The 72089-nt window shown below is 45.7% G+C and overlaps 1 protein-coding gene across 1 annotated transcript; it reads right to left on the reverse strand.

Moving 5' to 3' along the window:
- Nucleotides 1-7027: 7027 nt before the first annotated feature.
- On the reverse strand, nucleotides 7028-49790 carry SLC25A48 (solute carrier family 25 member 48). Its single transcript, XM_088475036.1, has 7 exons — nucleotides 49551-49790; nucleotides 49272-49315; nucleotides 47039-47110; nucleotides 28835-29087; nucleotides 20987-21244; nucleotides 14278-14411; nucleotides 7028-7565 (listed from the first exon to the last, which is right to left on the reverse strand). Exons 1-7 carry the CDS (start codon nucleotides 49594-49596, stop codon nucleotides 7449-7451), a joined length of 924 nt encoding a protein of 307 aa, XP_088331162.1. The 5' UTR covers nucleotides 49597-49790; the 3' UTR covers nucleotides 7028-7448.
- Between the last annotated feature and the right edge of the window lie 22299 nt (nucleotides 49791-72089).

Here is a 72089-nt window from a genome sequence, read left to right on the forward strand (position 1 = left end):
CCTGTGCTCAAGTATGGCTATCCTTAAAACCTGAACTGTTGGTGTGCCTTGAGGACCGTGGTTGGGAACCCCTGCACTAGATGGTTTAAATGTTCCTGAGAAAAGTGGCTATTGATGACAATGGAGAGCAGCAGCCATGCTCCAATTGTGTTGCAGCAACGCTCCTGAGGAAGTGCAGCCACCCTCACAAGACTGAATGATCATGCTGGCAAGTTAGGGATGGCCATCAAGCATCAATGGTTACCAACCATTGATGGGTTGCCAAGGACGGTCGCTGTTTTTGCCATTGATGGCAGAGCTCTAATGGTTTTCCACCATTGATGACAGAGGATGCCAATATATTGTTCTACCCAGGAGTGGAGAGTATAGAGCTTAGCTCCATCCTATGAAGTGGCCCGCATTGAGTCACCCCCTACCTGATTGGCCTGTCGTGGCCATTCCCCCACTCGGAGATGCTGCCTGCACTGTGTGGGTGATGGGCATCACTGATGCAAACCATCAATGGTTTCCTGCCATCTGTGTAAACACAGATGGCACGATCAATGATGACCACTGATGGTGGACCCTTCGATGGCCATCCCCAGAGCAAAGACACAGACCCTACACCTGCTGTCAGTTCCCCAGACCTAAAGACCCTCGTGCGATCAGGACACACAGGATCGATGCAAATAGCATCCACCTTTGATTCAGGCCCGCAATGTGGAAAAGGGACACAGAAAGACAGGGGCAAGGGAGACAGTGCTGTTATGTGTAAGGAGATTGGAAGGGATCTCAAAAAAATTAAAGGCGGGAAAAAGATCTGTGGTAGCGTCTGGTGCATGAAGGACCTAAGGAGACTTTGTATATGGCCACTGCATATCACGGTTGGCATGAAGCCTTGTCATGCAAATCACCAAATTAATTGAACTTGTCTGACAAAGTTCTGTTTATAGTTTATAAACGTGTTATGCAATGTGTATAAGGCAGACAGGATAAAGGTTACGTGAATACACATCTACCTTCCCCTGTGTAGTTTAGGATTCTTCAAAAGAAGTTTATTTTATCTCTAAACATTGTATTGCAAAAAAGGAAAAAATATGAAGGTGTTTATGTGGATGCAACCGGCCATGTAACGGTCAGTAATTGGGGGATTGTTGCTGGCCATATTAATTATTGAATCATGGTAATCAGAACCTTTGAGCTGGCCGATATACCAGGTTACTATATGACCTATATGTTAGCAAAGCATTTTGTAAGTGAATTCCAAAGTCAAATGCACTTTACTTCTTACTTCCACATCCTCACGGCGGAATGCGCTGGGAAGAACTTTGACCCAGGAGTCTGTTCTGGGCCTTCCATTGGATGGATTTGGACGACATCATATAATTTGGTTGAAAACTTCACAGAGTGGTAACATTGGATCCCATAAGACATACTAGGGGGTTGAGGTCCCGGTCTGACCGCCTGTTGGTGTATGCTGGGCAGAATTTTGAACTGGAGATGCTGGGCAGACCTTTGACCCAGAGAGCCTATTCTGGGCCTTCCACTATATAGATTTAGATGACAACTTCACAGAGGAGTGGCAATTGGTCTGGGATGCCTAACGGAGTGGTTGGGGTCCTGGACAGACCTCATAAATAGTATATATATATATATATATATATATACACGTAATTGTACCATTAATATATGAAATTTGTCTTTGTGGGGAAAACAACATGCCAAAAAATTATACTGTCTCGCAATATCCCAGTGAAACCATCAAGAAATTCTTCTATAAACCAGGGAGTAGATGAAAAGAAAAAAATATTAAGGAGAAAAGAAATAGTAGCTGAGACAGCATGCACAGGCATGTGGTAAGTTGTGTAGTATGTAGAACATAATATTAAATGATGAACCTCCTGTAGACCCTGGACGGGAGGCCGGTGTGGGAGGTTTTAGGAGGATGTGATACTGTCAATTGCATCATTACTGCCCTGCCACCCCCACTGTAGAATGGCGTGATTTGCTTCATCATATCCTTGGACTGTCCATTTCACTGGGAGCCGGCTTACTCACCTGGGAGTAGGCGAAAACTCCCAGTTAATTTTCAGTCTCCGGGACATTTGGGGACAGTAATAAAATACGATGTAGAACAATATATATATATATATATATATATATATATATATATACACACACACTGTATATATATTTTACCTTTCTGGATTCCAGTGATCCTGTCATCAATTGTGAATAAATATTTGAATGGACTATAATATATGCTGTTCGAGGATATATTTTAAGTTATACATGCTCCTGGGTAATGCAGTTAAAGGTCCTGGCACTGTTCCATGTGTTGTATCCCTATATAAGATTCACGCATGGTGATGAAATATGGGCATGGGGTGAAAATATAATTGGGCACACGATTTGGCTAAAGTTGTATGTGGGTTACCACAAAGATCTGTAATTTCCTCAGTCTTTATAGTTTGTAATATTTTTGACTCAGAACGGGGCCTTTCTACTATGATGAACGGGGAAGTTGGGCAGGAAACTGGTAGATGACAATGGCAGATAATGCACCTAGACTGTGATATCAGTTATGTTATATACACGTGAAATGGTACTCAGTTAGGTAAATTGGTATAGTAGATAAAAAACTATATAATAGCATAGTCAGCTGTTGCAAACCTATCAATAAATACCTCTAAATATACATGAAATGGGAATAAGTATACAGGTTGAGTCTCCCATATCTAAAATGCTTGGGACCAGGGGTATTTTGGATATCGGAATATTCCGTATTTTGGAATATTTGCATACCATAATGAGAAATCTTGGGAATGAGATATTTTAGGAATTGGACACAAATCTAAACACAGAATGCATTTATGTTTTATTTACACCTTATACACACAGCCTGCAGGTAATTTGATACAATATTTTCAATAATTTTGTGGCTCTAACAAAGTTTGTGTACATACATGAAATTCATTTATGTTTCATATACACCTTATACACACAGCCTGAAGTTAATTTAATATTTTTAATAATTTTGTGCCTTAAACAAAGTTTGTGTACATTGAACCATCAAAAAGCAAAGGTTTCACTATCTCAGTCACGCTAAAAAAAAATCTGTATTTCGGAATATTCCGTATTTTAGAATATTTGGATATGGGAGACTCAAGCTGTATCAACAAACATTTTTACCATTTTATGTCTATTTTGTAATTGTTATCTTCTCCGGATTATTGGATACTGCTTTGAGAGATTGTCTGTGTATACTGTGTGTGTGTGAATATATATATATATAAATTATATTATGTGATATATGGGTATGAATAATATAGCCAGTCATACCCTTGATGAAGAAATTTCTTTCCAATATTTCTTCCTCTAATAGAAGAAATCTTCAAAACTGTATAAGAATTTTATTTTTTTTAAATATTATATTGTACATTGTTTATGTTTTAAGAAGTCATTTTTTGGTGACGAAACGCGTTGGGTTTTACTGTAACGTCCTCAAATTGGAGGATTCCCTGCTTCCATAAAGGAGGTGCCTACCCAGATCCGGGCTGTAGTAGCAGTTGGAATTTTAACCATCCCAAAGTGAGGTTTCATAAGCTCTAATATAAGTGTAATAGTTTCTTTTCAGAGGAAAATAAGTTGGATTTGTCTCCCACAACCCATCACCAGAAATAGGAAAGAGTGAATATTAAAAGTATTTGCTCCTCAAAGTGGCATTTTTCAGTGAACACTGATTATTAAACATCAATATTGAAGCGTACCCTGGGACATTATTTGTATCCTACCTTTTGGTTCTTTAACCAACAGCCCGTCTTCAAGGACCAGAAATAATGCAAACACATACATTGACATGCCCTTACCTAAATAGTGAACACAGACCGTGTCCATCCTCACGTTGACCGTCCAGCCCGATGCCTGCATTCGCAGCACTCGGAGCTGCCCCGTCACATCCGGTGCCCCCATCACACACATTATATAATACAGTATATACATATATAAATTTGTTCAAACCCAACAAGATTTTTCTGACAAACAAGCCATAGCCAGTACCATATAGAGTTTATCGCTGTAAATTTATCCTGGCACTGGAATTCCTTACCCAAGTAAGTGCTGTTGGCAGAATCTCTACTGACCTGAATTTAAAAAAATATTGAATGCTTTATTTCTAATAAAAAGCAGTTGATATTATAATGAATAAATAAACTGCTTAGCTTCAGTGATCTATGGAACAAAGTCATTTTTGGTGTTGACAAGGATTTCCTTTGTATAATTTAATAGGAAGCTGTGTCACTGGTTTCTTGCCTTGTGTCAGGCTATGTGCAATATTTGTGACTGAACAAAATACAGCAAGAAGAAAAAAGAGCCTCCAGAGACTGGTGACAACATTTATCACCACCGTTTGGTTTTGTTTGCTGAATGGGGGTTTGCCTGCTCCTCAGTGTGTATGAAAAGGCAATCCATGGTGAAATCGGAGATTCCTAACTGATTGAACAATATTGTCCCAGTCACAGCCGGCTATGGTGGCCAAGCGTTCTGGTAATGTTTTTGTGACTTGTGGCAAAAATGTACGGCATCTGTGGATATCGTTATGCAGTGCCTCCTTCGCTCCGGGCCCATTATGCGTAAGTGCGGCCTCAGTTTGAAAAGCAGATACTACCTTCTATGCATGAGCAGCCTCCATGCTAGTTGAGGCATTACCGCAGACGGCTGATTGAATAGCTCTAGGAACTCTACCGGGGAGCTGAAGCCCATCCCTGACGACTCTTTCCTATGACCTCCAAGAGGAAGCAGCCAGGTCAGCACTGCGGAGGGGTAGTGGCATGGAGTGGAGGTGGGTGGAGGGGTGCATCAAAGGTGGGTGGGTCTGGGACAGTGACGACCCGATCATAACATCGTAGCCCCCGCTTTGCAGTGCCGCAGTTACCGGCATTACGAAGCGGGCGTGGAGCCACGATTATGCGAATAAACGCAAATTGCATCTTCGGGAAGTGGGCAGCCGTTGCCGGGTGGCCTAAGCCTTCGGGAGACTTGCCCACCTCCCCGGGTGGCCATCCGAGTTTTAGGAGCCTCTCAGCTGTTCCGGGTTAGTATGCAAGTATGCTTAAGCCATGAGGTAACACCTGCAGCTAATTGAATTCCGCACCGAGGGCCTGCTCCGGAGGTGCTGGCAACTCCCCCACAATGTCGATGTTCACGTAGCGATTATTTGCACCTGTGCATGTCATTAACTCTTCATTAATTCATAAATAATTACCGGGTCATTTATCGTATGATGAATAGGCCCCTGTGGGCCCTATTTATCACATTCTGCATTTTTTTTTATATATATTATTTTATTTAAGGACATATAAATATAAATATTTATATATATATAAAAATGAACAGAAATATATCATATACAATAAAGAATTGATACAGATACATCCAATTTTACAGAATAGTATAAAACCATACAATTATGCAGATGTGATATATTATTTTCAACCAAATTCACAATGTGAAAACGTACATTTACTTGCAAATTTAGCATTATGCTTTTCCCGGGACACAGGCTCTTATAAGAGCCCATCCTGGCAATGAACTGGAAGCAGGGTACATCCGGGGTCCGGGTCCTCTATTGAAACTATGGGGGCTGCTTTGAGGTTGGAAATGGAGGGGGATATCTGCTGCATTCCCTCCTTGTTAAATCCTTGGGATATTTAATATTAATAAAACGGGTGTTGTCAGGGAAGATCCTGCAAATATTCCTTAAGGAACATGCTCCTTGTTATTATAATTGTGTGTGCGATTCAGGCTTTTTGTATAATTTGTCTGGGATTCTACTGTTGTATATATACCATTTAGCTGGAATTATAATATTATAAAAAATAATATATACTAATTTATTGCTTTGGATTATAAATACTTGATCCAACTAGATCTATCACAATATTATAATTATATGTTTCTGTCATACAGTTGTCTTCAAGTGGGTGTTTATATTTGTTTTGCAAGGGCCTGCGTTAGTTCCCATTTTCTATTTATCTAGGCATCAGCCAGCGGTGTCTTTAGAGAGGAGGGGAACCGTATGCATCCCCCATTCACGGGCCCCCTCCTCTCACCCCGGCGGCTGTCAGAGTGTGCCCAGAGTCTACTGCATATGCGCCGATCGGCCGCTATTTTCCCGCCAATTTCCTCACAGGACATGTGCAGAATGCAGGAAAGATGGCCACAGCGGGCATTTTCAGCAGCGCTGAGAGACCCGACGCAGGACCTCGGAGAGGTAAGTTTTAGATAATATGGGTGCAGGGTGTGCGGTGCGGGCCCCCCTGGACCGCACAGCCTGCACCCATTATAGATACGCTCCTGGCATCAGCGACATACATGAACATTATGGGCCTTATGTAATAGCCTAATGGTTAGTTTTGCCTGCTAAATTATTGCCGCTTTAAAATACGGGCAGACTTGCCAAAATTGAGGCTGTGCCTGTATCTCACCGGCTATTACATAAGGCCTTATATGGTCTTCAGTCTTATCTACCATAGGTTTATTTTTCTGGATATTATACCCCTTTTACACCAAAGTCCCAGATCTGACCTGGAATTTGGAACACGTTTCCAACCTGGATCAGACCCGGGACAGACCCCTTTTACACCGTGGCACCGCAACCGTTCATACCGGAGCCGGGTCTGCAGTAATCCGGTACTTCCGTCATTGCAGTGGACGCTTGGAGATGATGTCATCTCCAAGCGCCGCTGAAGCTGGCCACATCAGAGCTGGGTCTTGATGCACGTTCATGTGGAAGTGAGGGTCTGGGGGGAGGTAATCGAGGGAGCAGGGGCAGTATTGTGCAGCTTTGCCTAGGGCAACTAAAAGCCTTGCACCGACCCGTTACATACAGTATGATATCACACAGCATGGCGCAAATTAGCAACTGGACAATGCAAACAGGTAAGTAGCCCATAGTTGAAGCAAATTCAGCAGCGATGTGAGAATGCAAGGTGTTTGATTATCCCAGGTTTACCGAAATTAGAGATACGTAATAGAATCAACCCACGTGTTTCAGAAGCCTGTTCTTTACTTGGGTAATATACAATGCAATGGAAAAATAACAGTACATGTTTGACATCCGATGACAGAAGCTTGATTAAAATCTTGACCTCATGTACATGACGCAGACGCTCAAAGACTTTCCTTCCTTTTTGAATACCTTTGTACTCTGTGGGAGGAAGCCTTTTACCAGGTATCTTTGATGTTATAATAATTCAACAACGCAGATACTAATTTTTGTAACTACTTATGACAGTCATGTAGTCTAGCACTTCTCTCAGTTCTGTGGAAAAACTTTCCCCCAACTTTATCAATGACATTTCAGTCAGCTGAACTCTTTAATAAATAAACAGGTTTTATTAGAAATGTGTCTTCAGGAAACAAATACTCAGATCTCTTTGTTGTATTATATCCTTGCGTCTGGGTTTCTCCTAATCCGATGCCTCCTTGGTCTTCAGGGCTTTTAATGAAAGTTCATAGGTCAAAAACATAGCGGCACTCATGGGGAATCCTCGTATGGTGTTTACTGTGATTCCCCTAAAAAATACCTGTGAAAGATAACATTTACATGTAGAGGTCATTCTTAAATTGATTATTCGCATATGTACAGTAAATAAGCTCCAAATCAAAATGTTCATCAATATGGGTCTGACTCACAAGGTGTCTGTGTTTTTTTCCGCAGACCGCCTGCATCTTTATGCTAATGCCGCAGCCGATGGGATTCCTACAGAGACGCCCACCGTCTGCGGCACTAATCTGCCGCTGTGTGCATTAACACGCACCATTGGCTGCACAGCGGTCGCACCATCGGAGATGGCACCAGCCCTATGGAGGCGCAGAATGCCCATCTGAACATGACCGCCGATGTCAGCGCAACTGCGGCAAAAGACGCAGCCGCTGACGGCGCCATGCCCGCGTCTGGCTAGCAACCCACTTGTTACCTCCCAGAAACACACACTGAAAATGTCTCTCTCCGCGTCCAAAATCGTTCTGCGTCTCCCGGCGCAGTGAGGACGCATGGGCAGACTGACAACATTGTCCGCTTGCATGCGGTTTTGACACTGTGTCCGCCTCTGAATCAGGCCCTATGAATATAATGACAGAAACAATCGGTTACAGGAATTAATGTTTTGATAGAATTGTTGTTTGGTGAATACTTGTCTCCAGTTCCTGTGTAAATGTGATCTGCAGCCATCACTTGGGAGGGTTTGGCAATGCCCAGAAGCAACAAGCATGAACAATCTATATTATACAGTAACTCTTATCCGGGCATGGTTCAATAAATCGTCAATAAAAAGGTTGACAGTGTATAGGTCAACACCAAATTGTTGACAGTCAATAGGTCGACAGGGACAAAAGGTTGACGGGTATAAAAGATTGACACACAAGGTCGACAGGTTCAAAAAAAGGTTGACACACAAAAGGTAGACATGGATATAGGTCGACAGGTACAACATGTTGACAGGTCAAACAGTCGACATGAAAATGGTCGACATATATATATTTTTTCTAATTCTAATCTTCACTATAACCATAAACTCAACCCTCCCCTTGGTGCCTAAACCTAACCGTCGGGCTCAATGACTAACCCTAACTGTCCCTCCTAGTGCCTAAACCTAACCCTAAAAATAAAAAATCCACCACAATATCGACCATTTTTATGCCGACCATTCTCATGTCAACATTTTTTTTTTACCTTGCAACCTTTTGTACCTGAAAAGACAACGTTGAATTCCCGCCCCAGTTGACCACTTAATGTCATTTATTAGCATGAGTGGTGTCTTAGGGGTATTCATATTTCTATTTAATAATATCTCTAGTATAGATTACTCTTCAAACAAATCCTGCCTCTGGACAGGTGTGCCACTGATACCCCTTTAAGTAAACTGGTTCAAAGGAAGAAAAGAAAAGAGGAGGAAGGGGTTTCTTCTTCAGTGCTATCCCCTCCCCCCCCCCAAAAAAAAAAAAAGAAAAACGTACAATATTCAATTCAGTGTGTTAATTATTCCAATTAAAGCATAACTTTTATTAGTTAATTCTCCTAAAATGTGTAGTTATAGTAGCAGCAAAATATTCTATATAAAAGAAACAACAGTAGTGTGAAAAGTTAGGAATAGTGATTAAAATCTTTTCTTCTTAAAAAGGCTGTCCTCTCATACCCACTGTCCTGTCCTCTCATACCCAGTGTCCTGTTCTCTCATACCCGATGTCCTGTCCTCTCATACCCAGTGTCCTGTCCTCTCATAGCCAGTGTCCTGTCCTCTCATACCCAGTGTCATCTCCTCTCATACCCAGTGTCATCTCCTCTCATACCCAGTGTCCTGTCGTCTCATACCCAGTGTCCTGTCGTCTCATACCCAGTGTCCTGTCCTCATACCCAGTGTCCTGTCCTCTCATACCCAGTGTCCTGTCCTCTCATACCCGATGTCCTGTCCTCTCACACCCAGTGTCCTGTCCTCTCACACCCAGTGTCCTGTCCTCTCACACCCAGCGTCCTGTCCTCTCACACCCAATGTCCTGTCCTCTCATACCCAGTGTCCTCTGTCCTCTCATACCCAGTGTCCTGTCCTCTCATACTCAGTGTCCTGTCCTCTCAAACCCAATGTCCTGTCCTCTCATACCCAGTGTCCTGTCCTCTCATACCCAATGTCCTGTCCTCTCATACCCAGTGTCCTGTCCTCTCATACCCAATGTCCTCTCCTCTCATACCCAATGTCCTCTCCTCTCATACCCAATGTCCTGTCCTCTCATACCCAGTGTCCTGTCCTCTCATACCCAGTGTCCTGTCCTCTCATACCCAATGTCCTGTCCTCTCATACCCAGTGTCCTGTCCTCTCATACCCAGTGTCCTGCCCTCTCATACCCAGTGTCCTGCCCTCTCATACCCAGTGTCCTCTCCTCTCATACCCAGTGTCATCTCCTCTCATACCCAGTGTCCTGTCGTCTCATACCCAGTGTCCTGTCGTCTCATACCCAGTGTCCTGCCCTCATACCCAGTGTCCTGTCCTCTCATACCCAGTGTCCTGTCCTCTCATACCCAGTGTCCTGTCCTCTCATACCCAGTGTCCTGTCCTCTCATACCCAGTGTCCTGTCCTCTCATACCTAGTGTCCTGTCCTCTCATACCCAGTGTCCTGTCCTCTCATACCCAGTGTCCTGTCCCGTGTCCTATCCTCATACCCAGTGTCCTCTCCTCTCATACCCAGTGTCCTCTCCTCTCATACCCAGTGTCCTCTCCTCTCATACCCAGCGTCCTATCCTCTCATACCCAGTGAACATAAGTCCCCCAGGGAGTCCCTAATGCTAACCTTCCCCCCCCCCTCTCCGAGGGTAAGCGCTCCTGACGCCCGGCTCACCTACGATCGGTATGCCGGGCGTTGGGATTTCAGCGCGGGGCTGATGATAAGTGTCGGGATTTCGATGCCTATCATTAGTCCCATGTCGGTATTTCACAGTCGGGAAGCCATCGGTCGGCATTTCGACCGCCGGCTTCCTAACTACATCCCTGTATTTTTCATATAGAATATTTTGCTGCTGCTATAACTACATATTTTAGGAGAATGAACTAATAACAGTTATGTTTTAATTGGAATAATTAACACACTGAATTGAATATTGTATGTTTTTTTTGGGGGGGGGCTAAGTGCACTGAAGAAGAAACCCCTTTCTCTTTTATTTTCTTCCTTTGGACGTTTTGAACCTGTCGACATTTTGTGTGTGAACCGTTTGTACCTGTCGACCTTTTGTGTGTCAACCTATTGAATGTCGACCATTTGGTGTCGACCATTTCATTGTCAATCATTTTACTGTTGTTCTTTCAAGCTCCGGCCCATTTATCCTTGTATCAGTGAGAAGGATCTTTCATCCATATGGTCACTTTTGTTCTTTGGGCATAACACATATTGGGGTAGATGTATTATAGCGGCACATAACGTGCCGCTATAACGCTTCCCGCTTCGCCTCTTTACCGAGGCGATGCAAGAAGCACTACCGATGAGATGTATAAACATTTCATCGGCCGGAGAGGGGGAGCGTTAACTCCCCCCTACGGCGCTACCCGCTAGAGACAGCTATGCGCCCCTGTCATTTACCGCCCAGACCCCCGATCATACATCAGGGAGAAGCGGTATCAGCGCACATAACGTGCGCTGATACCGTTTCTGGGCTTCGTGCATCTCCCCCAAGGGGCGATGAGTCAGAGCCGCAGGCAATGCTGTTTATGTAGTTGAGTTGTTGTTTTTTTTGCCATTGTGCAAAAATCCCTAAAAACTCCTACAGCGCATGCATCACACCGAATGTATGCACTAAGGCGTTGGCGCGATTTGGGTGCACGGTAACAAAAATGTATTGGAAAAGTGCCGGGCACTTCTAGGCGGTGACAGGGAGGTGGCTTAGCGCATGCACGGAGATGGTCCTTCTTACGGGCGTGTTTTGGGAGTATCGTGGGCGTGTCAGCGAAATTGGTTGTGTACACAGACCCTCATCCGCTCACATAGGAGGACAAACTGGTACTGAGAAAATGCACCTGCCATAGAGCTGGCGTAAGTTTTGATAGTGAGTCCAAACACTGGGCCTGATTCAGACCCGCTCGCGAGCACACAGCACTTCCAAGCGGGTCTATGGTCCCCCACTGTGCATTTGCACGCCGGAGCCGGCTCCGGCGTGCGCATGCGCGAGCCCCAGTGAGCGACGGCAGCTCCGTCGCTCCTGGGCTCACTACAAGACGGGGCGGCTGTCGATATTGATTGACAGCTCGCCCCATTTTGTAGGCGGGGTGGGGGAGTGGCCGTGCAAACGGAGGCGTTCTCGAAGGAACACCTGCCGTATGGGGGCGGCCCTACTGACATCACGAGTGATGTCAGTGGTGAGCTTCCGGCTCTATTAGAGTTGGAAGCTCCCTGGGGTTTGCGGCAGACGAGACCCTACCACAAGGGTCTCGTCGCAAGCCCGATGGTCGCGATGGTCGAGACTATCGCGACCATCACCTGGCTGCTTGTAAAAGCTGTGGGTGGTCACCCACAGCTTAGCAAGCGGCCGGCTCCAATAATAAAAAAAAAATGCCCTGAAAGAGCGTCCGGCTCCGAATCAGGGCCACTGGTCGGTATTTCATCTCCATACAGGCGCTGACAGTGAGCATCTCAGCCCTTGCACAATCACACGCATGGGGAAGGGCTTTATAGCGACACCTGCATAAACTGAAATACTATGTGAAAATAAAATGAGTCTCACATTTGTGATATACTGCACATAAAAATATAGTTAGACATCTTCATACTGCATTTAAAATTAGCAAATTTTCAAGCACATTGATTATTGCCTCTGAGTTCAAGTGCCTGCAGTTACCAATCAAGTTATGCTTTGCAAACATGATCAACAGGGTTCAGAGGCAGATAATCCAAGTGGTCAGGAGCAACTTGAGCAATCTGTGTTTCTCACACTGGGGCAGATGTATTAAGCGCTGGAAAGTGATCAATTGGAGAGTGATAAACTACCAACCAATCAGCTCCTGTCATTTTTCAAACACAGCCTGTAATATGACAGTTAGGAGCTGAGTGATTGGTAGTTTATCACTTTTCAAATCTTAGTACATCTACCCCACAGGCTGTTTAGACAATTACAATTATTTATTTTGTTTGTGATAAGAATGGGTAACCTGCTGGTTTTATATAAATGGGAATTAATTTTTCCTATAAACATGTGTAATAAAAGCACAGGAAAAGTTGTAAATGGGAGCTAAGTGTGCCCTAGTGTTATGAATCTCACTCTCAGTGGCTGATAACCCCTATACAGAACCTTTGGTGCTCAATGTTTTTCACCAACAACAGCTGCCTTTCCCAGAACCACACTGTTGGTACTGGTACTCAGATGCCATCTGGACTTGATCCCAGTAGTGTATAGGTGTTAATAAGCTGAGAGTGAGGTAGAGTCAGGGAGACTCACAGCTATGGAGCAAATAACCAGCAGAGAGTTCCAAGACAGGCAGTACAAGGACACACAAACTGACAACAGCCAGGCAGTAATGGCAATGAGCCTATTTATGTAGGTCCTGGCCAATCAGCTGCTGGGTAGAAACCATGTGATCAGGAAGTGATGACTGATCAGCTGCTAGGTAAGAAGCAGTGATGAGTTTTGCAGGAGCTGAGAATTCAGCTGCAATGTGAACTCCTCTTTAGAAGTTTAGAAAGCAATTTGAGTATGGTTGCTTAGCAACCTCCAGTACACAGAGACAGAACACAGCAGAATCTGAAATGGACTCTGAGACAACAGTCAGCGACAAATAACACCAGGATTCCTGGCTGCAGCCTGTTTAACAGAAGCTAATAGGCAACATTGATTGTTAGAGCACCTGTGAGAGGCTGATATACGGTGTGTCAGGTGCTAGTCACAGTCTCTCACTACTTGGGGAACAGGCAGCAGGCCGGTTGAGAGACAATATGATTACTGGGTGTAAGTACTGAGCTAATACTGTTGTTTTTGGAGAGGGACATTAGGTTCCTCAACGCTGAGAGAGGGAATAATTTGTTTTGTTAGTGTCGGACAGGTTATCTTTTCTTCTATGTTTTATTTATGTTTATGCTGCAAAATAAAACTAGCTGCGGATACTTGTACCAAGACCCTGGACTGGTGTGCTACCAATTGGCTGCTGTGTGACAGTGCACCCATCTACCCAAGGAGATGGCATCCTTACCCTGATCTTGCCATACAATGCAAAACCGGTTATCTGTATAGAGGATTAATACTTTGAAGTTTCATGACCTAGTACTCATAATGTGAATTATGTGATAAACTGAAATAATGTTTACATTTTTCCACCAAATTTAGGGGGAGAAGCATAAAACCTTCTAAAGAGGACAAGTGGAGGTGTTGCCCCTAGCAACCAATCAGCATCTGCCTTTCATTTATCTAGTAGTTTCTATTAAATGAGAGATAGAATGACTGGTTGCTATGGGAAACACTTCTACTTGTGCTTTTTACAAGGCTTGAAAAATATCTTCCTTTATTTAAAATGTTTATCCCACTGTGTTCCATTCATACACTATTTAGCATGAAAAAAAGAGTAATTAGGCTTAAAAGAGCAGCACGAAGGGCTTGGGAGTGGCTTTATTAGAGGGGTATAATAATATACACAGATTTGCAACTGATCACATGGGGTTGAATATTTTTCTGAGAACAAATGATTTCAAACCTGATTTGTGTAGACAACACTATAACAAACCAACACCAAAAGGATAAAGGACATGTAAACCTAGTTTTCTCTTACCTGGATTCCTTCATTACTGTAGCTTTGTGACATGCAGTCTGTGACTCCTTTGTATTTCCTCTGACACAGACTGTCTGCCTGAAGGCGACTTTTTACTACATCCATCGGCGTGGCAGTGCCCCAGGAAATAGCTCCTTAAAGTACAAAACAAATAATCACAATGACTCAGGGGCCTATTCATTAACACATAAAATTCGATGGAGGTAATTAGGTTTAGAACTCGCGTGGAGTTCTACCTAATTACAGGAGGAATTCATCATTCCTCCTCCCCATAACTATCTATTCCGAAAAGCTGTCACTGACAGCTTTTCGGGAAATAGATAGTTTTCCCTCTCTACTCTAATTTACCGCAGCTGTAATCCGTGCTGCGCATGTGCTGTTACATTCGTAAACCCAGCACATGCACAGCACTACTTAGAGCTGCGGTAATTTTGTGTACCCCTCCCCCCTCCGCTCACCACCTCCCAGTCCCCGCACTTACCTGTCCGCGCAGCAGCCTCCGGCTCCGTCCTGCTGGTCTGTCACATGGTCTCCCACACACCACAGTACAGATTAGAAAAAAAAAAATATATATTTTTTTCTAATCTTTATTGTGTTCTGCTGGGAGAACACAGTATCCGACCAGCCTCCGGAGCCAGAGGACGCACCAGAGCGCCGGAACTAATGTATGGGGAGTGTGGAAATTAACGCAGGGGGACTTAGCCAGGAGATATCAGTGATATCTCCTGCGTTAAGATACTTCATGAATACTAAAATAACGTTATTTAAGGAAAATGGCCTTAAAAACGTTAATTTAGTGTTGATGAATAGGCCCCATAGAGAGAAAACAATTATTTTTCTGTTTCTATTTAAACAAATCAAAAATATACATTACTTAAGTTTATGGGGCATTTTTTATTAATGATCGGGTCCTAGATCAGGATTATGTAATCTCAGCATTATGTAGCAGGGTGGGGCCACAATGACGCTATTGCGTAGTCACTCCCCCCACTCTGCCCCTCCCCTCGTCACGCCCCCCCCCCACTGTGCCATCCTGTCTGCCTCCTCCCGGAGGTGGCAGCCAGAATGATATGGGTTTGAAATGCCGACGGCTGTTCAAATAACGACAGCGGCTGCCCGACAGGATGAAAATCCCGACAGAGGCAGGTAAGTATGCTAACCTCCCCTTCCCAAGCCTAACCCTCCCTTAGTGGTGCCTAACCCTAACCTCCCCCCTAGTGCCTGAACCTAACCTCCCCCCGAGGGTGCCTAACCCTATCCCCCCTTACCGCTCCATAAACCTAATCCTCCAGGAGGGGTGCCTAACTCTAACCTTTCCCTGGGGGTGCCTAACCCTAACCCTCCCCCCTAGGGGTGCCTAACCCTAACCACCCCCCCTCCAAAACCTAACGCTAACCCCGCTAATTGCCCTAAACCTAACCCTCCCCTCCGCAGCTAAAAGGAAGGGCGCCCCGGACTTACCTCATTTGGGCACGCGTCGCCCTGGATTCTGGCATCGGGATTGTGATAGGCGTCGGTATTTCGATGCCTATCATAAATTTCTAGCTGGCATTCTGCTGTTGGGATTGTGACTGGTGGCCTTGCGGACTTGCGACGAGAACCTTGTGGTAGGGTTTCGTCCATCGCAAGCCCCAGTGAACATCCTGCTCTAATAGAGCAGGAAGTTCACTACTGACATCACGTGTGATGTCAGTAGGGCCGCCCACAAACAGCAGGTGTTCCTAAGGGAACTCCTCCATTTGTGCAGCCACCCCCCCGACCCGCCTACAAAACGGGGCGAGCTGTCGATCAACATCGACAGCCGCAACGTCTTGTTGCGAGCCCCGGAGCGAGTGATTTCTCGCTGGCTTCGGGGCGCGTGCGCACTGCCCGGCCATCGACCCACTTGCGAGCACTATGCGCTTGCGAGTGGGTTTGAATCAGGCCCACAGTTGCACTGACGCAGGAAGTCATGTACAGATAGGGCTAGTGCAATCGTCAATGTTGCAATGTAAATCATCTCCTTGTTGGGTGAATAATATTGTTAGTGGTATTCTTAGGACAACTTGACTATGCCACAAATTATTTATAGCTCAGTCGAATATAGTTGGAATCCCAGCGAACACAATGCCAGCCGTCAGAATGTCTCCAGAATTCCAACGGCTGCAATCCCAACGGTGATTATTAGGGTTATGTTTAGGAATAGCCTGTGGGGGGGGGGGGGGGTTAGAGTTAGGCTGCGGGAGGGGGAGGGTTAGGCTGCGCGAGGGTTAGGCTGCGCGGGGGGTATGGGTTAGGCTTTGGGAGGGTTAGGCTGTGAGGGAAGGAGGGTTAGGGTTAGGCTGCAGAAGGGGGAGGGTTATGGATAGACTGCGAGGGGAGATCGTAAGTCTTAGGCTGCAGCGGGGGGAGGGTTAGGGTTTGGGTGTGGGGTGGGAGGGTTGTTCTGCAGGGGGGAGGGTTAGGGTTAGGCTGCGTGAGGGGTGGGTTACGGATAGGCTGCAGGAGGGGGAGGGTTAGGGTTAGGCTCTGGGGGGGTTTAGGCGGAAGGAGGGGAGAGTAAGGCTGCAGGGGGGGTTGGATTAGGCTGAAGGAGGGGAGGGTTAGTGCTAAGCTATGGGAAAGGTGGGTTAGGGTTGGTGTTAGAATACTTACAGGGCCGTAGCTAGGGTAGTACGGCTGGTGCCATCGCACAGGGCACCACAGGGCAGGGGGTGCTGTTTGGGCCTGTCAAATGTCTGTTTATTATCATTCTTGCTTGTATGCTTCATTCTTGCTTGCTTGCTTCATCCCCAGCATCTCCTGGCCTCTCCTATCTCTTCCCTGGCCCTTCCCCATGAGGCCATGGCCCTCTCTCAGGTGCACTATATTATGTCCCTATTTATCCCCAGCATCTCCTGGCCTCCCCTATCTTTTCCCTGGCCCTTCCCCATGAGGCCATGGTCCTCTCTCAGGTGCACTATATTATGTCCCTATTTATCCTCAGCATCTCCTGACCTCCCCTATCTCTTCCCTGGCCCTTCCCCATGAGGCCATGGCCCTCTCTCAGGTGCACTATATTATGTCCCTATTTATCCCCAGCATCTCCTGGCCTCCCCTATCTCTTCCCTGGCCCTTCCCCATGAGGCCATGGTCCTCTCTCAGGTTCACTATATTATGTACCTATTTATCCTCAGCATCTCCTGACCTCCCCTATCTCTTCCCTGGCCCTTCCCCATTAGGCCATGGCCCTCTCTCAGGTGCCCTATATTATGTCCCTATTTATCCCCAGCATCTCCTGGCCTCCCCTATCTCTTCCCTGGCCCTTCCCCATGAGGCCATGGCCCTTTTTTGGTTGCATTATGTCCCTTTGAAAAATGAGGGGGCGCCAATGCTCTTTCTGGCACAGGGCACCAAAAAGTCTAGTTACGGCTCTGAATACTTCCCTGCATGTGTTGGGATTTCCACCATAGGGATTACGCTGCTGGGATTCTGACCGCCGACAATATCAGGATCCCGTATCCAACCCCAGAGGTCCATGCATATTTCAGCACAAAAACTCATTTGGCTATAAAGTGGGTGTGCAGTATATAGAAACAACGTGCAGTGTGATTGTTTTCACTTTCATATTCAGAATGTCACACAAAATAGGATAATTAACACAATATTCATAACAAAAAGGGTGGAGGAGAAAGGGGAACAGGGGTTGAAGGTATGATGTAGGGGACAAGAAAATAAATACTAAATCAAATCATTCCTGATTGCATAAAATAATAGTAACATTGACATCATTAGCAGCAGCTTAGAGCTCAAGGTGAGGTGCAATTTTTGTATAAATAGGAGACTCCTTATAATATACTGTAGGTCCAAAACAAGGATGCTATACACAGTATGTGTTGCATATAAAATGTACATACAAATATTTAAATGCAGAATCTGTATACGTACACTGGAAATGTTCAGCATACAGAAATCTTTAACCATTATATAAGACACGGAAGGGCTGTTTCTGAGTCGAATGCAGCGGCATCCATCCGTATCTTTTGCCGCAGTTGCGTTTTGCAGCTTTATGCTAAATATTAGCCCTTCCCTGTTGTACACGGAAACGTCTGAATGTGCAAGGACTAAGATGTCCACTTTGTGCGTCTTCAGATACTGCAATCCCGCTAGGTGCGTCTTTAGATGCAACCATCCAAAACTTGAAAAAGACCCACCCTAGAGTATGGCCTCGAATGATAAGGTGGGTACACACTGTGACTAGACGCTATGTCGTCCCATCCCGCGGGTGTGTACCCATGATATGCGCATTCCCTCAGGTCGTTAGCGTCATCGGGCGTCGGCCCTACTGCATGGCTGATGGGGGATGTCGTTAACGTTGTCATGCTGCAAAATGCAGCATGGCGCGTCCCTCCCCTCCCCCGTCAGACCCGGCATTGGCAAGTGTGTATGCATTTGCTGCATACTGCGTCCCGTCAGACCCGACATATCGCGCTGGGTACACAACGGCTAATGTGTAACTAGCTTAAGTGTTAAGCATCTGAAGCTGGGTACACACACTATATGATATATTGTTCCAACACGGATCGGAAAAATATATATCGTACATATCGTATAGTGTGTACACACGATCCGTCATTTCCGGCAGTCGTTCATTACATCGTCCCATATGTTGTTATGCAGAGAAGATGGTAAGATACAAAGAATGACGCGGTGCTGTTATGTGCAGCATGTAAGTCACATCGCGCTGTCGTACGCAGGACCGTGCAGTGTGTACTACACACACAATGTATCGTTACATCGCTCGCAAAACATTGCTCTGTCGCACTGTCATATGGTTTGTACCCAGCTTGAGTTTCCAATCAGTTCTCCGACATGTCATCGACACTTCCATAACGCGCCCATAAGACGGTGCATCTCCATCTGAATAGTCACCTCCCAGGGGCGTAACTAGGTATTTGAAGGCACCATAGCAAAATTGCCCCTTTGTACCACCCAATGGTGAAAAATGTGTAGAACACGTGTAACTTTGACAAGGAAGATGGGCCTCCCTCAGCTCTGGGCCCCATAGCAGTTGCACCCCTTGCACCTATAGTAGTTACGGCCATGGATACCATGCATCTCAATTGCTATGGCAACTCTGTACGCTCAAACCATGGAACGCATGTGCTGTGCACCTTTTTAGCAATTTAGAAGCATGAGCAGTTTGAAACTATCGACCATTTGTGTGAATACCGGCATTGCGTCCGACTCAGAATTAAGCCCAGAGGGAGATTGATCAAACTCTCTCAAGAGGATAAGTTGAGAAGTGGTCTTAGTAACCAATCACACTCTGGCTGTCATTTCTCTAGTACATTCTATGATAGCTAGAATTTAATTGGTTGCTATGGGCAACACCACCACTTGTCCTCTTTAGAAGGTTCTATAAATCTCCTCTATAATGTTCATTAAATACTGTGTCTTGTGAAGGAACAGAAAGGTTCTGCTGACCTACGTGATTCTGCAGTAATAAAGAAGAACTTCATGGGGTAAATTTACTAAGATGGGAGTTCTATTTAAGAAGTGATGTTGCCCATAGCAATCAATCAGATTCTACTTCTCATTTATCTAGCACCTTCTAGAAGATAATACCTGGAATCTGATTGGTTGCTATGGGCAACATAACTTCTTAATAGAACTACCATCTTAGTAAATTTACCCCCATGTCTCCCCCTGCTGCCTCTACAGTCCAGGTACTCACCTTGGGGCCTATTTACCACTGACCAGAAACTGGTTCCGATAAGAATAATTTCTTATCGCATATTATCATGGCAGTAAGAAATTAAGTATCGCTCAAATGTACCAATAACCATATCCAGGGACAAAGGCTCCGATTGGAGCCCATCCCTGCGATGTGATCACTTTACTTCCGAGATCCATCACCGGCCAGGCCACTGTGCATGCAGAGACTGCCTACGGACCAGGGGTGTATTAAGAGAGGAGGGGGCCCGTGTTCATTCCCCGTCCGGGGGCCCCCTCCTCTCTCCCTGCTGCTGTCAGCAAACTGACTGCAGCAGTAGACTCCGAGCACTGGTCTGTGCCAGGAGTCTACTGCGCATGCGCAGGTCACTGAGAAAATGGCACGGCAGCAATTTTCCCAGTGATTTCCTACTGCGCATGACTCCAGGAAAATGGTCACGGCGGGCATTTTCGGTGTTTTGAGAAGCAGTACTCCGTGGGACTTCAGAAAAGGTATGTATGGGAAAAATAAAAAGGATGGGTTCAGGGGCCCGTGTGCACCGCACACCTTGCACCCATTATAAACACACCCCTGCTACGGACCCTTCTACAGGAAAATGTTGCTATATGCAGCCCATAGACTATAACGGCTAGCGCCATCTAAAGACGGCATTAGTTAGTTCCAGAATGCCCTGTATTCCAGAGCTTGGTAAATTTGACAGTTTAGCAGCCCCCATAGAAACCTACGGGGGCGCTGCTTTTGCAAATAAAAACATGGGGACCGCAGCAGATATCTCGGATATCTACTTCAGTCCCCCCCTTTCTTAAACCCCGGTGATACTTTTTGCCGATATCCATCTGCCCCTCCCCAAAAACAACTCTTTTCAGGGGATTTCCCACCAGATTGCTTTAATAAATATACCCCATAATTTTTAAGATGCATTTCTTGTCAATACTGCATGCTGTCTGATCTTTAGGAGAATGACGCAGCAAACGTCTTGCAGGAAAGTCCCATTGCGGTTGTTGCATACTGTACCTGCAATGCCACCCGACAGCCACACAGAAATAGCGCTGGGTGTTGTGTGATGGTCTAGGGTCATCCATTCACATAAATAGGTGTATGGAATGAAATACAGGCAGTAACCGGGAATGTCTCTCAGAAGCATTGCACCAGCTCCACGATACATCCCCATAATACCTTCTTTCCTTAGTATGCAATTTACACAGTGTATTGGACCTCTGTAGCTTGTTTTGTCATGAATTAGCGATGTCCCCTTATTCTGCGACATGCCTTCTGTAAAAAAAATAAAAACATTTTGAAAAGGTAACAAATACACAATGCACTATTACAGCATACAATGCACTATTACAGCATACACTGTACTATTACAGCATACACTGTACTATTACAGCATACACTGTACTATTACAGCATACACTGTACTATTACAGCATACAATGTACTATTACAGCATACACTGTACTATTACAGCATACAATGTACTATTACAGCATACAATGTACTATTACAGTATATAATGCACTATTACAGCATACAATGCACTATTACAGCATATAATGCACTATTACAGCATACAATGCACTATTACAGCATACAATGTACTATTACAGCATACAATGCACTATTACAGCATACAATGTACTATTACAGCATACAATGCACTATTACAGCATACAATGTACTATTACAGCATATAATGCACTATTACAGCATACACTGCACTATTACAGCATACAATGCACTATTACAGCATACAATGCACTATTACAGCATACAATGTACATATACTGTACAGTTAATTTTTTAATGCATTGTATTTGTGGCTGCATTGGATCCAAAATGGTTTCTCTCCCTAATGTTAGGTACACGTCTGAACGTGTTAACGCTTTCGAATACGAGCCGACCAACTTTACGAGTTTCCGAGTAGTTAAAAAATCTGGAGAACCTTTGATTCCAAGTGTGTACGCCAGTGATTCTTCTTTCCAGCCCCAATAGGTATCTGTCCTAAAACCGTCACAAAGGTAACATTTCTGAATGAACTATTGGCAGATATGCTGCATAGGTGAACAGTCGGGAAGCCGGTGGACGCAATGCCGACCGCCGGTTTCCCGACTGCTGAATCCCGGCAAGGGTTAAATGACAGGCGTCAAAATTTCAACGCCTGTCATTTTACCTATGCCGGGAGACCGGCGCCCGGCATCCCTTCAATCGCGGGGGGGGGTAGGTTTAGGGCTCCCGGGGGGGGACTTAGGGTTAGGCACCCCCCCCCCGGAGATTAGGGTAAGGCTTGGGGAAGGGGGGTTAGGCACCCCCGGGGGGAGGTTAGGGTTAATCACCCCCCGGGGGTCTCAGGTCTCGGGGAAGGGGGGATTAGGGTTAGGAACTTAGGGGGAGGGAGGTTAGGCACCCCTAAGGGAGGGTTATGGTTAGGGGTACAATAGGTTAGTTTATACTTACCTTCTGATGTTCGGGATTTCAACCTGTGTCGGGCTGCCGCTGCAGGGATTTGAACTGCCGGAACCATACTGATTCCGCTGCATAGATGGGAAACGCATACATGCTACAAAATGTGCTCATCGTTTTGGAGATATGACGTGCAGCAGGTCAGATCCCGTTATCCCATCCAAATACTTTGGAACATTATTCGGCCCCAGGTGCTGTGTACTCGCTTTGATCAAGCAGCCAAAAATCAGCTGATGGGCCAAATTATGGCAATATGTGCACCTAGCCCAACTCAGTAAATCTTTCTGTTTCTGTCTGATAACAGATTATTCCATATTTAATGCCACAGATACTATTACGAGGGGGTTGGCAGGCCGACTTTAAGGCTAAAAAAAAAAGTTTGTTCTCCATAATGGAGCAGGCTCCAGGAATTCCAGTAGTTGGGAGAGAGAGTGTGACTCAGACATTCATCTTGCTATGGTTCGAGAAAGAGCGATGGCTCTTTATGAATGTGATTGGCTGTACGAATGGGATGTAGTTATCAGACCTACGATTGGGATGCCGGCTGTTAAAATCCGGCGCCGGTGTTCTATCCTAGGTCGGGATTCCGGCGCCGGAATCCCGACGCCAGTTCAGTTGTTGCCGCCGGAATCCCGACAGCCGGCATCCCGAACATAAGTATACCGGGCCGGGTTAGGTGTTAGCTCCACAGGGTTGTTAGCTGGGGCCCTTTAAGATATAGCAGTGATGTCATATGTGGTGAGGCCATTGGCTGGGGAGGCACACGTATAAAAACACAGATTTTATATCAAAGCTCTGGAGCATGACAGGGAGTATGACAGGGGAGGGAGTATGATAGGGAAGGCTGTGTTTGAAAGATGACTGTTAGGAGCTGGTTGGCTGGTACTTTATCTCCGTCCACTTTATTTCCATCCGAGGCTTAGTAAATAGACCTCTACGTACCAACCAGTGACGTGCGGAGAGGTAAATGGCTGGGGAGGCACTGGCCAGTATCAGAGCCAGATTTACACATACATATATGAACCCAAGGGTACATGTGGGCATTATACAAAGGTGCAGCAGTATATAGTGCCGGAAATTTGTTGTGATTTGTTTAGGGATGTGCGGAAAAGGTAGACAGGGGAGGCAGAGCCTCACCTGCCATGCACTTTTTAATCCAGAGTTTTTACTATAAAAATTATTAGAATAATACAAAGAAGATATTTATAATATTTTCTTTACATTTTTCTTATAATTTTATAGTCAAAGCTTTGGAGTATACTGAAGTATGACAGGAAAGGCTCTGCCTCACCTGCCTCACCAATCAGCGCCAATCTGTCATTTTTAAAAACAGCCTGTAAAATTAGTTAGGAGCTGATAGGCTGGTACTTTATCTCCACTTTATCTCTCTCCATAGCTTAGTACATCTACCCCATAGTGGTTTCCCTTTTATATATTTGGTGAGGAAGTTGTAGATTGGCAGCCTATCACAGTTTGGGGCGCGGGTCATATTAATGATCCCTGTCAATCATCCCTTCTCTTACCTGCTGGAACAGACAGCGCCTGTTGTTGTGTGTTTCATCTCAGTAGATAATTATGTTGTATATCTTTAAGGGGTATAACCTTGTTGATATCAACTGTTTAATATACTGTACTACTTGCGTGAGAATAGTGTGCCCCCTGCTGGAGCAGATTATGTTTACAGGGAGAGTTACTGTACTGTTAGGTCAATCCAATTTTGTTTTTTTGACAAAAATAACATATAAAGTGCAACACCAACAATTCTAGATATTGTAAAATAATGGATGCTGCTGTATTGTCTTCCAATAAACACTGCATTCTTCAGTTGTCAGTCAGTCTACTCTACCAACACCAGTGATAGGCCTGTTGCTGCTATAGATTACTACACTCCACTGAACATTGCACTAAATGCTGCTATCAAAGCTACTGGTAGAGCTGTCCGGCCCATAAACAACAAGGAGTATGCACAATCCCTGTATCTGGAACTGCCCACTCAAAATCAATCTGGGTCTACTTTTACAGAGCTGTGGGTCTGACTCATACTTGCCTACTTTCCCGAAATGGTCGGGAGCCTCCTGAAAATCGGGTGTCCCTCTCGGAAGAGTGGGCAAGTGCTCCGGGCCGGCGCCGCCCGGCCGCAACCCCTGCCGGCATCCGCTCCTACCTTTGATAACTGGCAGGTCCAGGGGCAGCTGATGACGTGATTCGCACTGAATCACGTCTTCGTAGCCAACACAATGCCGGTAATCTCTGCATTGTGTACCTGGGGACGGGGCCGCTATGACGCGATCGCGCAGTCACGCCCCCCCACCACACCCACAAAAGAGTGACATGCCCCCCCAGCTGTGCCGACCTGGCTGCTTCTACCGGAAGAGGCAGCTAGATAGTCGGTTAGCCTGGTCTGACTATAGATGAGGATGGTGATTGCAGTAATAATGTCACAAAGTTCAGCCTACTATGGCTCAGGGCCTGATTCAGAGCCGAACACTCTGACCAGAGCGCTCGCTCTGAATCAGGGCTCTCCTCCCTAAAAAATGGAGCGGCCTCATGGACGCTCGCATAGCTGTGGGTTACCCACAGCTATAGCGAGCATCCATGATGATGGTCGCGATGGTCAAGACCATCGCGACCATCGGGCTTGCGAAGAGACCCTGCGGTAGGGTCTCGGTGACCGCAAGCCCTGGAGTGATTTTGGCTCTATCAGAGCCAAAATCACTCCCACTGACATCACTACTGATGTCAGTGGGGCCGGACCCAGACGGTAGGCATTCCCATGGGAGCCACGCCCCCAGCACGCCCACCAAAGGGGGCGTCCTGTCACTCACCATCGACAGCACGCCCCCTTTGGTGCGAGACCCGGAGCGACGACTTCCTCGTCGCTCACCGGGTCTCGCGCATGTGCACGACGGAGCTCCCTCCGTCGTGCGCATGCGCACTTCGGCACCATCGACCCGCTTGCGAGCGAACAGCGCTCGCGAGCGGGTCAGAATCAGGCCCTCAGTTTGCCCATTTTTATTTTATAAATAAATGTGGATGATAGTGTCCACTACTAGCCAAGGTCCTTGGCTTATAAATATTGGTGACAATTCAGTTCATATTGCACAGTGTGAGAATCATTGCCTCCTTCAATGGGTGTCTTCAATACCTGCCGATGGTATCTGGCTGGACCCTCCGGGAGACGCGGTGCAGCATAGGTGCACGTTGCGGGGGGGGGTGACAGCACAATCGTATCATCGCGGCACTGCCCACTGCTATACAGAACAGGTTACCTGCATTGTGAAGGGCTTCGATGACGCGGTTCAGCACGAATCATGGCTTCGGCTGCCCGGACCACTCACTTCATTCAGGAAATGGGCGGCGCTGGGCCAACACAGGCAGCACTGGGAGACGAAAAATATTCCTGTTGGCTAGGATCGCCTCCCGAGATCCGAGAGCCTCTCGGCCCTTCCGGAAGAGTAGGGAAGTCTGGAGTCTTCTACTCACAGTCACATTATGTTATTATTAGCTTGACAGTGCCCATGTTGATATTCAAAATGTTGACATGTTGACACTGATTAAATATTGACACGGTCACAATGTCGACAATCCAGGTTTCAGGTATGCCTAACCCTAACCTTAATGTTGATCTAACAGATGTCATCATGTAATATTCTCATAGAATCGCGTCATTAGGCCCCGCCACTAACGCACGGACCGGCCGATCCCCGGTAATATCCTCCCCATTCTGCCCACTTCACCAGGAAGTGGGCAGAATGTGGGAGAAATGCCAACCCTTCCGGGGGTGCGGGGGGTTGTCCGAAAAACCTGGAGCCTCCTGCGACTTACGGGAGGGTAGGCAAGTATGAGGTAAGAACCGCTGCTGATCATAACTGTTGACATTTTGATGTTGACATTAAGAATGCCGACATCATGACTGTATAGTCTTTGAAATAACGTTTTACTCTTTCCACCACGAATTAGCTCCACCATACCCATCGTCATGCCAAAGTAAGCGCAGAGTGATTTTTCTGCAGCAGTCCCCAAATGTACAATGTGGGCGATCACCAGTGTACGTGTGAGACAGACGAAGAAAAACAAATCGCATTTCTGCAATACAATGTATTGCATAGGTGTATTTTATGTTCTTTCATAAAGGGCCATGTAAATTAAACTGCTATACAGTAACTTATTGCTCCTGTCATGGTGGCTCATCCAAATGCTTTTGGAACAATAAATCGGCCCCGGTTCTGGCATATACATGTTGAGATTATTGGAGCGATCGGCCAAAAAAATCAGCTGATCAGCCCAATTATTGCATAGTTTGTACGGAATCGGTATGAGTTCTGGTCCCGCTCCCAAACTACGATGTCACGCAAAGAGGGCGGGGCTGGCAGCAGAGGATGTGTGGAGAGCTGCCTGGACGTTCTGGACAGCTTTACATACTGCAGGGTGCTTGCCCGGAGTGTCCTGAAGCTGCACTATTGGCCACACGGTGCCATTCCAGATACCCTGCTAGCAGGGGTGGTTTGGGAGAGGAGGCTCTTCTCTGTGGTGCAGACTGTGTATGCACAGGTCTCCGGTAACATGGCGCCTGAACTATGTTCCAGGTGACTTCTCTACTATGCATGTGCAAATCTCCAGGAAAATGGCCACAACGCAAAATGATTAGCTGACGTAGGAGTTGGATGCAGTAGCGCTACTGGACGAAGCGGAGTCATGTGTTTTGTCTGCGCATGCGTCCTGACTTGGTATGTGCAGAGTTGCAGTACAGATTATACTTGCCTACCCTCCCGATTTGGTCGGGAGTCTCCCAAAATTCGGGTGCCACTCCCGGCCCCCCCCTGGAAAGGCAGGCAAGCCGACCCACCCGACCCCCCACGGTAACAATATAAACCCCCGCAAAGGGGTAGGAGGGGGTGACATGAATCACGCTGAATCGTGTCATCTTGGCTCCGCCCCCTGCTTCACAATGCCGTTAATCTCTGCATTGTGAAGAGTGGGCGGGGCCACGATGACACTATCGTGCAGTCACACCCCGTGCTCCGCCCCCAATGCTGCATCATCGCAGTGCCACACCAGGACTGGGAGGTAACAGGGGGTGGCTAAAAAGATGCATACCGATGTTCTATCCTATGTGTTGGGGAAAACGTTTGTGTACAAAGGTGCTGAACCGATCACCTAGGAGGCCATACTAGGATGGAGAAACTGCACCTGAAATAGGGCAGGGGTAAGTTTATATGGTGCGTCTAGAGACACACAAAGTCATACTTGCCTACTTTTCAAAAAGCATTTTGGGGAGATTGTGAAGCAGCACCTGTTTTTTAATTGGGGATGTGCGGGCTCAGACTAGTTCGGATATTCCCGCCAAGTTCAGATTTTTCCCGCCAAAAATTGGGTCTCCGAAAGAGGCAAAACGTCATCTTTCATGGACAAACATCATCAATCCTGGACAAAAGTCCATGAAAGATGATGTTTCTGATAAAACTGACTTACATCCAAATGTAAGCGAACCCCAAAGCACATTGTTACTTTCCTTCTTTTGGTACTTTATCACTCTCCACTTCACCACTTTCCAAGGCTTAGTACATCTCCCCCTCAAGGAGAAGCCTACTCTCTGACAGTGCTGAGCTCACTGATAAGCTCAACTGTGCCTGCATGCCGTGCCAGACTGTCAGTGAGTGAGGAGTAGGGATGGACATTGTAAGCCAATGGTTAGCAACCATCGATGTTTCCGATTAGATGGAAGTACTTTTTCTATCAAATACCAGAAATTCAATGGTTGCCAGCCATCAGATGCAACTTTCCGATGCCCTTCCGATGGCTGGCCGTGAAGGGGGAGCACACTGCTGTGCAGCAGGAGAATAGATGCCTGGGCGCATGCGCACTGCATCTATTCTCTGTTTTGGGAGGGCCTGGGGCAGCCCAGCAGGGGGTGCTGAGAGACCCATCCCCTGTTCAGCCACTATTATAACCATCACGATGGTTATAGAGTATTGAATTCTTGTCATGCGATGGTTAGCTGCCATTGCATCATATGATTTGATGTTGGAAGCCCGGTAATTATTCGATGTAGGGCTTCCGATGTTCATCCCTAGTGAGGAGGCAGAGCCTGCTGGGAGCTCAGGCCCCAGAGAGAAGATGAGGCACTGGGGTAGAGAGGGAGGCCGTGGCTGCCAGAAGTGCCTATGGCGGGCCTGGCCAACCTGTGGCCCTCCAGCTGTTGTGAAACTACAAGTCACAGCATACTTTATCTGCTGATCCCCCCCCCCCCCCCGCTCCCGATTCCACCACACTGAGCCTTATAGCAACAGCTCCCCCTGCACAAGGCCTTATATTTGGCCAGCATTTTTATTTTACGTTGCAATGTTATAAGACAAATAGATGTAATTAGCAATATAAATGGATAAATGCATTTCCTACCTGAAGTAGCAGATAAGGTTTGCATCTGTAGTTTTATCTTTACCAGGTCAACAGGCCCACCGATTCCTACAGAAACACATCCTGCTAACATGCTGGCCAGAGTCAGGTCTATGAGGTCAGGAGACTTCATATGGCTTGTATTTCGATACTTTCTAATAAATCTTTGGACATTACTGAAGACACCAAAAACCACTGAGTTGTAAATTGCAATACTGGCCAAAGGGAAAGACATTCCTTTAAAGAATCCGGCAACCTGTCAGTGAAAATAAAAAATACCAGTATATTTGTCGGAAACATAAAACAGGCAAAAGTCTATAACAAGCGTTACTCATCTGAGAATAAAGCCATACCAACATTAATCCTAACAATACTAGGATCAATATCAATTTATTTTATGAAAATAGATATTTGACAAAGATCAGTTCACTGGCCAGTGTGTTCTTCTAACATAGGATCCACTTCTAACATAGGATCCTTCGGCTAAGATATGAACTAATTAAGTTAGGGGCCTATCCATTAGCAGATCCTTCTAAAAGATAAAAGATTTATCTTTTGAAAATTCCTGGGGATAAATCGTTCATCGTTCAAATTTATCTGTTAATGGATAGGCCCCTTAAGTATAGAACAGAGGTTTGAAGACAAAACTTAAAAATAGGTGGTAATGGTCCTGTTTCATAACAGAATAAAAATGTGTCCAAATAGGGCACAAATGATTGGTTACATTTACATTAGTAGGTAAGGTAGGTGAGTGGCCCGGCCAAGCTGGCCCAGGGTTGTGGTATAAATAAATATGTGTGTGTGTATATATATATATATATATATATATATATATGTATATATATATATATATTTATATATAATTATTTTTTTATTATTTATTTCTATAATGTTTTGTGTTAAGTAATTTTTGTTGTCATTTTAAGGCAAAGTAACCACTAATACAATAAACAGCAAACAAGACATGATCGTCAAAGAAGTAGCGTTTGTTTTAGTATATTATACAAAATTATATTAAATATGAATAATTCAATGCATGGCATGGGATGAGAAATAGATTGACATTGAGTCACTATTATGTATAAACATATCACCCATGCCATGGTGGGCAGGGTTAGGCTAAAAGAATATAACCCCCCCCAACTTACTTAATAAACCAACCACTATTTGTAAAAATGAATGTAGGGGCAGCGCCAGAGGGTGCCCAATCATAATCGGTATGATTTACCGCCACCCGATAGTGGAAGCCCGGCAGGGGTGAAAATCCTGAAGCTATAAAAGGTAAGTATTGCTAACCTTTTTTTACCCCCTAACCCTCCCTTAGGGGTGCCTAACCCTAACCTCCCCCCCAAGTGCCTAACCCTAACCCCCCTCTAAGCGCCTAAACCTAACCCCCCCTTCCCCACAGCCTAACCCTAAGTATCTCGGGGGGGTGCCTAACCCTAACCTCCCCCTAGGGGTGCTTAACCCTAACCTCCATACCCCTAGCCTAACCCTACCTCCCCGGAGGGTGCCTAACCCTAAGTCCCCCCCGGGAGCCCCTAACCTAACCCTCCCCTGCGCAGCTGTCCGCGCCCAGCGCCCGGCTTACTTTCGATTGGTAAGCCGGGTGTCGGGCTCTCGGCGTAGGTCTAATGACAGGCGTCGGGATTTTGACGCTGTCACGCTGGGAGGCGGGTTTCTGAAAGCTGAGGCCTGAGGCTGCGGGAGGAAACGGAGGGGAGTGGCCTGAATGTACGACCTCCGCATCCACGGGTCTTGGTCGTTGACGAGACCTAGTCAAAGGTGCGGAATCTAACCCACGAGATGGTGACCCCACCAATCGGGATATGGGCTTGAGCTGCACCTCGTAAGCAGGTCGCGGTCCTTTGACTAGGTGACCAAATCCTGCGGGAAAAAGGAGAGACGAACACTCGTGGCCCAAAGGGTCGGTGCCAGTAAGAGGCACGTAAGGACAGGGGTGGTACCCCTAGTTCGGGATACCGTACTTGAAGTACAAGGAAGTGTGCACTGCGGACACACTCTACTGGGTTGCCGGTCAGAAGGAGTACACCATGGTGCAATACTGTAGCACATAGGTAGGGACCACAGAGTCCAGTAACGAGGTGGGTAGTGGTGCTGGGGCCATCCAGAGATGATAACACTGGAGAGGTGGGTACGTATAACTACACTCAGGCTGTGATGGTAACGCACTGGTGGAATGGATATTATACTGCACACAGGCTGAGGTGGTAAAGCACTGGTGAGATGGACGATATAGCTGCACACAGGCTGAGGTGGTAAAGCACTGATGAGATGAATGATATAGCTGCACACAGGCTGAGGTAGTAAAGCACTGATGAGATGAATGATATAGCTGCACACAGGCTGAGGTAGTAAAGCACTGATGAGATGCATGATATAGCTGTACACAGGCTGTGGTGGTAACGCACTGATGAGATGAATGGTATAGCTGTACACAGGCTGTGGTGGTAACACACTGATGAGATGCATGATATAGCTGTACACAGGCTGATATGGTAAAGCACTGATGAGATGAATGATATAGCTGCACACAGGCTGAGGAGGTAAAGCACTGATGAGATGAACGATATAGCTGCACACAGGCTGAGATGGTAAAGCACTGATGAGATGAATGATATAGCTGCACACAGGCTGAGGTGGTAAAGCACTGATGAGATGAATGGTATAGCTGCACACAGGCTGAGGTGGTAAAGCACTGATGAGATGAATGATATAGCTGCACACAGGCTGAGATGGTAAAGCACTGATGAGATGGACGATATAGCTGCACACAGGCTGAGGTGGTAAAGCACTGATGAGATGGACGATATAGCTGCACACAGGCTGAGGTGGTAAAGCACTGATGAGATGAATGATATAGCTGCTCACAGGCTGAGATGGTAAAGCACTGATGAGATGAATGGTATAGCTGCTCACAGGCTGAGGTGGTAAAGCACTGATGAGATGAATGATATAGCTGCACACAGGCTGAGATGGTAAAGCTCTGATGAGATGAATGATATAGCTGTACACAGGCTGAAATGGTAAAGCACTGATGAGATGAATGATATAGCTGCTCACAGGCTGAGGTGGTAAAGCACTAATGAGATGAATGATATAGCTGCACACAGACTGAGGTGGTAAAGCACTGGTGAGATGAATGATATAGCTGTACACAGGCTGAGGTGGTAAAGCACTGATGAGATGAATGGTATAGCTGCACACAGGCTGAGATGTAAAGCACTGATGAGATGGACGATATAGCTGCACACAGGCTGAGGTGGTAAAGCACTGATGAGATGAATGGTATAGCTGCACACAGGCTGAGGTGGTAAAGCACTGATGAGATGAATGATATAGCTGCACACAGGCTGAGGTGGTAAAGCACTGATGAGATGGACGATATAGCTGCACACAGGCTGAGATGGTAAAGCACTGATGAGATGAATGATATAGCTACACACAGGCTGAGGTGGTAAAGCACTGATGAGATGAATGATATAGCTGCACACAGGCTGAGGTGGTAAAGCACTGGTGAGATGAATGATATAGCTGTACACAGGCTGAGGTGGTAAAGCACTGATGAGATGAATGGTATAGCTGCACACAGGCTGAGATGTAAAGCACTGATGAGATGGACGATATAGCTGCACACAGGCTGAGGTGGTAAAGCACTGATGAGATGAATGGTATAGCTGCACACAGGCTGAGGTGGTAAAGCACTGATGAGATGGACGATATAGCTGCACACAGGCTGAGATGGTAAAGCACTGATGAGATGAATGATATAGCTGCACACAGGCTGAGGTGGTAAAGCACTGATGAGATGGACGATATAGCTGCACACAGGCTGAGGTGGTAAAGCACTGATGAGATGAATGATATAGCTGCTCACAGGCTGAGGTGGTAAAGCACTGATGAGATGGACGATATAGCTGCACACAGGCTGAGGTGGTAAAGCACTGATGAGATGGATGATATAGCTGCACACAGGCTGAGGTGGTAAAGCACTGATGAGATGGATGATATAGCTGCACACAGGCTGAGGTGGTAAAGCACTGGTGAGATGGACGATATAGCTGCACACAGGGATAGATCACTGAAAGCAAGGGAACCTGGAACGAGAGACCACTAGTAACACTAGAAGCGACAATGGTTGTTCAGGCAACTACCTGATACACAGGAGCTGGATGTATACCCCTGGAAGCCCATCTCTCAGACCTCCCCTAACCTCTTACAAATGATGCCACACAGCCATGCCCGGCCTTTACACATTATGCCGCACATTAATGCCCTGTACACATTATGCCATGCAGTAATGCCCAGTCTTTACACATTTTGCCACACAGCCATGCCCGATCTTTAAACATTAGGCCGCACATTAATGCCACGCAGTAATGCCCCTTACAAATGATGCCACACAGCCATCCCCAGCCTTTACACATTATGCTGCACATTAATGCCCTTTAGTCCCCCTATGCATTGCCCCCAGTAGATGACCCCCTATGCATTGCCATTAGCAGTAGTCCACCTATGCATTGTCCCCAGTAGTAATCCCCCTATGCATTACCCCTAGTAGTCATCACCCCCTCTGCAGTGCCCCCAGTAGTCATCCCCCTCTGCAGTGCCCCCAGTAGTCATCCCCCTCTGCAGTGCCCCCAGTAGTCATCCCCCTCTGCAGTGCCCCCAGTAGTCATCCCCCTCTGCAGTGCCCCCAGTAGTCATCCCCCCTCTGCAGGGCCCTCAGTAGTCATCCCCCCTCTGCAGGGCCCTCAGTAGTCATCCACCCTCTGCAGGGCCCTCAGTAGTCATCCCCCCTCTGCAGGGCCCCCAGTAGTCATCCCCCCTCTGCAGGGCCCCCAGTAGTCATCCCCCCTCTGCAGGGCCCTCAGTAGTCATCCCCCCTCTGCAGGGCCCCCAGTAGTTGACCCCCTATGCATTGCCCCTCAGTGACCTGGGCCTAATGCCCAGGTCACTTACCTATTTGTGGGGCAAATACCTTAATTTGGGCCTAATGCCCCCTATGTAGCCTGGGCCTTGTGCCCACCTATATACCAACAGGCCTATTGCCTGAATTTATGCCACGGGCCTAGTGCCCGACAACCCTGGTGGTCTAGGGAGGGGTAAATAGTGGTGGCCCAAGGCCGCCTACCCGCATGGTGGAAGAGGCTGCGGGGGGATCCTCGATAGCTCTTTTTCTTCCCACCCCCGCAGTCCTCTTCGGTCCTCAGCTTTATACTTCTGCCGTTGGCCCGTCCTGGTCAGCGGCGCCACCTCTTCCTTTCTTCCCTCTTGATCACGCCGTCTTCTGGCCTCTTGCGCGGCCGCCGGAACTGTTGCTGCGCTGCTCTTCGGGAGGTCTTCTCTCCTCCCCTCCGCCATCGGTACTGAAGTTTCCCGCTCAGCCGCGTCTAATTCAAGATGCCACGAGTGGGCGGGGCTATGACGCAGCGAGCCGCAATTGGCTCGCCGCGTCTGCCTCCTATTGGCTGCTGGACCGCGAGCCGTGTTTGGCTCGCGGCCAGTGCCAAACAACCACTGCCGACCACCGCTACTTGGCTTCCAGGCAGCGAGCTCCGCTTAGCTTGCGCCCGGAGCCAGGCTACTCCCGCCGACGCTGGTGGAAGGGACCAGGAGGTCCCTTCACCAGGGACCCGCCGCAATAGCTTACCCGGCGCTGGGAACAAACACTGTCCCAGCGCCGGGCACGGACGCTGTGCCGATGCTGGGATCAGACACTTGATCCCAGCTTGGCTTTACACAGCAGCAGCCAATGAGAGTCTATCTGACTCTCATTGGCTGCTCTAACAGACAGCGTTGTGTCTGTTACTGCAGGGGGACGCGCTATGCTGCAGCCAGCTGTCAGGGATTGGCCACAGCATAGCGCGTCCCCGGGGACCCGGATACTTTAGAAAAGTAAGTCCCCGGTGCCCGATAGCGGGTAAAATACGCGCTATAGCGCGTATTTGCGAACACTGTGTCAGAATTTAAGACCTAAGTGGTCAAACATCCTTTGACCAAAACATGAAATATGGGCTGCAATTGGCAAATATGGGATCATGACCCAACAAAAAATAGATAATCAATAAACAAATGATTTATTAATCAGATAAATGGCATCATAATATAACTCACTATTGCCACGGATAAACGAAATTTAAAAATCACAAAATCGTTTTCACTTTTGTAGACAACAAAGGTTAGAGGAATAATTAAATATAAAAATAATTGAAAAACAGTATCACAAGTTAAAAATAAGATTTAAAAAATAAAGCATAATGAAAAATTCTGACTTAAAATTGCTACTTGTTTCACAGCACCTGCCGGCTTCCTCAGGCAGTGTTGTTGAATTCAACACTGCCTTAAAAAACACAGGAGTTGAAGAAAAAGATAAAAGGCAGTGTGAGAGGGTCCAAAAACTTCACGTAGCTGTTGGAACGATTTGAGATGGCCAGCATGGTAAACCTGTCCAATGGTAATAACACCATGTCTAATCCAAAAGTTATCAGTTCTCATCTTGCCCAGCTCATAGAAGGTCCCATTGAACCACAACGGAATATCAGGGTCAACTCCGATACCTCTAAGAATAGTGTGTGCGAAACGCTATAAGAGCGAGGCTTGTCGGATCAGTGGAGCGGCATTGAACTATGTAGACATTGTCAGCAAAACCTGTAAAGGAGTTAGAGGAGATCCCTGTCTGCTCAGCAAGGTACCCCTCCAGTGCACTCTCCCAACAATCCCGCAACCACTCCTGCCAATGGGTTAGTTAGGAGGCTACATAATACAACTTTAAATTGGGGAAGGGCCAAACCTCCCGAACATTTAGTTCGACATAATGTGTTGAGCTTAATTATTTTTATTTAGCTTTTTTATAAAAAAATATAAAGGAAGAAATAATTCAATTAACGACAGAGAAAACTGTGCTGGGAATATAAACTGTGAAGTGTTGTAATAAAGATACTTAGGGGATATATTTACTAAAGTGCGTGTTTTTAGAAGTGGAGTTGTTGCCCACAGGAACTAATCAGATTCTAGCTATTATCTTCTAGAAGGTGCTAGATAAATGATAAGTAGAATCTGATTGGTTGCTATAAAAATAATGATCTCTCATGGTCCACTTTAGACGGCAGGAAAGGAACGAGTGATACGAGATAGAACCATGATGAATAGGGCATATATGCACATTAGACCAACTGATCCTAAGGGGTATATTTACTAAGGTGCGAGTTTTTAGAAGTGGAGATGTTGCCCATAGCAACCAATCAGATTCTACTTAACATTTAACTAGCACCTTCTAGAATATAATAGTTAGAATCTGATTGGTTGCTATGGGCAACATCTCCAATTCTAAAAAACTCTCACTTTAGTAAATTTACCCCTAAGTCTTGGATAGATCCCAAAACTCTCAACAGCCTGGCGGAGTCTATCTAATGAACCATCTGCATCAGCCAGGAATAGGAGCATATCATCAGCATATAAGGCTATTGTGTCTACAGCAGAACCGGATACAGTATGATTGACCGCCGGCCGCATGGCCGGTCGTTCAAATTCCGACAGCGACAACCCAGCAGCAGTGAAAATCCCGACCGTCCCAAGGTAAGTAATTCCTACTCTATTCTACCCCCTAACCCTCCCTTAGGGGTGTCTAACCCTAACCTCTTTCCCAAGTGCCTAAACCTAACCCCCCCTGCCCCACCACCTAAGCCTAAATCCCCCGGGGGGTGCCAAACCCTAACCCTCCCATCCCCTAGCCTAACCCTAAACTCCCGGGGGGGGGGGGGGTGCCTAACCCTAAGTCCCCCCCAGGAATCCTACACCTAACCCCCCATGCGGCTGTCCGCGTCCGGCTTACCTTCGATCGGTAAGCCAGGTGTCGGGCTCCCGGCGTAGGTAAAATGACAGGAGTAGGGATTTCGGCGCCTGTCATTTAACCCCTTGCCGGGATTAGACAGTCGGGACCTGACCACAAGCCGTGAATGCAAGGATCAACATAAAGCAGACACACCAAAGGTTCAATGGCTAACACAAATAGTGCAGGAGAGAGTGTGCAGCATGGTCTTGTCCCCCTACCCAAAGCAAACGGAGTTGTAGTGTAATCAACATAAATGCCTGCAGCAGGAGCAGAGTAACCTCACCCACTGAATGAAATTAGGGCCTGATTCAGAGCCGGATGCTCTGAACGAGCGCCCGCTCTGAATCAGGGTGTGTTTTTTTTTTTTTGCGAGGCGGCCTCGTGGAGGCTCGCATAGCTGTGGGTTACCACCCACAGCTTATGCGAGCGTCCATGATGATGGTCGCGATGGTCAAGTCCATCGTGACCATCGGGCTTGCGACGAGACCCTTGCGTCTGCCGCAAGCCATGGAGTGATTTTGGCTCTATCAGAGCCAAAATCACTCCCACTGACATCACTAGTGATGTCAGTGGGGCCGGCCCCAGATGGGGAACGCCTCCGTCTGGGCAGCCACGCCCCCGGCACGCCCACCAAAGGGGGCGTGATGTCAATCACCATCGACAGCACGCCTCCTTTGGTGCAAGACCCATAACGACGGCTACCCCATCGTTATTCGGGTCTCGCGCATGCGCACGACGGAGGCGCCTCCGTCGTGCGCATGCGCATTTGGGAAACATCGACCCGCTTGCGAGCGCTCAGCGCTCACGAGCGGGTCTGAATGAGACCCTTAGGTCCAAACCAAACTTATGTAGTACCTCCCAAAGATTTACCCACTCCACCGAGTCGAAGGCCCTAGCCACGTGTAAGGACATCACCACATCCCCCTTCGTGGGACATCTGTAAGTGGTAAATCAGTCTGCAGAGAATTTGAGTGGTAGATTTACCAGGTAAAAAATCCTGTTTTACTGGGTGCACTGTTTGCCCAATGACAGTATTCATTCTATTGTCTATGATTTTAGCCAGGATCTTAATATCGGTAGATAATAAAATATAGGCCTATATGACTCTGGCAAAAGAGGATCATTGTCAGGTTTAAGTGTAAGGAGGACAACAATTAAAGCTTCAGACACAGAGGGAGGAAGGGACCCAGCAGTGGAGAGGGCATTAACAGTGTCCAGGAGGGGTGGAGCAGAAGTCTTTAAACTTCTTGTAAATCTCTATGGGGATCCCAGCCACCCATGGGGCTTTAGAATTAGGGAAAGAAGCTACAGCTATGTAAAGCTCTTCCAGTGTACAGGGGGCTGTCAAGATAGTCAACTGAGTTTTGTGGAGTCGAGAGGTCCATTTCAGTAAGGTAGCCAATTAGACGGAAATGCGAGTAAGTCACCCTAGTGGCATCTAGTGATTGGTAATACTGTAAAAAGGAATTGGCAAGAAGGATCACCCTCAGCCAGATAAGACAAATAACTACCTCCAGAATCCACCTGAAGCAAATGCTTAGAAAAGCAATCTATTCTTAAGGCGCATATCCACTACACGATATAAATGAACGATAACGACATCGTTATTGTTCAAATGTTCATTAATCGTGCAGTGAATATGCCGGCAATAACCAGCGTTGCGCGCTCCGCTGGTCATTGTCGTTATCGTTCAATAGTCGTGTAGTGGATTTGCAGCTTTCGATTTATCATAAAGACGATCAGACCACTTGGGGCATTGTACTAAGGAGCTCATTCAGACCCGCTCGCAAGATGCGATCGCTCGCTGGCAAAAAGGGCCGGATATTTAAATGTAGCGCTCGCACTGCATCGCGTAAAGACGCCCATTATGTTTTAGCGAGCTACGGCAAAGTGCACTCGCAAATGTCTGAAGACGCCCCCTTGCCTCTTGCAAAACACGTCATCTCCGGGAAATTAAGGATTAATCGAGACCTCGCAGCCCTTAGAGTTGCCTTAGCCTGCCGCAAGCACAGCGATCAGCGCTGGCTGAAATACATGCAGGTGACGTGTACAATGACACTACTTTGCTAATTATGCACGCCCTTTAAATGCCGTTTTGGCGGCCAGACATGCCTGCGTTCGCACATCCACTCCCCCGTTTACAAGCACCCTCCCCTGTTACCACCCACAAACGGCACTATCTGTCACTCAAAGTAGCGACCTGATAGTGGCTTATGAGCTACCAAAATCAGATCGCAACAAATGGCAAATTATACGCATGCGCAGACGGGAGAAAATTGCTCAGAGCGAGCGATCGTGCCTTAGCGAGCGGGTCTGAATCAGGTCCTAAGCTCTGGAAAGTGATAAATTGGAGTGTGATAAACTACAAAACCAATCAGCTCCTAACTGTCATTTTTCAAACACAGCCTGTTACATGACAGTTAGGAGCTGAGTGGTTGGTAGTTTATCACTCTCCAATGTATCACTTTTCAGAGCTTAGTACATGTCCCCTTCTCTGTGCCCGCAGCAAAGCGTCCCTGTCCAGTAATGTGTGTGATAGTAAGTATACAGCCTCCAAATCCCGACACCAGTTCCTCCTCCTGATGCAGAGTGAACTGCTTAATCTCGCACACTCTCCTAATGAAAATACCTTGAAGGAGTCTCAAAGAATCGTTATATCTGGGTTATCCACATTATCAAGTAATTATCCCAAATTATTAATTCAAAGCCTGCCCCCACTGACTGCAAACAAAAAGGATTCAATGTTCAAAATTGAATTCCCCTTTGCACAGAGAGGTCTATGTTGACAGACACAGAAGAGTGGTCTGATATTCCCCAGGGGCAGGTATTCCGCCCCAGTGACATACAGAGTTAGAATACGTTTAGAACAAGAATAAGGTCCATGCGTGAGAGAGGTCACGGTAAGAGGTGGAGCGACAAGAAAACTGAGCAGCAGTTGGATGACACAAGAGCGCCAAAAATATCTAAAAGTCCAAGGTCAGCGATTAATTTGTAGAAAGAAGTAGGGCTCGAAGGAGAAGTGGAAGACTCGGAAACTTCCCTCCACCTATCAAGCGAGGCAAATTCCCATGTACAAATCACAGGGCTGCCTGGCGCCAAGGCAAGAAAGCAGGTTACCTACCTGAGGACATCATTACTGAAAGTGGGAGGAATATAAACCGCCTAAATAAGTAATGGGAAGTGGTGAACAAAAGCTTTAATAAAAACAATATCTGAACCTGGCCTAGCTGAAAATTAAGTGGTTTCCTGACAAGAACAGAAACAGTGGGAGAATTAGTGGAATGGTACATCCAGCCCAGCCACAGGTTTTTTTTAAGAGCAAGGACCCCGCTACCGTAGAAGTGGGTCTGTACAAGGCAAATAACATCAGCGTTATTTTTTTTAAAGTTGGGACAAAAAAAAAAGAGCGCTTAAGTCTATCATTAAGACTCCGGATGTTCCGAGACAGCAGACGGAGCCTCCCCACACCCGCTCTACCTATCACCATAGCCTCAGCGTCAGGATAGTGGAAAAGGTCTCCTTTTTAAAATAAATAAAAATAGATATCGCTGACCGGTTAGGGTAATACACTATGCAATTATCGTCCCGATCCGCCGATAATCTGTGTATGTCTGGCTTAAGTAACAACAACATTACAGTTACTGGAAGTCAGTCTGAGCACTGACCCATCCCACCAGCGTCAATGATGCTATCATCCAAGAGTCCTTACATGACCTACTAGGGACACGCCATAGCCAATTTTAAATATAAATACATATACAGACGAACACACACACACACAATATGAAATATGCTCTCCTGAAAGATCCCCAGGCAAACGTAGATTGAAAATGCAGATAAACTAGAAAAACAGGAACATGCGCCAATAGTATAGTGTTTAAATTTCTCGTGGGATTCACTTCAGATACTTCAGAAAAATTGTAACACGTCAGAGTTAAATGTAGGTTTGTAGAGGGGAGTTTCCAAATGCATATTTTAAGAATGAGTGTGGCCAGTCCATGAAGGGGGGCATATTAAGTACATAACAAGCTATAGCCTGCCTCATACAAAGTGCACTGTATGCATACGTTAAGACCTTATGTTTCTTCCCTCCGAGAGAAGCCCGGAGAAGAGACGCAGCTGACCACTTCAGGGGCAGGACCAAATGGCGTAAAAGCCCTGTCCAGTGCCCAAAGGGATCAGATGCACCATGGCATAACGCCATGAATTGCAGGCACTTGGGGAAGCTCCGGGGGCTAAAACAGAGCATTAATAATAGAGGTGTGGATCATTAGGTCTACAATAACAATGTTTAGGTAGACAATACAAGTTTGACAGGCAACAGGTCGACGGTCTGAAGGTCGACACACTAAAGGTCGACTGATAAGGTTGACAGGGACAGAATGTCAACAGGGTCATTCGGTCGACACACATATGGTCAACACATGTTTTTTTTTTCTGGTCCTAATCTTAACCCTAACCCTCCCCTTGGTGCCTAACCCTCCCTCCTGGTGCCTAACTCTAACCATCGGAGTAGGTGCCTGACCCTAACCGTTCCTTCTAGTGCCTAACCTTAACCCTCCTGGTGCCTAACCCTCCCTCCTGATGCCTAACCCTGACTGTCGGGGTAAGTGCCTAACCCTAACTTAAAAAAAAAATGTTGACCATTTCTGTGTCGACCTAATGACCCCATCGACCTTCTGTCACTGTTGACCTGCTTATCAGTTGACATTTAGCGTGTCGACCTTCAGACCCTGTCGACCTACTGCCTGTCTAACTTGTATTGTCTACCTAAGCATTGTCTACCTTTTTACTGTAGACCTAATGACCGGATACCTAATAATAGATGGCCTACAGTATCGCTTACCAAACTTCGTCCTCAGGGTCTCCTATAGTGCATGTTTTCCAGATCTACTAGTTGGTGCACAGATGTTGTCACAACACTAGGAGGTGTTAGAGTCTGGTCAGGGTCCCTAGGGTTAGTAGTGGTACCTGGAGTTCTGTGGAAGCTGGCAGGCCTTATTATATTGCTCTTCATGTGGATCTGGAGAACTGGTGTAAGAGGTATAGTGGAAGAGTACTGATATGGCTGTAGTCTGCAGGAAGGTTCTGGCTGATAAGCAGGAGTGAGCAGTAGGAAACTGCAGGAATAACTCATCAGACTGGAACTTGCAGAAGTAAACAGACTTAAACTTGCGTTGAGTAATCAGCTGACTGGGACTATGGGGCCTATTTATCAAAGCTTGATGAGAGTGAAAATTTGGAGATGTAAATCACCAACCAATCAGCTTCTAACTTAGGCCCTCATTCAGAGCCGTTCGCTATTTGCGTTCGTTCGTTCAAAATCAAGGGGTGGCTATTCAAATGATCCGTTCGCACATTGCAGTCTGTTCACACCTCTAAGTCTGAACGAGCGAGCAAAACATATGCTCGTTTATTTGTTAAAAACGCCCCCTGGCCGCTCGCACCATACGTCATGTCCGCTATTTATTAGATTAATCGAGTACATCGAACAGGATATGAACTGCTCGCGATTCTTGGGGTTGGTTTTTTCAACCGCTATTTTGCGAGCAGTTCTGAGTTAAAAAAAACCAAGTGACGTGGTCAATGACGCTGCTGTTGTAATTATGCACACCCATAAAACGCCCGTTTTGACCTTTAAGCACGCCTGCGTTCTGATCTCCACTCCCCGTTTTCAAGCACCTTCCCCTGTTACCACCCACATACGCCTCATTCTGTCACTCAAAATAGCAGGCACTCGCTATATTGCGTACAAACGATTTTCGCCCGCACTGACTGGTCCGCGCATGCGTACTAAAAACCGTACGCATGCGCAGATGTGCGAACATCGCTCGGAACGAGCGTACTGCCGCTAGCGAGTAGCTCTGAATCAGGGCCTTACATTTTATAGGCTGTGTTTGAAAAATGACAGGAGCTGATTGGTTAATACTTTCTCTCTCACAATTTTATCTCTCATCAAGCTTCGATACATAGGCCCCTATAGGAGTTATTAAGCAGACTGGTATTGCAGGAGATAATCAGGAGATAATCAGCAGGCTGGGGGGCCTATTCATCATCGATAAATTGCCCGGTAACCATACGGAAACACTAGTTTATAGCATATTTTCGTTACCAGCCATTAATCATCAGGGGTCCGATAAGACCCCCTGATATTCAGCAAACTCCGGAGTTTGCTCACAAGACCAAGCGCCACCTCTTGCAGAGAGTAAACAGCAGACTGGAGCCAGGTAGTTCATCCACTAGGGGAAGAAGTTGTACTGGCAATGTCTTTTACAGCAGTTGCATCTGGTCTTTATGTCAGGGTAGAAACTAGGATTTTTGTCACTCGGGGCTAGAGAGTAGTTTGGAGCCCTATCTCCCCTCCTCCCCCCCGTGTCTCTGCAGCAGTCTGTGCACCCCTACCCATACCTGAATCTTCTCTTTGCTCCTCCTTCAGCATCGGCGGCAGGCTCCTCACACCCTTTCAGAATAAGTGACTTCACCTTCCTCACCATCACCTTCCTCAGCCACCACCCAGCACCCATCAACTTCCACAGCCACCCCCCAGCCCCCATCACCTTCTTCCTCAGCCAGCCCCCACCACCTTCCTTAGCCAGTTTCCAGTCACTAATGTGGAGACACTAAAACAGTATGTGTAAAACTTTAAGGAATACACTGTAACCCATAGAAACTGGTAAATGTACTATAAATTAAAGATGTGCAGACTCGGATAGGTTCTGATTTTTCCCGCCAAATTTCGGGCCTCAGAAAGAGGCAAAACATCATCTTTCATAGACAAACATCATCTTTCATGGACTTTTGTCCATGAAAGATTATGTTTGTCCATGAAAGATGACATTTTGCCTCTTTCTGAGACCCGAAATTTGGCGGAAAAAATCCGAACTTGGTGGGAAAATCCGAACCGATCTGAGCCTGCAGATCTCTACTATTAATATATCAGTGCCTGAGGACAAAAATAAGGTTCCAGTAACACAGCTCTTCTAATACACCTATACTGTCACCTATACTGTTGGTGCCTATATTGTGATATTGCTTGCTGATATCGTGTATTTAGCTGCCCAAAGCAAACAAGTTAGTAAGCCTACAAGAAAGGCTCAGTATCTGTCATAAGCAGCTAAAGGTGCATACACACTAGACGATATGCTCCCTGAGCGATATCGTCTAGTGTGTCCCCGGCAGGCTGTGCTCAATGTCGTTTATGACATTGAGCACAGCCGCTGAACGATATCATTAACGATATCGTTCAGCGCCGGGCTCTCTCCCCCATTCCCTGACATGCAGCAACCTGACTAGATCGTCAGGTTGGCCTGCATGTCAGCCCGATGAACGATGATGACGAACGACCCGCGGGAACGCGCGTCGTCATCATCGTTCATCTTTTTGGGCTTAAAAATGGACGATAAAGTGGACGACTGAATGATAACGATATCGTTATCGTTCAGTCGTCCACTTTATCGCCCAGTGTGTACGCACCTTAAGTGTTACCCAGCACCCTGTCTCGCTGCTTTAAAAATATTTAAAGCTTTCTAAATAGACTTTGTAAAAACTTGCTTATAACTATGTTTTTGAACTCAAAGCACTATGGTTAGAGGGTGCTAATGTGTACAGTAATGTGACTATACATGTTAAGCTGGTCCCTTAGACGTACGCCCTTTAATTTAAGCGTAGAAATACTCAGTAGCTAGTAAGTGCAATGTAATAGCTAAAGCTAAAGCTATTGCAGCCAGGGGCAGCATCACACCTAGCTGGGCAGGGGTACCCCTTCTATGCAAACACTTGCACATACAATGCTGGGTAACCTGTGAGCTGCTGGCGTAACAACAATGTGTTGCACACATCAGGTAACAATTACCGGTTCCACCACCACACGGCCACCCAGCAGGGTCTCCTTGTCCCGGGCAGCACCATAACCACTGCCCCAGTAATGAAGAGCAAGCTGACCAGGAGAATGCATGGTCTGCGTCCCAAGACTCTGTTCAGCACCCCGCCTACAAGCATCGACAGCGCTGCTGCTCCCACCATGCTGGAGGCCTGCAGCTCTTGCCACAGTGCCAACAGGTTCATATCTTCCTTCAGCAGAGGCATTGCCAAGGACACCACTCCGGTGTCATAGCTGAACAGAAACCCTCCCAGGGCAAAGAAGACGGACACTATGTAGACAACGCTGCAGCACTCCATCAAATCCGTCCAGTTGTGGCCCTGTTTAAGCTAATGCTGCTACAGAACCCTTCCCTGGTGTACGTACATCCGTGCATCTAAATGTGCATGAAGCGAGACGCCCTCTGTCAGCGTCCATAGACGCTGAAACATCGCTTCACTTCATCAAAATTTGCAACCATCAATCGCATCATCGAAATTTGCAACCACATATGGCAGGTGCAACTTCTCCATCTGATTATGGCCTCCTATGTGAGAGGCTCAGCGTCTTTTGTATGCAACTACTTTCCGCGACATACACCTACGACACTCCCTTCAGGCACAGCATCTCTGTGCACCTGTTTCTAGTCATCCCTGTTACCTCCCAGTCACGTCCAGTAACGCCCCTTACATTTCTGCAAGCGTGCGTCCAAATCTGCAGTGCGACTCTGTAGGTACAAAATCAGGGCGCAAGTGCTGCATCCGATATCGCTGCTGCATCCGATTCACAATCAGCCCCACTCTCTGCAAAGTAACAGACTTTAGGTGCAAAAAGTAGTGCATACCTCCCTGCTGGCCCGGATCACTGACCTGGAAAGAGGTGGGGCTTACACGATAATAGGCATGTTATTATTAGTAGGTTTTACTACATAGGGCATAGTAACACCCATTTAAACACCAAGACACCTATCCAGTTTGGTTGAATAGTATGATGTAGAGTCGGGTGGCACTTTCATATTTGCTGGGCAGTACTTGGTGATCGGAAGCACTTGAGCAATAATTTATTGTTATTTTTTTTTAAGAGATATTTAAAGGAATTAGCTAATCAACCTGTCAGCATGAAGACAGGGCTCTTAGGGGTATATCTACTAAAGTGCAGGTTTTTAGAAGTGGAGCTGTTGCCCATAGTGACAACATCACTTCTTGCTATTACCTTCTAGAACAGGAATGGGGAACCTCATGCCCGAGGGCCCCCAGAATCATTTGGTCTGGCCCTCTGAGCTTTTTTCTGCTAGCCTCATCTGGATAGCAGGGTGCCAGGCGGCAGCCAGAATCTATACAGCAGTGCCGCCTGGAGCATCCTTAGGATGCTTCAGACGGTCACACCGCTGCCCTTACAGCTCCCCGGAGCGTCCTCAGGATGCTCCAGACATTGCTGTAATCACTGGTAATTGTGGCCCCGCCCCGACGTGACATCACATGAAGGGGGTGTGGCCTGCCCCAGACCTGCGAATAATGTTAAATATATCAAAATGTCCCTCGGCAGAAAAAAGGTTCCCCATCCCTGTTCTAGAACGTGCTAGATAAATAAATACAATCTTATTGGTTGCTATGGGCAACAACTCCACTTCTATAAACCTGCACTTTAGTAAATATAGCCCTTAGTATCTGTATGGCTGTATTTTCTGTGCCGTTTTTTCTTCACAGATTATATTGAGTAGAAGTGTGCAGCAATGATCCTGATAGGCCTGTCCATGAAAGACGCAGAGCAGTTTCAGTAAGTGGCACTTTGCTGCATATAATCTGGCTCCATATATTGTGGAGTGAGTGACTGACTCATGACAGTGGAATAATACAGAGCAATATCCTTCCATCCCATAGTTTTAGATGTTAAGAAGGATGATTGACATTTTCTAGTCCAGACCAATGGAAAGTGGAAGGAGTGCTTAGTAGACACAGGTACACGCAAGGGATATGTACATGTTTTTCAGTTACAAACCCCTGTGCCAGATATCTCGAGTAAGATTTGGTTGATGGTTTTGCCATCGATGGCAGACTTCAGAAGGAACTTAGCCATCGATGTTAGAGAACGCAGCAATGTTATTTTTTTATCCGGTGCAGGAGGTACAGTGCATAATTCTGCCCCCTGATGCACCCCGCATAGTCCCACTCTCCTTCCCTGATTAGTATGCAGCATCCCAACTCCTACTCAGTCAGTGCATCGATGGGTTCCCAGTCATGGGTTCTTGCCTATGGTGAACCATTCGATGGTCATCCCTACCTTCAGGAAAGAGTGTGCAGATCAGAGAAACATATTAGGGAGTGTTACTAGGCTCTGCACTAGGCTGTCTGTACTAGGCTCTGCACTAGGCTGTCTGTACTAGGCTCTGCACTAGGCTGTCTGTACTAGGCTCTGCACTAGGCTGTCTGTACTAGGCTCTGCATTTGCATAGAAAGTGTGATACTGCTAACCAGTTTCCAAAAATCATACTCACATTTTCATTCTTGTATATTTTAAGTATACAGTTAAATGTATTTCCGTAGCCATGGCCAGCTTGTAATCGAGCCTGTAAAATAAACACGATAGAAGTGATTATTTGTTTCGACTTTTCAAACATCTGCTCGGAATATGTGTGAGAGAGTCTGGGAGGGGAGTTACAAAGTACTATGCTACTCTCAGCAACAATTATTACGCATCTCACTGCTAAATCCTATTCATTGCAATGTTGTGTTAGAATGATTTAGATGTGGTTACAATGAATAAGGAGTGAGCTTTCCCTGCACGGTTGGAAGTCAGTAGTTTTTCATATCATAAGCAAATTAAACTAAATCCAGCTGTGAAAATGAAAAATCAGTTGATCTGAGTTAAATGAGGAGGACATAGCGCTACCAATATTTTTTGTTATGTGATATTATTATTATTATTATTATTAGTAACAGTTTCTTACATAGCGCAACATATTCTGTTGCGCTTCACAATTGGAAACATTAATAGAACAAAACTGGGTAATAACAGACAGACATAGAGGTAGGAAGACCCTGCTCACAAGCTTACAATCTATAGGGAACGTCAGAATATTACCTGTGAATGAGGTCTGGATACTGGACCTTGCAGGGGCTTTTATTGCCAAATAGTGTGCAGTCGTAGGGTCTGATGCCTTAGTGGAAGTTGTGTTTACGGCAGTGGCATCACTAGAGGGTGCGGACCACACCATGGACCTTATTCAGAGGCGGCCGTACGGTCTACGACCGCACGGCCGCCTCGATGTTTGGCCAGTGCGCATGCGCACGAGGGAGCCGGCTCCCTCGTGCGCATGCGTGAGACCCGCTACGACCGACAGCGCTTGTTGTAGCGGGTCTCTTTCCAAAGGGGTTGAGCTGTCGATGTTGATTGACAGCTCGCCCCATTTGGAAGGCAGGCCGGGGGGATGGCAGCCCAAATGGAGGCGTTCCCATGGGAACGCCTACCGTTTGGGGGAGGCCCCACTGACATCACAAGTGATGTCAGTGGAGAGCTTCCGGCTCTGACAGAGCCAGAAGCTCTCCGGGGCTTACAACAAGTGAGACCCTACCCTAGGGTCTCGTCGTAAGCCCCGATGGTCGCGATGGTCTATGACCATCGCGACCATCACCCGAGCGGTCGTTAGAGCTCTGGGTGTAAACCCACAGCCTAACGACCGCAACAGAGGCGGGCGGTCAGGATGCAAGTGGCCACCCAGTTTCTGAGCGACTGCTTGCATCCTCCGACCGCCTCTGAATGAGGTCCTATGTGTCACCTTCCGAGGGGGTGACACCAAAATGTCACCATTCTCCTTAGTGACCGGGAGTTGGGCGGCTCACACTAACATCACAGTGCAGCGCCTGGCTCCCGGTCAATGCAGGTCTCTGAGGGCAGCCTGGCATCTCTGGAAGTGCCCAGAGTAATGAGACCGGGAGGGGTGTGCTGCGAGGCCATACCCTCTTTTCTGACACACAGTGCAACGGGGCACTTTACTGTGATGTCAGTGAACATACCGCCCTGCAGTGGGGCGGGGGGGGTGATGGCGCTATACGCGCTGAAACACAAGATCATAGCCCCGCCCCCTGCTTCACAATGCCGATAATCTTGATATTGTGTAGCAGGGGCAGGGCCACAATGATGTGATCATGTGGTCATGCCCCCTGCCCCACCCCCTAAAGACGGGTAATGTTCCCAGGCACACACCCCCCGCCATGCTGACCTGGCTGCACCCTCCCGGTGAGGGCAGCCGGAATGACGGCCAGCATGATATGACGTCTCGGAAATGGCCTGAGAAAGAGGACCGGATATGGTATGACAATAACATGGTGAAGGATAAAAAATAATTGCTCCAAGTATAACTGCTTCAACACAGGGGTGTATCTATAATGGGTGCAGGGTGTGCGGGGAACACGGGCTCCTGGGTCCAGAGTCTATAACTCCGGCGCTGGCCATGCACAAATCAGTGCGCTGCCGGGCGGAGAGAAGGGGGCCCATGTCGGAGACTGCACTCGGGCCCCCTCCTCTCTAGAAACGCCCCTGCTTCAACAGGATCGTATATATATATATTTATATATATATGTATATGTGTCAAAAACTTTTCTCTTAGCACAGTTACTCATCTGTAAACAATTTGTAGAAATAAAAGCCTTTTTAACAAAAAAGGCGAAAACAATCAAACAAGTAGTAATACAAAGCATAGAGATAAATAGTGTATCATTTAAATATACCTTAACTGTGTCCAAAGGATATCCTACAATAACACTGGCTGCCCCTAGAGAGGGAAAAGACTGGAATTAAAGTGTGTTACATAACAGTAAATAAAGCATGGCACATAAGTCCTTTATATCGCAAGTATAGTGTTTCATACATAACGCAGGGTTGACAAATGATCACTGGAATTTGTTATGTTTTTTTTTTTTTTTAATTCTTGTATCTATTGTACCTCACACTTTCAATAATAACATAAAAAAATACATTCAAAGAGATGTAAAATATAAATCACATACCTCCGAGGCAACCAGCTATAAAATCATTGGCTTGTACCCTGCCCATAATGAATTTCGGGTCCTCTAATTACTCTCTGCTGCCCATAGAGCATTCTTCAGAGACAGCTCCATGGACTGATTCTGAAAGTGTATTTGCTTTCTTCCAGTCCAAAGGTTTTAATGTACAAAACAAATTTGCTGCGCTGGCAGATGAAGCAGTATTTTGTGTCATCTGCTTTAACATACTTGTCTACTTTTGGAAAAGCATTTCAGGGAGATTGTGAAAGTGACACCTATGAGTGTTAAAGTGGACGTGTACTGGTCAGTGTGAAAGGCGTGTACAGCTCCGCCTGCGAGGCATGTCTTAAAATTGACTTAATCCAACTAGAAACGAGCCCCAAAGCTGTTACATAGTTTGGCAGAGATCTGCTTGTTGATAAAAAAACACACAGATGATTTTAATTCTTCTTTTACTTACATGTGGTTCCATATAAGTGGCCACAAGAAACCTTAAATGAAAAGTTATGTAGGCATAGGGATCATTATGGGAGTCTATGTACTAAGCCTTGGAGAGAGACAACGTAGACAGAGATAAAGTACCAACCAATCAGCTCCTGGTGCAGGGACCAAGGGGGCCCACACCAGGAGCTGATTTATTCAATACTTACCTCTCGGGAGACCCACATCAGCGTGGCAGCACTGTAAAAATCACCGGCAAACTGGCGCAGCGGCCATTTTCCCAGCGTTTTGCGCATGCGCAGTAGTGAAATCTCCGGGGACCTGTGCATACGCAGTAGACACCTACCGCCAAGTGTCAGTATCCTAACCTTGTCGGGATGCCGGGTTGGGATTTTGACCACCGGCATCCCGTACCCATCCTGCAATCAGGGAGATTGCTAGGGGTAAATTTACTAAAGGGAGAGTTTTTAGATGTGGAGATGTTGCCCAGAGCAACCAATCAGATTCTACTTAACACGTAACCTGCACTTTCTAGAAGATAATCGCTAGGTTGCTACGGGCAACATCACTTCTAAAATAAACTCTTCAGGGAGATTGCTACTATTGAATGCAGTCTCCCTTACATTCAGGGACAGTTGGAAGCCCCTGTACTGTCAGTTTTAGTTCACGACTGTCTACTTTTCCCCTTACTGTATATTAACACGAGTATTTTCCTTTTGGAGTTGAGGTAAGGTAAGTGACTGTTTTTCTGTCCAGGCAAAGTTAAAGTATTATATGTTTAGCAGATGAACACATTTTATATTTTGTTACAAAAACAAAATTGCACAACGCTCCATGGAATTTGTTTTCTTCCAAATAACCGCAATGAATCATTTACAGTATACAACGGTACAGATGCTTATTCCTCCTTTCGGTTTATAATTTATTAACTAAACGTAACTTTTGTGATGAACGTCTTGTCTGTTTTATTGGCAGAAAAGCTCAATGTACGAATGTTATGTTGCTAAAATAAAATAACTATTAACTAAACTGAACTTTTGTCTTATTGCTTTATTGTTAGAGAAAAGGGTTATTATCACCTACTGGGGACAGCACCGAAGAAGCACTGATTTCTCTTGCCGTGGTCCCTCCCTTATTGCAGTTTTTACGGCGTCCCCATGAGTCTGAATCGGTGTATGAAGTGCTATGATGCAGAGGACGCGGTTTTTTTATCACGCCAAGTTCTGCGACTTTGAGATAAAGGCCCTGATTCAGAGCCGGATGCTCTGACCAGAGCGCTCGCTCTGAATCAAGGCCCTCCTCCATTAAAATGGAGCGTCCTCCTGGACGCTCGTATAGCTGTGGGTCACCACCCACAGCATATACGAGCGTCCAACAAGATGGTCGCGATGGTCTTGACCATCACGACCATCGGACTTGCGAGTGAAACCCTGTGGTCGGGTTTCTCAACCACAAGCCCTGGAGTGATTTTGGCACTATCAGAGCCAAAATCACTCCCACTGACATCACTAGTGATGTCAGTGGGGCCGGCTTCAGACGGTAGGCCTTCCCATGGGAACGCCTCCGTCTGGCCACCACGCCCCCGGCACGCCCATCAAAGGGGGCGTGCTGTCAATCAACATCGACAGCACGCCCCCTTTGGTGCGAGACCCGGAGCGATGGAAAGTCCTTCGCTTGCCGGGTCTCGCGCATGCGCACGATGGAGCTCCCTCCGTCGTGCGCATGCGCAGTGGGGAACATCGGCCCACTTGCGAGCGTACTGCCGCTCGTGAGTGGGTCTGAATGACCCCCAAAGTGCCAATCAATCAGCTCCGAACTGTCATTTTTCAAACACAGCCTGTAAAGTGACAGTTGGGAGCCGATTGGTTGGTTCTTTACCTCTGCCCACTTTATTTCTCTCCAAAGCTTAGTACATAGACCCCTAATTCCTGTGCGGTTAACGTTGCAGCCCAGCGTCTCTGGTACATTGTGAGCGGCTTTTCTCTGAGTCTGTGAGTCAAATAAGATGCAAAATTTTAAGAAAAAGATGGTGCGATACTCCTCTTATAGCGTCTCAGTAACGCTGGGCATCTTGTGCTGTGATACTGAATGGAAATTTTCAGGGTGCCTTCACATTTAATAGTAAATAGACCCTTTAAAGTTGCATATTTATTTATTTATTCTATTTTGAAAAATAATGCATAGTGCAAAGCACTGTATAATATTAGCAGGGACGGACTGGGGCCACGGATCAGCCCTGGCAGTCCCCCTGCGTGCGCAAAAGTGGCGTGGCCTCACCACAAAAGGGCGTAGTTACATCTCACAGGGATGTGCTGCGAGTCACGGGACCTTGGCCTGATGGCACGCCCCCTGTCTTTCAGAATGCCGGGAGGCGGAGCTGCTCGGCCAGGGTTTAACACCCATCTGGCCATCGGCCCTTCAGGCATTTGTCAGGAGTGTCTGATGGTCAGTCTGGCTCGGAATATTAGTATAATTTTAGGCACATTTCACCGCTGTTAATAGGTTGTTAACTTGTTATATATACTGAGGGCCTGATTCAGAGATGTACGCTAATAACGTCGCAGCTGCAAATTTTGTACGCAGCGGGTGTGCGAGAATATGCAAATGCACAGCCACAGGGATATGTATTGAAATGACCATCGGCGCCTACGCAATTCCCAGTGTTCGTGAACAGAGATGCAGTCGCGGCGGCAGATCCTTTGATAATCGGATTCGGAGTAGCCCTATGTTAGCGCAGAATGGCCGGAGGGACTGAGACATCGGAGCCATGTTATCTGCATACTGGATCACAGATGCAGTCTGCAACCCAGGCCAAAATATCCGCAATACACCTGTGTAAAACTCCCCCGTTACTTCCCACATACGGTGCCTGACTGTCATTCAGTCACTGCGAGCGGCTACGGTAATGGACTTTGATGCACTCGCTGTGCGACAGATGCATGAGCAGATTGCCGATTATCGCTCAACTGCCAAAACATCGGAGTAACGCAGATCTCTGAATCAGGCACGCTATTAGAACATTCTTATTTCCGCCTTTGTCATCGGTGACACACTTCTGTGCAAACATTGCCGCAAATACCTAACATGATAAATCAATGGTAAAGTAACAAGTAGAGAAAGCCGACATTAGGCTAGTTATTATGGGGGTGGTATATTTTGTCTTCATCATGTCGACATGGTCATAATGTTGACATGCAGTATTTCGGCATACCTGCTGCAATGTCGACGTTGACCAGGTCAACATTCTTCCTTAATCCCAGGTAACCCATCAGAAATATGCTCCTCTCTTCGGCCATTAAGCTTATTTAAATACCTTATCAAATCTTGGAGAGAGAAAAAGTACCAACCAATTAGTTACTAAAGCTTAATACACACTATATGATATATATCGCACGATATATCATTCTGACACAGATATGTACAATATATTATACATATCGCATAGTGTGTCTGTCCGATCCGTCATTCGTCGCACCGTCCTATCTGCTGCTCTCTAATGGACGACGCGGTGCTGTTCCATGATTCAGATTAAAAGCTGATTGGTTGGTACTTTAATTCTTTTTGATAAATCTCCCCCAAGTTGTCCATAAAAAGAGTTTTCCATAATGGTTGAGGGGATACAATATACCTATTTATTTTAGTGTTATAAATAAAAGATATTCATGGAATTCTTCTTTAAGGGCCTGATTCAGAGGTGGAAGCAGTGTCGGTGGCGGCAGGGCCACCGAGAGGGGGGGTGCGGTACTAATTACCCGGGCCCTGGCTTGTTGGAGGAGCCCGGCGGGGGCCTGGGTCCAATGTCACCCCCTCCTCCCTCTTACCTGTCAGCAGCCCAGCACATGCTTCTGTGTGCTGGGCTTCAGTGGGAAACCATGGAGACTGCTGCTACCGCTGAGCAGCAGCAGTCTCCTCTCCTCTGCCTGTTGGGGGGAGCGATCACACTGATCGCGCTCCCCCCCCTTTGATTTGAGCCGGGCTGAAGGACTCCCAGCGCCCCCCTCCCCAGGAAAAGCACGAGAATTGTGGCCATACCTACCGCGATTAGGCCATGTCCCCTCATCAGTAATGAGGCCGGTTCTTAATGGCCCTGGATGCGGCACCCAGTTGGCGGATGTTGTAAGTCTGCTAATGCATCCCAGTTGCACAGCACATGCGTCCTAATAGTTACAACTCAGAGGCGCAGTGCAGAATCGGACGCAAGGGTCTGTGGAGTTTAGTGGGCGTACCTGGGAGGTATGTGGCTAAGCCACTGCCAGGCCTGGCGCAGACGTGTTGCTGAAAGTGGCTACGTCCAAAGACGCTAAACTGCTCACACAGGAGGCCATACTCAGACAGAGAAACTGCACCTGCAGAAGGACTGTTACAAGTTTCAATAGTGCCACTGATAGCACACTGATAGTGCATCCGATGGCACCACTGATGGTACACTGTTAGTGCGTCTGATGGCACCACTGATGGTGCACTGATGGTTCATCCGATGGTGCCACTGATAGTACACTGATAGTGCGTCCTATGGCACCACTGATGGTACACTGTTAGTGCGTCCTATGGCACCACTGATGGTACACTGATAGTGCGTCCTATGGCACCACTGATAGCACACTGATAGTGCGTCCTATGGCACCACTGATGGTACACTGTTAGTGCGTCTGATGGCACCACTGATGGTGCACTGATGGTTCATCCGATGGTGCCACTGATAGTACACTGATAGTGCGTCCTATGGCACCACTGATGGTACACTGTTAGTGCGTCCGATGGCACCACTGATGGTGCACTAATGGTTCATCCGATGGTGCCACTGATAGTGCATCTAAAGTCGCTACAAGACGGAAATGCACCATCTGAAGACACTGCAAGTGGGCGACTCGGTTCTTAGAAAATTGGCATTAGCATAAGACGCAGAGGCGGCTGCGTGAAAAGAAGCAACCATGGACGCATCTTGCTCCAGATCAGAATCAGGCCCTAAATGTAGTAAATTATATGGGTAAGACTTTATAAGTTTGTTGAACCTCACATCAATGAACACCCCAATAGACTATGTTATGGAAGTAGGTGGGCTAGCTGCACTTTAATATTATTATTACCAGTTATTTATATAGCGCATATACGGAAGCGATGCTTAGTACATCCCGCCCTTAATCCCTAGTGGGCTGTGCATTAAGACAATATATTAAAATATACTAGATTTATTTATTTATTTTCAGTGACTTATACAGCGCACACATATTCTGCAGCGCTTTACAGAGAATATTTGGCCATTCACATCAGTCCCTGCCCCAGTGGAGCTTACAATCTATATTCCGTACCACATGCTCACATACACATACACACTATGGTCAATTTTTGGGGGGAGCCAATTAACCTGCCAGTATATTTTTGGAGTGAGGGAGGAAACCGGAGTACCCGGAGGAAACCCACGCAAGCATAGGGAGAATATACAAACTCCACACAGTTAGAGCCGTAGTAGGAATCGAATCCATGACCTCAGTGCTGTGAGGCAGTAATGCTAACCATTACACTGTCTGTGCTGCCCATAATATGTATGTCGTCATTTAATATTTTGACCTTAAGGACATCTATTCATTGCTTAGTTATGAATACCGTTAATACTGTGTGGAAGGTTCCTGTCTTCATTTTGTTGAAGTAATAATGTTGGAAAAACATTTTAATGCTATATACCTTTAAAATACAAATAAGTCAGTTACCAGTACTGTAAATCTAACGGCAAACACGCCTATTCCAAGAAAATAAGTCCTGGCAGAACAGTTTGAAGTAAATCAAATCAATATGTGGAAGTGGGAGAAGAAGAAAAAACGTAAAAAGACGAGCTCAGCCTACAATTCACAGCCGCTGTATACATGACACCAGTGTCCTGTATAATGATTGGGTTATATAGTCCTCCTGTCTGAGCCAGAGATCACTCTATGCAACCCGGATATCCGGATATCGTGATGCAATAAGAGGGAGAAGGTTTCTCATAGAGGACTTTGGGCCCTGGTGCTGATGAGTTGCTCGCAAAAACGACCGTGTAGTGGCGGTCGCCCGTCTGTAAGTATATGCTAATGCCGCTACAAACTCCTTCCCTTGTGTACATCCATGCGAATGTACAAGGACTGAGACGCCCACTTTCAGCGCCCATCTAATACTGATTGGTTCATCCGCGCAATTGCAACTAATACATCGCTCAACTACATGAACATCGGCTCAGATCAGGCCCTAAAGAAAGTAGATTCAGCTCCCATAGTACAGTGGTAGGCAACCTGTGGCACTCTTGCTGCGGTGGCACTACAAGTCCCTGCATGCCCTGCCACAATTTTAGCATACCCTAACAGCAAAACTGCGGCCGGGCATGCTGGGATGTGTAGTTCCACAGCATCTGCCATAGTATAATAGAAAACTGGTAGTAATAATAATAATGAAAGGTCCATAAATGGATGCCATTTTCTCTTTGCAAATCCTTTTGGCCCAATGTAATAAAAGAACTACAGGATGACATCCCCAGTTATCCTGTAAGTCTTGGCAAATCAGGATTCCAGGAAAATTCCATTTACAGTCCTTTATTGGGGATGGGTACAGGATGCAGGCGGTCAGAATCCCAACTCCGGCATCCCGACCAGGTTACAATCCCGACGCCTCAAGGTAAATAAGCCTAACTTAACCCCCCACCCTACCCCTCACCCTCCCCCTCCAGCCTAAACCTAACCTCCCCCCTAGTGTCTACACGTAACCCTCCCTCCCCATAGCCTAAACCTAACCACCTCCCCCCCCGCAGGCCTAAACCTAACCTCCTCCTAGTGCCTAAACCTAACCCTCCCTCCCCGTAGCTAAACCTAACCGCCCCCCGCAGCCTAAACCTAACCTCCCCCCTAGTGCCTAAACCTAACCCTCCGTCCCCATAGCCTAAACCTAACCACCCCCCCGCAGCCTAAACCTAACCTCCTAGTGCCTAAACCTAACCCTCCCTCATCGTAGCCTAAACCTAACCGCCCCCCTCAGCCTAAACCTAACCGCCCCCCTAATGCCTAAACCAACCCCTCCCTCCCCGTAGCCCAAACCTAACTCCCTCTCCCCCGCAGCCTATGCCTAACTGCTCCCCTAGTGCCTAAACCTAACCCTCCCTCCCCGTAGCCTAAACCTAACCGCCCCCGCTGCCTAAACCTAACCTCCCCCCTAGTGCCTAAACCTAACCCTCCATCCCCATAGCCTAAACCTAACCGCCCCCCCCCCGCAGCCTAAACCTAACCTCCTCCCACACAGCCTAAACCTAACCCTCCTCCTAGTGCCTATCCCTAACCCCAGTACTTACCTTCGGGATGCGGATTCTGATAAGTGTTGGGATTCCGGCGTCGGCATTCTGAACACCGGAATCCCAGCGGTCAGGAATATGACCGCATTCCCTTTATTAAACCTAATATACAAGTTGTCTTGGATAAGAATATGGCTGATAAGTAACATCCATAAATAAATGTAAATGTTTCAGGACTACATCAAATTGGACGATATTTAATATGGACTTGTGATCTTAAGGGGAAGGTGTTCTCAAATCACACAGCAGGTTACCTGCCAATAATCCAACTGAGTGACACAGCAGATAGTCTATTTAGGCAGCTCACACATACTGTACCCTTACAAATCATGCTGTAACTAGCATAGCATTTGTCAATGGTGGTAAAAACATGGAAATGAGAACTGGGGTGGATCCTATTGGTTCCAATGATTCCTTACCCACTTGTAAAAAGCTGCATTTGGATGCTTTCTGCTTTGTTTACTTGCATTTGCTGCACCAAAGGGGGCCAATGGCATATTTGCAGTATATTATTGTTAGCGTTGATTACAAAAGCCATTCTGATAATATCTGATAAGCCTTATTAGCAGTGTACTGTACACTACAGCGCTAAGTTTCACTGCTCCGAAAGGGGATTGCAGGGACAGCTGATTTTTGGATCAACGGTCTCCGCATTGGAGCAATGTTGAATTGCTCCAATGAACTTGTATCCACCGCTGCTACTCGCAGTGAGTTGGATACTTAATTATCGGCCCTGATAATTAACAAAATGAATGGACCCCACAGTATCATAAGATGTGCAACTCAATATACAGTGACAGAGACCTTTTTACTGTAGATCTATAGACCTGATCCCGACCCTGACCTGTATGTGGATTGAAAGTTCTACAGTAAAAAGGTTGACAATGTCTAGATATGCTCCAGATGTTAGACAGTCAATAGGTCGACAGGTCAACATGTTAGCAGGTAAACATGTACAAAAGGTCGACACGAAAATTGTGGACACAAAAATGGTCAACACTTTTTTTGTTTTCTAATACTAACCTTCACCCTAACCCTCTCCTTGGTGCCTAACCCTAACCCTCCCTCCTGGTGTCTAACCCTAACAGACGGGGTAGGTGCCTAACCATAACCATCAGGGTAAGTGTCTAACCCTAAACCCTAGCCTTAACCCTAAAAATGTTTTTTTTTTAAATGTGTTGACCATTTTTTTGTGTCGACTTTGCGACCCTGTCGACCATTTGTACCTGGTGGCCTTATTACATGTTGACATTTAGTGTGTCGACCTTTGGTCCCTGTCAACCTTTTGTCTCTGTTGACCTATTGACTGTCTAACATCTGGTGTCTATCTAGGCATTGTCAACATTTTTACTGTAGATCTTCAGACCGGATTCCAACCTAAGTGCATGGACTTATTTCTTTTTTATTAAATATTTCTTATTGAGGCATTGCAAAACAATTTATCATTTGGAAATATAGACCAAACAGTATTGACACATCAAGATATAAATGATAAATACGTGATACATTACAATGTTAACATAAATGTCCCTACAGGGACTCATGGACTCAGTTTTGCTTCCATGCAAAAGTTAAAAATTTTACATTTAGCTCTAAATCAGTCCCTTCATAGGTAGTCATTTTGCCTATAACAGACCCTAGCGTTGCTCTAATACTGGTATCTGCCACTGTAATACTATTTTCTTTCTGCCTAGGCACAAAAATTAGGGTTAACGCTCAACTGAGTACAGACCCATTCAAGTTCTGTGTACCATTATGATGTATGTGCTAGATACTAGTTTAAGGTAATCATTTATGTTTATGTAAACAGAGAGTAGATTATAATTAACAGAAACCTTGACCATGACCACTATTGAAGCTGTAGTTTACTATGAGAAGCTGCAATTCCTCCCAGCGATCAGCTGTTCAGATTTATAGTTTTGAATTGTCTTAGTTAATTCAAGAGTCTAATATACCTCATGTAGGTGTATAATTTCCGTGATAACCATCTACTTAGCTGAATTGGTAACTGAACGAAAATGGTAAAAAATTAATGATTGTTTATTTGAAATTCTGCGGCGCCTTATAGCGTGGAAGTAAAGCATAGGACTAAAGTACAGAGGTCAAAAAGCAAATGCAGAAACAAGCAAAGGCAAAATACACATCACCCAATATGAAAAAAATATATATATCACAAGCAGCATAGGCATTTAGGGCACCAAGTAACATAGGGCTAAATGTAATGGACTCAGGAATTAGCAGATAAACTTAAAGCAGCAATATTTAGTAAGGCAAAAACCAACAGTATTTTGCCTTACTAAACATTGCAGCTTTAAATTTATCTGCTAACTCACCGAATTGGCCGAAATCTCTGGACTTTCAAAATCCTGCTCCCTTTTGCAGCTGAGACCCCTGAGCACACTCCTTCCCTGGGTAATACCTATTTTATGGGGGCTCCTAGGGCTAGAGCATGCAAAGACCCCCTCTCACTGAAGTGTGCCAAGGCAGGGGGCATAAAAATAAACATTACAGTCAGTGTAGGACAGGGGCACGAAGAGCCCACTGGGTGAATACAATGGTTAGGCGCCCTTGAAATAGCAATGATAGAAGAAGTGTGCAGCCACCAGAGGAAGTGGTCACCCACTGAGGACATGTCATTGCACAAGGAAGGCAGTATTTAAGCAACCGCAGCACAAAGACTGAGCCCTGTTCCGAGGGACTGTGAAGTTCTAGCCTGGGGATGAGCACACAGAACACAGTGTGTGAGCAGCGGCCCATCTCTTAAGGTGGTTTTAGGTACCATGCATATGGTTAAAGATCCACTTTAAAGATGTGACTGACTGTAATACCAGCTTAACCTATGCCACTACACCTATTTTGAAATTAAAATTTTCAGCTTTTCAGGGTATTTTCAAAACCCTGTAGAGCCAGCGATAAGCGAAATTTGTTATTGCCACAATTTATTTAAAAAAGATTAACCTTTACTGCTTTGCCAGGCCAGTCTCTACACCGACTTTCCAGATTTGTGCTTTCGTTTCCACTAAGGTGAAAAAAAAATACATAATAAAAGAAAAAAGTTACAATATAAATATTTGTTTAAAAAATATATATATATTGAAAAACCTCCATGCATTAAAACCTAATAGAACATGAAAACATAATAGAACAAGAAAGCAGCGCTAAGTTCAGTGCCAATGCTAAAAATTGAGAAACAATTTTAATATATAAAATCAGAAATAAATACCAAATACACACACATTACATATGTTCAGACAATAAAACATATAATCTAATATAACTGTGCTTTCCAACATAAAGTAGGAGTATTCCTAATGAATTTAGGGCCTGATTCAGCGCGGATCGCGCTGCTGCGTTTGCACACACCCACTAACTGCGAAATATGCTAATGAATGCAATCGCATGGCAACCGCAGCACTATACCATCACTTCCCATGACAAGCATCCGCAAGTCAACGAAGACATCAGTAACATCGACCAACATCCAGGGACAAACGCAGGTTTTATATGGGGGTGGTTTCCATATTTTATATATATATATATATATATATATATATATGTATATATATGTGTGTGTGTGTGTGTGAATACGCGTACATACATATAGACTTACACACATATATACACACACATACATATGTCACACATACCTTACACGCACACACATATATACACACACCTATGTCACATATACACAAACAAACTTACCTTGCAGCAGATCTGACGGGACAGGACCTAGCAGGCTGGCAGCATGTTCTTAAGCCCCGCCCCGTCATGGCAATTTGCGGGTCAATCAGGAGGGGGCAGGGCCAACTGACTCGATTCTAATTAAATCGCGTCATATTGGCTCCGCCACCTCCAGTGACCCACGAGCCGCGGCAATTTGCCGCAAGTTGGAGGGGCTTAAGAAAATGGTTCCTGCATTTCAGTCTGTTGGGGGGGGTTTATGGATACTCAGAAATCCCCCCTGAATACGCTACTGACATCTGAACCTTTTGCAGAGTTGTGGTTGACCTGACCCTACTGCAGAAACTGCTAATCTTCCTGTCCCCATCTAGACCTCTGCCAGAATATACAATCGCAGGAGCCTAATTATGCATGCCCCTGTAACTGCGTTCAAATGCACAGGCACACCTGCTTTCCGCCGACCACTGCCCCTCTCCACCCCCAAACGGTCAATCCATGTCAATCACTACATGATTAGACTATGCACTCACTGCGATCGCTTCCCGATTGCAGCGGCCGGTTCGCGCACGCACACTGCATTGCATATGCATGTGCAGAGCACAAACATCGACCGGCACAGCCATGCAATCCAACCTGAATAAGGTCCTGTCTCGTTTATGTTTTAAAAACTGTATCCAGTTGTTGTGCACAAATGTTGCTTAGTTCCAAACTTTTAACAAATGTTACAAGCCTGTACATGTAACGGATAGGACTTGAAAAAGTACTGGATACAATCCTCGTATAAAAAAATAAGGTGATGGTGTGGAAAAATATATTTAGAAAATTGTGCACACAGTGAGCACTTAGGTCCCAGTGTAGAATGATATTCAGATCAGAGATTACAGTGTGGTCCTCACAAATTATGTTGCTCTGAGCCACAGAGTGTCGCTGGTTAGTGTTGCTCAGTGAGGAGTGTACTGAGCCCTTTTGTAAGTAAATAATCTTCTGTGGATCAAGACACAACCAGCCTGTTGTCCAGAGGTACTTAAGAGTCTATAAATGTGAAATCCTCAACATCATATAAACAGTATGTTCAAATAACTGGATAGATGAGCATACTGCTCAATTTCTCACCCAAGCCTTCCCCAAAATACTGTTATTGTATATCTTACCGAAGATACATAAGTCTCTCAGCAACCTCCATCTTCCCGGGAGACTCATCATCTCCAGAGGGTCCCTTTTTTCAAACAGTAAGTCAATATATTGACTTTAATTTACTACCAACTGTTCAACACACTGAATTTTTTTTGAATGACACTTCTGATTTTTGTACAAATTATCCAACTTTGGCTCCCCACCAAATGATTGCTTGTTAGTCATATTATACAACAGAAGTCTATATACAAACATTAAGCATGAAGAGGTGATGTCTGCTTTCAATGATATTGTTACCACCAGTCCACATTATACTGGTCCACCTATAGACTACTTTTTATTATTGATTGCTTTTGTTTACAAAAACTATTTTTTATCTGACAACTAATTTTGTCTGCAATCTTAGGGGACTGCGATGGGGTCTAAAATGGCCCCATCATATGCCAACCTAGTTATGTGCACATATGAAAAAAAAAAACATATCATGAAGAATAGTTTATTTCCTAAATACACTGCCCTTTACTTTCACTATACAGATTACCTTTTATGGTGTGGAATGGTGGTGCTGAGAAACTCACTGATATTATGTTGTATTTACATTCATTGGCTGACTTGATCCACTTTACATTCATTTACAGCCCTAACACTATTAATTATCTTGATGTGTTGGTTGCTATTTCTAATGGTGCTCTTGTCACATCAGCATTTAAAAAGCAAACAGACAGGAATGCTCTTTTAGCAGCTGACAGCTTCACTTCAAATGCTTTCAAAAAGGGATTTCTGTATTCCCAACTGATCAGAATGACTTGAACTATGTGAGAAACTCAATAAAATTGGCCAAGAATTCCTCAATAGAGGTTATGATAACACAGAAGGATGAAGCCATTCAGAAGTGCGATTGGATAGAAAATAATGACTTATTCCAAAAGCACTAAAAGAACCCTCATTCCACATTCTGAGGAGATCAATATTAAAACACTTCCATATTATTATTAAGACCGACCCAGCACTGACTTCCAGCTTTGGGGATAATCTCTTACTTTGTTACAAGCACCATTCCTACATTAAGGGCATTGGGCCTGATTTAGAGATGTGCGCTGAAGCACGCAATCCCGTACGCAGCTTCTGTGCAAATAGATACTGTACAATGATGGGTAGAGAGGGAAAGAGTTGTCTGTAATTGATGCACAAAATTAAAATATAACGTTTAATTGTCTTTTAAATATGTATATCAAAGATACAGTCCATGATAATATTAAAAGAAAGAAATTAGGGGCATGACCTGGCAGTTGAGGAGAGCGGACATGCTCCACTTCAGCTCCCGCAGATGGGCCATAATTAGAGCAATTATTGGGGGTCCTCCCTACCTTCCAAGCTGCACAACACTGCCTGGTGAGTCCCCAGTCGGCTCTTCAGTTGCCCTCCAGCACATCCAGTGGCTGCTTTCAAAGCTGGAGGCCTGTGACTCGGTGTAGCTGCAGCCTCAATTTGGACAACCCGGCCACTGCACTCCCGCTACATCCGGTGGCTGACGGCTTTCACCTCCTCCCTCTGTGCTGCCTTCCACCTCCTCCCTCTGCGCTGCCTTCAGGACACTGCTGACAGCTGCCCTCACCCTCTGGTTTTAGTACTGGGCTAAGGAGATGCTCTCCTGTGGCCTGACCTGACAGGAGCATCAAACTTGTGGGCCGGTTCAACACCTGCCCATCCACCGTCTTGCCTTCTTCAGGGGAACCAGCAGTGCATAAGAGGATGTCCTGAGCCCATACCTCCTCCTTGATCCAAGTACCAGGTGCTCATTCCCTTGGCTGGGATCATCCCTGTGACTCTTTCCCCCTGTTGCTGTACCCTGACTGTGGGGGTGAAACATTGATTGGGTCTGTTAGCAGTTTATGAAGAAGGAGGAAGTGTCCCTGCTTGTCTCTAACTGAAGATGGATTGCCTAATATTATCTTCATTTATATTATATATTGTGGCTGATATTATCCAGTGAATTTATGAGGCACAGTATCTATATATGAACTAGAGGACTCCCTTTGTCTGGGCTATACCTTCATCCAGGTTTCTCCTACTCCTCACAACCATCTCTGTGTAAATGTAGTCTCTCTTATTACAGGAATCCTGCTCTGGATTTGAGTGTAGAGTTACTCTATATCAGGGGTCTTCAAACTTGGCCCTCCAGATGCTGTGGAACTACATATCCCAGCATGCACTGCACATAGTTTTAGCATGCTGTTATATCAAAAAGGTGGCAGTGCATGCTGGGATGTGTAGTTCCACAGCAGCTGGAGGGCCAAGTCTGAAGACCCCTGCTCTATATAAAGATGCCATATTATTGACTCTGGTTGTTTCACACTGCTTCATGACCCAATCCTACACCTGAAGACTTTTCATTATGCCTAAACCTCACAGGTCAGCTCCCCCTGCTGATCTTGCCTCTTTAATAAATAAAATGCAGACTCCATCTCAAAAGTCTATAGCTCTCTCCATTTCTGCCCATATTTCAGAACCGGAACACGAGTTGGACCCTCCGGCTGGCTCTATCAGGGATAGCATTGCTTCCATTCTTTCTGAGATTAAAGCATTCCATTCTGAGATTCAAAAAGTGGTCTCTGGTCTCAAAGCCAAGGTTTCAGAGCTTGGAACCCGCACTGATGAGATGGAACATAAAATGGATGAAGTAATCCAATTCCAAAAGGAGGTGGAGCATTCTTTGTCTGCTATGCACATTGATATTCATTTGCATCTAGATCAGCAGGAGGATATTGAGAATAGAGCCCGACAGAACAACTTGCAGCTCAAGAATATTCCTGAATCCATTGAACCGACCCAATTGGAAGACTTCCTCATTTGCTTCTTTCAACACCTGCTACCTGCCACTCCAGTAGATCAGTTTCTTCTGGACAGGGCGCATCGCACTTTGCGGGCAAAGCCAGGACAATCTGCTCCTCTGCGGGATGTGGTGTTACACTTCCACTATTTCAAGACGAAGGAGAGGTTGGTCGCAGCACGAGAACGGGACAATTGTGTCTTTGACTTGCATCACCTAATGGTCTTCCAAGATCTCTCTTCTTTGACCCTTAAAAGGTGTTTTGACTTTCGGGACTATACCAAGGTTCTTCGAGATAATCATATTAGGTATAGATGGGGTTTTCCTTTCGCTCGGATTGTTTCGTCAGACGGGAGACAACTATCAGCTAAATCCAAAGACGATGCTCTCCAATTGTTGACAAAGCTTAACCTGTCTCCTCACGGCGCTGGGACTGCTCCGACCTCTCAAATGAAGCCGGCTAACAAGCAGTCTTTTGGCTCGCCCGTGCCTCCAAGGGCTCCAAAGCACATTTGGTCTACGGTGCCTTCTACATCTCCTCGCAATCCACCTTGAGTTGGGTTCTCCACTCACTCTGGTTGGAGTTATGCCAAATTTTTGCTAACCCTTCTTGAGTTAGTATTACCAAATTGGGTTGGTTTATTTATGTCTTAATTAGTAAGTTAATATCAGTGTGAAGTATCTGCGCTTTTGCAGGTTTAGGGTTTTTTGTTCCTCTAGAAATTCTTTATAAAAATTTAGGATAAATGTTTTCTTTTTTTATATACTATATGTATTATTTTTCGGTCATGTTAGCAGTGTGACCTCAGTTCCTGATTTCTATGGTACGTTTCCATATTTATGATAAATTCTGTATTTCTGATTTGTATTGAGTAGGGTTCTTTTTTAGTGATATTAGTTGGTGTGGGGCCAGTGCCTTAACCCTTCAGGTCAATATGACCTTCTCTGAGCTTTGGTGGGATTTTTTCTCCTACCTTTCATCTTCTAGGTGCTCAGTATGTTGGACTCTTCCCTCTAGGAGTTTACGAGTCTTAATTTTTCTTTTTATGTACTATTTCTTTTTTTTTCATTTTCTTTTCTTAATTTTTCCTGTTTTTTTTTTCAGCGGGGGGGGGGCAATTTTTGCTATATTTGATAGATTATTATCTTTATTATAAATGTCAATTCATATTGTAACTTACAATGTCAAGGGTTTAAATAGCCCACAAAATCGGACCAAGTTATTTTTTTATTTAAAGCAAATGTCCGTTGACTTGACTTTTCTCCAGGAAACGCATTTCCGTGGTTCTTCCCACCCTGAACTCCGTTCCTCAAGGTATCCTGTTGTATTTCATGCCTGTGATCATTCACAAAAAAAGGGGAGTGGCGGTTCTGGTTGCAAGTCACTTTCAGTTGGAACCAGAAACGGTGTTCAGAGATAGGAGGGGTAGGTTTATTATTATAGTGGGTATGTTAAATAATACATTGGTTACATTGGTGAATGTCTATGCCCCGAATCAATCTTCTTTTTTTTGCTGCTCTAGATTCAAAAATCTCTCATTACTGTAAGGGGGAGGTTATCTTAGCAGGGGATTTTAATACAGTTCTACATCATAAATATGACAGATCCCACCCCCTGCCTCCTTCATTGACCTATATTGGAGAGCGTAATTCTGAAGCCCTACTTCAAAAAACACTTATTGTTTGACACCTGGCGGGTGCAGGACCCTCTTGCCAAAGATTATACATTTTTCTCCCAAGTGCATAAAATATATACTAGAATTGATATGATATTTGTTGGTCAGGCCATGACTCCTCATATTAATGGGGTTAACATTCACTCCATTACATGGTCCGACCACGTCCCAGTTTCTTCTACTTTGTCTTGTCTTTCTCCTATTTCTCTGCCTCCCACCTGGTGCCTAAATGTTTCTCTTTTACAAAATAATGATGTTTTAGTACAGATTTCCCAATTACTCAAAGATTGTTTTTCCATAAATCAGACCCCTGATATCAAAAACATGACTCTGTGTGAAGCCCACAAAGCAGTTCTACGTGGTCATTTTATTCAAATGGCTTCTAGAATTAAACTACAGCGTACCCAAGCCATTTTAGATTTAACTACACAGCTACACCAACTAGAATTAAAACATAAATCTACTCTTATTCAATCTGACTTAGATCAGCTCATTAAAATAAGAGGAGAACTTAATATGTTATTATCTCATAAGACAGAACTCTGCCTCCGTCGTTTAAATCAGAGATATTATGAAAAGTAGGATAAAGCCGATAAGCTACTGGCTCAGAAATTACAAGCTAAAGTTTCATCTAAAAATATTTTGTCGATTAAAACTGGAGTAGGTAATCTAACGTATGACCCTGGGAGGATAGTGAAGGAATTTGAAACCTTTTATCAAAATTTGTATAACTCTAACCACAACTCTATTCCATCTCCCTCTTTAGACAAAGATATTGATTCTTTTCTGGCGAAGTGTAATTTTCCTAAATTAAGTCGTTCTAAGGTCGCTTAATTAAGCTCAGATATTTCTTTAGAAGAGTTGGAGGAGATGTTAAAATATAAAAAATCTGGTAAAACCCCTGGTCCAGACGGCTTCTTTGTGCAGACTTTTCCATGGGTTTCTGAAGGGTGAGACACTGTCTTCTCGTACTTTGGAGGCTAGAATTGTTGTTATACATAAACTTGGGAAGAATCCTAATATTTGCTCTAGTTATAGGCCTATATCCCTTCTCAATAGTGATATTAAGTTCTTCTCCAAAATTTTAGCGACTAGGCTTGGTGAGGTACTACCACAGCTTGTCCACCCTGATCAGGTGGGTTTCATCCCGGGCCGACAAGGGGAACAGCTGATCTTATCCATATCATAAATAGAAGAAAGATGCCTTCTCTGCTCCTTTCCCTAGATGCTGAGAAGGCATTCGATAAAATCTTATGGCCTTTTATGTTTGCTACTCTTCAGAGCTTTGGTCTGGGAGGGAACCTTCTGAGAGGTATACGGATTTTAAACTCCAACCCAACAGCGAGGGTTCAAGTGAATGGTAGGGACTCTGGGCTTCATTCAGAGGCGGCCGTACGGTCTACGACCGCTCGGCCGCCTCAATGTTTGTCCAGTGTGCATGCGCACGAGGGAGCTGGCTCCTTCGTGCGCATGCGTGAGACCCACTACGACCGACAGCGCCGGTCGTAGCGGGTCTCTTTCCAAAGGGGGTGAGCTGTCGATGTTGATTGACAGCGTGCCCCGCTTGGAAGGCGGGCCGGGGGGGTGGCATCCCAAACGGAGGCATTCCCATGGGAATGCCTGCTGTTTGGGGGAGGCCCCACTGACATCACTAGTGATCACTAGTGATGTCATTGGAGAGCTTCCGGCTCTGACAGAGCCAGAAGCTCTCCGGGGCTTACGACAAGTGAGACCCTACCCTAGGGTCTCGTCGTAAACCCCGATGGTCGCGATGATCTATGACCATCCTCCGACCGCCTCTGAATGAGGGCCACTGATCTTTTTGGAATTAGCACCAGGTAGGGCTGTCCCCTTCCCCCTTTAATATTTGCCTTAACTATAGAACCTCTTGCGCGTTTAATACGGTCTTCCCCTGATATTAAAGGGATTCAAATTGGTGAGAGGGAATATAAATTGTCACTCTTCGCGGACGACGTATTACTTACACTTTCCTCCACTCGCATCTCTATCCTTTTTCAAACTTTATCTTCTTACTCTACCCTTGCTGGATACCGAATTAATTATTCTAAATCGGAGGCCCTCCCATTACATGTATCCTCTGACACCAGTCAACTATTAGAACACAATTTTCAATTTGCTTGGCGTTCCAAAAAGATAAAATACCTTGGGATTTATATTACTAACTCTTATAGTTCTCCATACAAGGAAAATATCCCCATCTCTCTTTGCTAATGAGGAATCTGATCTTAAAACTTGGAGGGGCCAGATCATTTCTTGGTTAGGCAGGATGACTGCAGTTAAAATGAATGTGTTGCCCAGAATTCTTTATTTTATGCAGACTATACCAGTAAGAATTCCTAGTGAAGTTTTGAGTCGGGTGCAATGGGCAATAATTAAATTTATCTGGCTAGGTAAGCCGCCTAGAGTGAAATTCTCTACTCTTATAAGGAGTTCCCTAGACGGTGGACGCGGTCTCTCTGATGTGCGAAAGTATTATTTTGCTACTCATTTAGGTCAAGCACTCACCTGGTTTACACCTACAAGCAATTTACTGTGGGTGCAAATTGAAACTGCTGAATCCTCATTGTATTCGTTGTCCTCCATTCTCACTCCCTCTATTTCTAAACAGAGTGCACTGGGGCTTGGTCCGACTACTAAACTGACTCGTTCTATATGGCTTTTATGCACTAGGCCAGGCCTGGCCAACCTGTGGCTCTCCAGCTGTTGTGAAACTACAAGTCCCAGCATGCCCAGCAACTGTTTTACCATTCCCTAATAACAAACCTGTGTCAAGGCATGCTGGGACTTGTAGTTTCATAACATCTGGAGAGCCACAAGTTGGCCAGGCCTGCACTAGGCGATTTGACCTTTCATCCTATTGTCGAAGCTGGATAATTGGCTGAGACAAGATCAGCTTAAAATGAGATCGTAACGACGCCATCTTGCGACTGGCCGCAAGACGCCATTTTAGAAAATTAGATCACAAGACGCCATTTTGCAATTGGCCGTCCAAGCGCCATTTTAGATAAACTCACACTTAAGTACATATGGCGATGTTACTATTAGCATCATGCAACCGCATATTTTACCATTTCTCATTCACACATAAATACGCACAATTGCGCTGTTAACATGTCGCATATTAGCGAATGCATAAGATCCTGTATGAAAATGCTGTTTATTAGCTTCATGCACACGCATCTGCCCCAAGTTAACTAGCGTCTTTTTATCAAACTCCAAATACTTACACATCACATATTCACATAAAAGGTTCCATAAGCTTTAAAGTATAAGATTCAAGTTTGTTCATTTATTATAATTACTGTGAAATAAAGGTTATTTGGTAGCTAAAGTTTAATACATGATAAGTAAGCCGTGTTTGGTATTATACTGATCTGCACTCTTTCAACAGCATTCCGGTATCATCGGTGTGAAGATCGCAACATGCATTCTCAACTTATGGACCGCAGAGACTTAAAGCACCAAAATGTACATTGTATGACCAACTGTTAGGATTTGCATGAGGCGGGAAAACAGAGGCAACCAGTTGTCGGAGGCTGGACTGTGTCTATTTGAATCAACCTGTTAAATGCTCTGTAACAGATGCACCCGTATAGGGAACCAATGGCATTAGCAACACTCCTCTCTATTGTGTTGTCTGTTTCTGTGAGGGTATAAATGTGTGTGATATGACCCCAGTCTGCAGTCTTCTTGTTGAATGCTGATTGACGGAGGTTTCTTGCTGATGCCGATATCTGGTCCAGAGCGCATGCGTATGTATAACTGTACTTGGGTCTGTATAATTTCTTTGCGCTAAATTGTACTTAGATCATAGCGTGTAACTGACTGTACTTTTACTTGAATAATACTTTGTGCTTTGGAAACACATGTTCCAGGTCTAAGGTTTTTATTTACTGTATGACTGCGTACGCAAATAAGCATCAATCTTAGAGGTTTATAGGCAGGCTTTAGAAGGTATAGGTAGGAGCGTATAGAGGTTCAAATTCAGTATTGTTAGTTGGGGGCTCGTAGTGTGAGGTCACTTACCTACTCACATGGTACATACGGTTATCGATATCTGACCAAAGGGTGGAGTGGCCACATGCAGGGTTTACCTGCAACCGCTCGGTGCTGAGAGATCACTACCCGTTATCGTGTGAGCAAGGGACGCTTACTAGAATCCAGGGACAAGAGAAGAAAAAGTTTGTTTTCCTTTGTTGATAGAACCTTACATTTAAAGGGGCGCCGCAGTATTGCGCACGCAGCTGAGTCGCATTTTTGTGCGCTTAATAAAGATGCACTTTTGCGTACGCAGCTAAAGGTTAGGTCATACGGTTGTGTGGTAGTCGCATTATTGTGTATGCGACTAGTCACACAATAGCGTATACATACTTCCGGTTGTGCTGCCACGTGTTTAAACAAAGTCGTTAAGGTTTACATTCTTTTCAATCACTACCAATAACTGGGTTAACGTGTATTTTTCTGCGCAGGAAAAAAGTGTGTAACTGTGAGTGTTCATTTAGGGCGTAACTCGGGACCTAAATGTTAAGGGTATCGTAAGATCCTTAAGTGCTAGGCGCAGGAAGGTGGCCTAGTGACTCGGTAGCAGCATACCGTTTCATTTTACACAGAGCAGGTGTATGGTTTGTTATTTTTGTTAGGGTTCGGCTTCCAGCGTGATTATAGTATTCAGTAATCAATGTGTGTGATCTGTTAGGCTTATTTGAACATTCTAATTGAACCGCATAGTCTTGGTTAGATTGTGATTGTGAGCTAGTGAGAGGGTGGACGAAATCAACTGGAACAAAAAGGGTACTTTGCTGCCCCCTAGCAGTTGAAACGTAGTCAAAAAGGGATTTATTGTATGGGAGCATCTTCCTTCCATAGGTGAGTGAAGGCACCTAGAGGTCCTTCATAGGGTTTGGTGGATACACCCTTTTTCAAAGGCGTCTGCAGGTAAGTGAAAGTATCTTGACTGTCTTTCACCAGTTTAAATCTTTATTGAAAAACATAGGAGTTGTCTCAAGATGGGAGCCACGCAAACAATAGAGATGTTAGACAATGATGTGCTGCTAATGGAAGCGCCGCTTGGATTGGCCCGTCGTATTATGCATACAAAGTACGGTATTGTGATGTATGGTTTAAAATTACGATGAAGAGTGTTAGACCGTTTCCCAGAATTGGTAGTTTTGATAACGATGTATTGGATAATGTCCAGGATCACATCACTCAGATGCGCTCCCGAGAGAAAAAGGTAAAATATTATGAATGTTTAAAATTGTGGCAGCATGAAGGGGATGTGTGGCTTAAAAATGTGCAAGCAACGCAAACTAGCATTGCGAGCGCATTGCCAGAAAATATACCCGCGGCGCTAAATTGCAATGCGTGCGAGCCGCAAAATGGCGCGCACGTGCGGCAAGGTAGCGTTGTGGAAGGTATTGCCCGCAGTTCACACACACCACCTCCAC

The sequence above is a fragment of the Taudactylus pleione genome, unplaced genomic scaffold (assembly GCF_031769625.1).
Source record: "Taudactylus pleione unplaced genomic scaffold, aTauple2 ptg000161l, whole genome shotgun sequence".
Lineage (NCBI taxonomy): Eukaryota > Metazoa > Chordata > Amphibia > Anura > Myobatrachidae > Taudactylus > Taudactylus pleione.

Bases quoted from the DNA above. Each gene is read 5' to 3' on its own strand.
- SLC25A48 (XM_088475036.1), bottom strand. From the start codon at position 49,596: ATGGGCAGGGTACAAGCCAATGATTTTATAGCTGGTTGCCTCGGAG. The intron at 49,316-49,550 runs GTATGTGATTTA...TTCCCTCTCTAG, and splicing joins TATAGCTGGTTGCCTCGGAG to GGGCAGCCAGTGTTATTGTA. The intron at 14,412-20,986 runs GTACAGTATGCA...TTGTACTTTAAG, and splicing joins GCTGTCGGGTGGCATTGCAG to GAGCTATTTCCTGGGGCACT.